This window comes from Sciurus vulgaris (genome assembly GCF_902686455.1).
Source record: "Sciurus vulgaris genome assembly, chromosome: 8".
NCBI lineage: Eukaryota > Metazoa > Chordata > Mammalia > Rodentia > Sciuridae > Sciurus > Sciurus vulgaris.
Window position 1 is genome coordinate 49322269 of NC_136468.1, and position 72089 is coordinate 49394357.

Sequence of the window (72089 nt, forward strand, 5' to 3'; positions counted from 1 at the left end):
CAATGTGATCTTTCAAGTTTAAAAAAAATATTATAAATAAATTTCAATAGGTGTAATTCACATGATCCTGTTTTATTTTTATAATTCATTGATACCTTCAAGACACTCATCTGAATTATTTTTTTAAAATCCAGAATATAAAAAATGTTCTAACTATAAAGGAAAAAAATAGAAATTTTTGTAATTTCTTGTAATGCCTCCAAGCAGTGGTCTTGAATTATATTAAACTTCTTCTATGGGAACTTATCCTCACAAACAGATTTTTTTAAATCTCTGACAGTGGGAACTATGGTTTATTTAATTAATTAATTAATTTATTTATTTATTTATTTATTTTTTGCATCTAGGAGAGCAATGATGAGCTTGTAGGAGACATTTAGTAAATGCTTATTGAATATGTTATAAGCAACTGGAAGAATGGAAAGGATCAATTATTCTAATTTCAAGGGATTCATATAAATTCTGAGGGATAAATAGAATTTAACCTAAGCCTTGATGGGAAATTTTTGCTAATTTTCAGACTTCAAGAAGTGCTTTCTGATTTTTTGTTTTGTTTTATTTTCTTGGGGAGTGGAAGGGTAGAGAGAGGGAATATGAGAAGTGATACAGGGAAGAAGTTAAAAAAGGAAAAGACGTATCAGTTACAGAAATATAGCAATTTGCAAACCCGTTGCAATAGTATTCATGCTCCCTATAATGTGACTTGACAGATCCTACCATCAAGAGGTAGATTTTATTTCTCCACCCCTGAATCTGGGCTGACCTTGGGACTTGCCTTGCACTCTAGGATATGGTGAAAATGATACTGTGTCAGCTCTGAGACTAGTCTTCAGTGACCTTGATCTCCTTATTGGAACCCTTTACAGCACTGTGGAAATACATATGCTGATTTAGTGATTCCTGACTACAGAATATTACTGCAATCAATGAATGCATTGAAGACAGATATTTAAAAGTATATTCCATGTGATTAATGCAAAAATAAATGCAACTTCTTCCTAAATAATATTGACTGTATATATTGTGTGATTATTAGGTTTGGGATGCAAACTTTTTTCTGCATGTATAATTCTCCCTGGAATAAGCTATGATAAAGAACTGTGGTAAATATCTGTAAGAAAGGAAATGGTGGATTGTTCATGGAAATGCTCATTTTTTTCTCACATAATTTATCATTCATGCTGTCTTTAAGACTTACTTCAAATTATGATTGCAATAATTTCCTTCAAATTAAAGAATATATTGCATTACTTAATGTTTTTGTTTCAAATGTCAGAATTGATGCCTTAAGTAGGGGAAGTAATCTTTTACCGCTAAAGAACTAATTTTAATTTTTAGCCTATTATATCACTCCCATATAAAATTATCCATGACTTTATTCATCAGTGTTGATTTTGTTTTATCTATGAACTAAACAAAATGAATTTTTGTCAACAATTAGAGAATTACTTTTGACTTAACGTGGATATACTCTTGACGTGGCAAGGACTTTCAGCAAAATTTCTTTTATCTGATCAAATGTTCAGCACTCTTTTGGTTTTGAATGCTGAAGATCCAGTTTGATTCAGCCGAGTTAAAACCAAAACCAAACACACCTCTAGGACTTTACTGACATATAGCTCAGTGCAAATCTGGTGTGTTTGACATGGCTGGAAACAACGTCATCACAATCCTCTACCTTATCTATTTACATCTTCCTCTCTGTTTTAACTTCACCATAAACTTGTTGTCTTTCAGTTCTGCATGTCTTGGCTTCTCTTAGGTGGCCTCATCGAATCCTACTCTGGACAGACTTTCTCCTTTATTTAGAAAAGATGTCTGTCGGCAGTTTGCAGATTTCACCTTTGCAACTTGTATGATAAAGTCTCCCAGTGTCCATAATGCAACTCTTATGCAAGAACTCTGGACTTGTGTGGGTTATATGCCCACCACTGTGCTCAGTGGAAGGGCATCCTTTGTAGATAGGAGACAGAAGGGGTGCTTTGACTGACCATCCAATCAGGCACATGATTTGAAAAAGGTAACTCTGGAATTAAAGAAAAGTGTTGGAGAGACACAGATGTCTACTATACAGTTCCTCAAAAGTGCGAAAAGTGAAGATCATACTTATGTTTCTAAAATCAAAGGGAAAATTCTTGGTTATCTTTCCAATATAATTAGATTAGATTGGCATTAGATACCCATTATAGCAGGCTGTCAGATGAGTAAAAACTTTCAGATCAGAGTTGTAGAACAATGGCAGCTTAGAGCTTGACCCATCTAAGACATTTCAGAATGGAGCACTTTGCAGCAATGTGAATGGATATGACTAACAGGAATGTCCAGTCAGGCTGATCAGTTAAGGTCTAGGGACCAGTATTATCAAATACAGGAAAAAGCTAGATAGGCAAGACCATCACAGGGTGCAGCTCAAGATCTACATTAGACCTGTCCCTCACAAGTTTGACTTCAGGAACACTTTCAAATCCGGGCAGAGATAAAGAACAAACATGGAACTCCCAACTTGCATCATCCACCAGTAAAACAGCCAAATGCAAGGACCCAATGGCAGGAAATAAGACATTTTGTTAAAAAGCAGGAAGGCAAGTTGGTTTGGGGGAGAAAATGGTTGGGTTTCAAATTCTGATGACATATCCAGGCAGAAATGTCCAAAAGAATAGAAGAAATTAGTAATTGGAAACAAAGAAAGAGACCAGGGCTACAGCCATGAACAGGATGTCAGTATCACTTGCAGATAAGTGACACATGGCTACTCACTTCCTGTCCCTTTCCTTTTACATTCATTCCTTGAGTTATGACCGTGGTTTTGTCTGCATGAACAGAATCCTAGGCTGGTTTTGGAATGGAGGATGAAGGAAAAGTGTTGACACAGAGTCACAAAACTTCTGCAGATGGTGACCTGTGAGTAACACTTAAGTCACAAAATATTGAGCAAAATTGACTAACTGTGTTCTAAGGCTTTCTGGATAGACAGATGTTTTAATATATGCTGGCCTACTACTCCATTATTTCACTAGCATTAGAGTTGGTTGGGCACTTTCCTTCATCCGTGAAGTTAACCCTCACTTCTAGTGGAAGGATATGATGACACACTTAAAAACCAACCCCTTAACCCCTCCAATTGGGTAAGGGAAGGCAGCATCCTCTGGCATGGAAGAAAAGCCTCTTCATTGTTTCTGCTTTCCTGTTCTCTCCAATACAGGGATAATGTTTGTCCAGCATTAGATAAATATTCATGGCCACGTGTGGCCACCATACCCTTCTAATGGATGGCACCTGGAAGAAAAAAAGAAGTTAAGGAATAAGTGAAATAAAGCTGGAAATGACCCAGATTTTAGAGGAATGCATAGCATGAATATTTATGTCACACACTAGCATTTACAAAGCTCTGTTTTTCTCTTTACAAAGTTTGTCATTGAGCTATAAAAATTCAGCCTATCCTAGAATTGGGCACACATACTAAGTGCCCAGAATTCAATGTTAACACTTTAATAAAGCTTGAGGGGCTGTGAGAGTGAGCCAAAGCCTCTGTCCCCCACATGTATAAAATAACTTCTCTAATTCTCTGTGTAGCAATTCTAATGTCCACAAAACTCCTTGCTACTCATCAATAATCAAACTACCTTTTTAGTCATGAGGCCCTAATAACAGAGTCTTGTAGGAAGAATGAAAAAAGACTTTTGGTAAGGGAAGAAATCTTAGTGTCTCCTCTCAGCAGTTTTCGTAAGCGAGAAAACAATGGAACAAATATGGCATTTGTTTTACAACTATGAAGATTACATGTTGACTCCATTTTGTACCATTGACTCCATTTTTGTTCCATTTCCTGTGGAAAAGGAAAACAATTGTTAGAGAAGAAGTTGACATTAATGAAATGTCCTATTTCGTCCGAATATGAGAATTATGATTAATTTCAGAATCCTTGTTCATATGAGGTAGGGACTACAGACATCTGAGGGAATTCAAATTGTCTCTAGACAGTTTCCGTAGCCTGTGCAGAGACCACAACTTGAGAAGCTACCTCCACCACAGGGAGTGTCAGAGAACTTGGTGTGCCTCAAGTAAGATCAGGTCTAAATCCTTGCCTCCAGAGAAAAGATGGCCTCCAACCCCAGTGAAGAAAATTCAAAATAAACAAGAGCGAAGGTACATGACCCAAGTCGCCCAGGTTAAGAATATAAATCATTGCCCTTACTGACAAGTCATAACATTTATGGCCAGTTTGAGATGGCCTCATGGATTTAAGTGAACACATAGTTTTTACTTTTGTAAATTATTCCATAAAATCTGCTTATTGCTCAAGACAGTGACCAGGAACTATTATGCAAATGCTTCAAACCTCACCCATGCTTAATGCACTGCTGAATAACAATGTTTACCATGACCCTGGCATCCATTTCTTAGAGAATCTGCCCTGCCCAAAGTTCTGGAAACCCTATAGAGAACATAGCTGCAAAGGAACAAAACAGACAAGAGAATTAGTTGCATCAGGACTTCACACAGATTCTAACACTGTTTTATGCAATAAGTTTCATGATGCCCACCTTGAAATTCTGCTTACCTATCTTCTCTCTCTGATATATCCAGTCTCTCTACCTATTTACACATGTTTGTTGCAAAATGCAAAAACAAACAAAAATCATGCAAACATATAACATGTCCACTTTATTCACTGTTGGCGTGTAGTGTTTATTTTAAAATACCTTTGAAATAAATTATAGGTTACATGAAAGTCAATTATATGGCTAATTCTTACCCTGAATAACTCACATTAAAATAAATTACAAAAAAATTACCTTTAAATTTCCATACATATAAAAAGGGTTTAATGTAAAACATGGGTGAATTTTAATATTTTTGAGGTGGGATGGCCTCCAAAAATAAGAGATCTAGGGCCTCTAATGGTCTTAAACCTTGCCTGAAGTTTTCAAGGATCCCTCAACTGATGTGATACCACGTGATCAGTGCTGGGACTGAAAGGGAGACTGACTCCTCTGATAATAACCATTCTAATTGGAGTTAGACGAACTCTTAGGGTGGTTTTAATTTGCATTTCTCTAATTTCTAGGGATGATGAGCACTTTTTCATATATTTGTTGATCACCTGTGTATCTTCTTCAGTGAAGTGTCTGCTCAGTTCCTTAGTCCATTTATTGATTGGGTTCTTTGCATTTTGGGTGTAAAGTTTTTTAAGTTCTTTATAAACTTTGGAGATTAGTGCTCTGTCTGAAGTGTGTGTGGAAAAGATTTTCTCCCTCTCTGTAGGCTCTCTTTTCACATTATTGATTGCTTCCTTTGCTGAAAAAAAGGCTTTTTAGTTTGACTCTGTCCCATTTATTGATTCTTGCTTTTATTTCTCGCACTATGGGGGTCTTGTTAAGGAAGTCTGGTTCTAAACTAATGTGATGGAGATTCGTGCCTACTTTTTCTTCTGCTTGGTGAAGGGTCTCAGGACTAATTCCTACATCCTTGATCCATTTTGAGTTGAGTTTTGTACAGGGTGAGAGATAGGGCTTTAATTTCATTCTACTACATATGGATTTCCAGTTTTGCCAGCACCATTTATTGAAGAGGCTATCTTTTCTCCATTGTAAATTTTTGGCACCTTTGTCTAGTATGAGAAAATTGTACTTATGTGGTTATGTCTCCATGTCTTCTATCCTATACCTCTGAAATGTAGGGCAACTTCCTCATACTGAGAATTTAAACTCCACATGGTCTTAACTTCTGAACTTCTTCATGCTGAGAATAGAAATTACCCACTACCCCTACCCAGGCACTAAGTTCTCAGTCTATCACTGTCTAACCAAATCTAAATATGAATATTTCCTGCCTGCTCTACTCTGTCTTCTCTTTTACAAAAACTTTCTTCACCCTGGAGTTTTCTCAAGATGGTGAATTGAAACAAATAGGTTTCCTCTACTTCCTCCAAAACTAGCTTTGAATAAAACCTACTTTCCTACTAATTTGACAAGTGAAGTATTTGTGGACAGGCAGAAAGACTGAGCCGCTTGCCCCACGCAGTAACAGTTGCACCAGGCAATGGAAAGGACAGTTGGACTATGGTGCCCTTTTCTACCACACCAAACTGGCCACAGAACTTGAGTAGTCATTTGCCCCTAATGATAGGTTTCCTCATCTTCAACACTAGAGAGCTGTTGTGGTAAATTGTCATTGAAAGTCTCTTCTAGGTCTGCAAATACTAGATTTGGCCCATTTCCAACAAATTGTTACACATTTGTGGAAATTCTGCCGATTTTTTAATTGCCCCAAACCAGTAGACCTTGCCCACTTACAGCCTGACCAGTCTCTGAGAAAAATTTACTTTTCTCAAGAGGAAGAGTTGAGATTAATAAAATTTAGACCCGTTTCAGTGAATGTGCGAGAGATTAATGATCTTTGACAATTACCATAGATCTGTATACCCAAATAAACTGTTTATGACTTCTAATTGTGTAACTTCATTTTACATTTAAGAACAAACACACACACACAAATTTCCTCTTATACCTGCTGCCTTTTGTGAGTCCATATATATACTAAACTCACAAAACTATATGCATTAAAATACATATAATTATATCTTTAATATATGGTTTATACTATATATAAAATCTCCTCCCAAAATCACATTATATTCATACACTCATATCCTCAGGAGGAAATATTTCTGCCCTCCAAATGTGTCTCAGTTATGGAAACTCAGTCTTCCTTTTTTATTTCTTTTTATTTTTTTATTTTTATTATTATTATTTTTTGGCACCAGGAATTGAACTCAGGGGCACTCTGAGCCACATCCCCAGCCCTATTTTGTATTTTATTTAGAGACAGGGTCTCTCAATGAGTTGCTTACCACTTTGCTTTTGCTGAGGCTGTCTTTGAAATCACCATCCTCCTGCCTCAGCCTCCTGAGCTGCTGAGATTACGGGTGTCTACTACCAAGTCTGGCTAGTCTTCCTTCTTCATTAGAACAAATAATGTCTTTGCATGAAGGTTGGGGAAAATACCCTTTAATTAATCTCCATGCTTTCTTCAGTGATGTTTGTTCCATTTTGATTAGTTTTCAAGTTAAATTATAGTATTTTAAAAATATAGATTGTGTGGAAAATGGCACAGATATTTTTGTCCTGGGAAGCTAGTCTAGCCCTCAAAGAGAAGATTGGTGACCCCAAGCTGCCTCAGGACTAAGGGCCTTACTGCTTGGGTCTGGGCATCTGCTTATAGCTTTCTGCTGTCTAGCCTCTCAGGGAACTGTCTGCAGCAACATGGTCACCTGGCCCAAGGTTGCAATGGCTTTCCAAGGCAGACCATATCCAATTACTGGTCAATGAAAGGGTCATTTCAGTTCAGAGTTTACTGCCACTAAGTTGACTGTCTCACAGTCCAACTTTCTCTGCTGGTACTCCTTCTGTCTTGTCCACCAGCAGTTGATCCCAAGAGCACTGGCCAGTGGGCTTGCATGCTAACCTGCATCTCAGAATTGACTTCCCAGGGCACATACAAACAGAAACATCATTTCAAACTGTTGTAGAACAGATTGGGAAAAATTGAAAAAATAACCTGATTTTAACTAAGGGAGGGGCAGTGGGCAGAGCATGGTCTTTGAGTTTGTTCATTGAATTGTCGTACAGTGAACCGGCACTGCACACTGCTATCATTCAGCGTGTCATCTGGTAGTATCCTGCTAAATCTTCCTCAAGAGGGTTATGGTCTGTTTTGTTCCTAAGCTAATTTAATTGGTCTGGGCCAGGGCCAGGGCCTGCTAATTTTTCTTTATATCTCTTTTTTTAAACTTTTGCTTTATTTAATATGTACTTTCAATATTGATGTTAGAAGAGACTTAATTATGGATTTATTTTTGGTAAAAAATTTTATTATAGTATAGCACATATCTAAAATACACAGCTTAATGACCTCTCACAATCCTCTGGGTAACTTACAAAAAATAAATTATATAGCACATTACCATTATCCCAGCAGCCTCCTCTCTTCCCTTCTGTTTACTCTAGAGTTAAATTATTTCCAGATTTCTAACAAAGTGAGTGCATTGTGCCTGACTTTGAAATTTATGTCAATGATATCATACATTCTAAATGCACTTTTCCCATTAAGTTTTTTTTCACTGAATATTGTTTGTGAGATCCATCTATGTTTATGTTGTGTGGGTTTTTCCCATTCTTATTATATACATTTCTAATATATGCATTTGCCAAAATTTATTTATCCACTTCTCCTGATGGACACTGCATTGTTTCTGGTCTGTAGCTATTACAAATAGTGAAACCATGGCCGTTTTTGGTTTATATATGTATATTCCTGTGGTATAAGCCTAGGAACAGAATTGGCAATTCACAGGAGTATATGTATGTATATTTGCACTCTAATAGATATTGTCAAACACTTATCCAAGGTGGTTGCATCATTTAACATTCTGCCAACAGAATTTGAGTTTTAATTGGTCCACATCTCTATCAATACTTGGCATTTTGTATATACAATCATGCACACATTTTGGAGGAGGTATATTTTTATTCTGTTATAATTTTATTTGCATTTTTCTGATGTCTGATGATGTTGAGCAAGGTTTCATATATATATTGGTCATTTGATGTCTCCTTTTGTAAAAAGACTTTCAACATTTTTTTCTATTTTTGATTGAGCTTACTGTCCTTTCCTATTGCATTAGCAGGATTATGTCATATTTTCTCCTTATAAATCCTTGTCAGATACATCTGTTGCAAATAAAATACATTTAGTGACTTGTCTTTTCATTCTTGTAGTGGTTGTGCCTAATGAATAGAAGTTCATATTTTTCAAGTAGTGAAGTTTATCAGAATTTCCCTTTTTGGTTATTGATTCTTGTATCTTGTTAAAGAAATTCTTTTCAACCCAAAGCAACATACTTTTCTTTTGAAAGTTTTCCTTTACCTTTCAATTTAGGTTTTATTTCACCTAAAATTTACTGAAACTAATTTTGTATAAAAAAGTAGAAATTATTATATTGATATAAATATACAATTGATATGAAGTAATGACTTATTGAAAAAAGTAATTTTCCTCCATCATAATACAATATCATTGCATAATTGACCCTAAGTAATGTGCAAAGTAGTGGAATCATGCATCTGCTAATATATATGTATCATAAAGGAAATCAAGAAGAGGATGTCAGTACAGAACCATTACAGGAAAAATTACTGCAAAGCATGAATAAATTTTAAAGGAACACCAGACTTAATCATCTTGAAATGTGGGTGTCAAATAATAATGACTAAATATAATGATTAAATCATTTTAACACTATCTAATGTTCTGAAGGAGCTAAACTTAGTCTATAATAATAAAAAGAAATGAATGTCGACTTTATAAAATTTGACCATCTCAGCTGACACTAATTATGATTAATAACTGACAAGGTAATAAAACTGGATATTTTGGGTCCTGGCTAGAGAATACTTCTGTGTCAATAAACTAAAGGAAACTGAGGTGGGATTAAACGGGTACATCTGGGACGCAGTCTTGGCCCAACTCTAGAAATCAAGAGTCATGAGACCACTATTTTTTGTAAAACAGAAAAATTAGGTGTGAATATCTCCTACATGAAAGCTAAGAGCAGATTTCAATCCCTGAACAACTTATTGAAAAATTTGACTTTCATATGTATAAAACTAATCTGTACCACTGGGAGAAAAATAAGTCAGTAAGTAGAGCGATAAAATTCCGTGTCTGTCAAAGTGTCTAACAGCTATAGGAATAAAACCAAGACATATGCTTCATGTTTGAATGTATCAATGTGATAATTCAATATACTTCTTGAATAATAAATACTGTTAAGATAAAATGACTATCAACTTGACTAAATTGATCTTGAATGATAGGTAAAACAAAATCTTTTAAAACATAACGCTGGTATTTTCTAGGCAATGTAAATTAAAACTATCTTCTATAATATAAAATGATGTATTAGAAATGTCAGAGAATCTTTGAAATTGGAATATTAAAAGGGCAGCCACTGCAAAGTGCCCATTTTGAAATTCAGTTTTATAATACCCTGCTCTAGTGTGGGGCCAAATATTCAGAAGAAAAATAAAATCACAGTTCTTGGTGAACTGATATGAAGGAAGGATCATTTCCCAGAAGGACTTTGTAATGCATCAGAATTGCTGGAAAAGTGAAACACCTTGGATTGCAACAGGAAAAAGCCTTGTTCCTGCCATCATGGTCAATCACTCAGACTCACTGGGCTCATACCCACCTTGAAGACCCTCCCTCCCTCCCTCCCTCCCTCCCTTCCTTCCTTCCTTCCTTCCTTCCTCCCTCCCTCCCTCCCTCCCTTCCTTCCTTCCCTCCTTCCCTCCTTCCCTCCCTCTTTCCTCCCTCCCTCTCTCTCTCCCTCTCCCCCTCTCTCTCTCTCTTCTTTCCTTTCCTTTCCTTTTCTTTCTTTCTCTGCCTGTATATACTAAATCACAAGAATCTCACTTGTCTGTGGCTCATTAGCCATACAAAGCACTCATTACAGACAGAAACTGGTTCCGTGGGTGGTTCGGAGGCTGTGCAACTTACTTCTCTTTCCTTCCTCCTGCTTTCCTTCCCTTAGGTTATCACATGTATATGGTCCTCTACTTTCTTTCTTCCCTATGAATTTCACTGCTCAGTTTAAATATTTCACTTTACCAAGTCTTTCTCTGTGAAAATGTATCTATTCTGTATTCACCTTTTTTTCTTTTTATTTACCAATTATTGTCCCATTTCCCTGGAAAATTTCTTAATGCCAAGGCAGGGCCATGGGCATACAGTCTTTGTGTTTGCATAGACTCTCTCTCAGGCTTCTACACTTGGTTTTAGAGTTCTGCAGACACTTTTTTTACATTCTTAATTTTAACTTTGACCTTGTGTTCTGTAAATGAAGTCTAATGGAACAATGTACTATGCACCTAAGCAGAGACGATAGGGCAGTATTTGTTTTTGTTGTTCTTTTTCACCCAAATATAATGTTTGTAATGACCCATGAATGTGGGTGACTTCACGATGCCTGAGAGTTCAGCAAGACACAAGGTAAGTGTGTTAAGACTGTGACTACATCTGGGCACTGACAGCCCCAAAAGACCACGTGTTCTGCTGATCCAGAACTTTGCAGAAAGAAGAAAATGACCTCAGATCTCTATTATATTCTTCCTTACTCATCTCATATTAACCAGTTATACTGAAAATGATGACACAGAAGCAGAAGAGATAAAGCAACCCATATTTCCTTTTTCTTTCAGCCACTTTTAACTCATCAGTAGGCTGGAGGTCAGGAGAAGAATATGTGCATATCAAGACGGGCATAAAAAGAGTTGTTGCCAGGCAGTGTAGCGCAACACCTGTAATTGCAGGAACTTGGGAGGCTGAGGCAGGAGCTCAAAGCCAGCCTCAGCAACTTATCGAGGCCCTAAGCAACTTAACAAGACCCTGTCTCTAAATAAAATATTTAAAAAGGGCAGGGATGTGGCTCAGTGATTAAATGCCCCTGGGTTCAATCCCTGGTTACTGGCCCCCAACCCCCCAAAAAAGAAAGCTTTAGTTTTGGGCAGTGGTTTCATTGCTCTGGTAAGAGCAAACTGAATAATTTTAGTGTTTTAACATGCAAGTTTTAAATACTTTTATGTTGGCATTTAAAACGGTCATTGCACAATATCAAGATAGAGGGTAAAATTCATGCTAATAAGTAAAATTCATTTTTTCTTTATTAGAAGGTCATTAAATCACAAATAAAAAACAGTGTGAGGGCTGGGGTTCTAGATCAGTGGTAGAGCACTTGCCTAGTATGTGTGAGGCCCTGAGTTCGATCCTCAGCACCACATAAAAATAAATATATAAAATAAAGGCATTATGTCCAGCTACAACTAAAAAAATTAAAAAAAAAAAAACAATGTGACAAGTTGAGAGGATCACATAAGAAAGAAAAAAGGTCTCTGTTACGTTTTAATATCTTTAATTGTACTTTTCTCCTTTTTTTTTTTTTTTTCTTTTGTTTCTTTTTTTTATGATTGTATTTGATCTAGGGGTACTTCATTTTCATTTTGTGGTGGGCCCTGAAAATTACACAGCTAGCTCTGCTGAAGCCTTATTGGTTCAAACTGTGCTTCACTTTTATTAACCATGGTTAAAAAGCATTACCTCAGTGCCAGTAATATTTCTGAATTACAGAAAATGAAGATCAAGTTGGTGGCTCTTTGAAAATTCTAAATTTTCTCTTGGCATGCTTAAGAACTTTAAAGGAAAACCCATTTGTTCTCAAACAAGAGTCACAAAACAATTTGAAATTTTTCATTTCTTTTTCAATGGTAGTGCTTTTTTATTTCTACTGGTCTTCACTAAAAATATATAGCATTTCTGCTCTTCTGTAGGTCACAAAGACATTGGCCATCATAGGAATCATGTGCTTTCAGGGCTTGATTGGGACATAAGCATCATTTCAGTCTCCAGGAAATGTTTTAAGTGCCAAATAACTGGCTTACAAACTAACCTTTGTTCAATCGCCTGTTTGTAAGTCAAGAGCTTTCTGATTTTAGTTGACATTTTCTTACAGTTCAAATGTGATGCTCAAGATACCAAATTTATTTCATGATTATAAACATGTACTGTACAACAGATTTTTCAAAAACCATTTGGAACAATTATTTATTCAGTTTTGAGAGCTTAGCATGCTGTTTTTCCTTGCTTTGGTCCTAGAATTTAGTTAGAAAGAGATAATATAAATGGACAGGAAGTAGACAAACAGGAAAAGAAAAGGTTGCAATTTTATACCAAAATTCAGATATTTGCTACTCGTGTTCTTGTTTCCATAATTACTATAAAGGAGATCTTACTTCATCATTTTTAGTCATCTCCTGGAGACCCCAAAGATTTGATGTTTTCTGTGAGATTATCCTATGAGAATTGAGAAAAAGTTATAGATGCTATTAATCTCCAAGAATTCTATTTACCTTCAGTCAGCAAGAAGAGTGAAAGGTTTTAATTTAAAAATGAAAAAAAAAAAAAAAAACATAGAAAATGGAAAAAAGGAAAAAAATTCTCTCTGGTCTCTCTGTCAACTGAGGTCATGTTTAATAATTACATCTCTGTGTACTAAATCTATTCTTTCTGCTTTATCTTTTCAATGCAAAATACTTTCAGATGGGATTGTCTTGAGACTGGCAGGGGTAGCAGTAGAAAATCATTTAGATTTCTAGGTCACAAACTCTATATGAACCAGCTTTGCTTTTGGAATTACAGTTTTGGTACACTGTTTTTTTCCATTTAACTCTATTTTATTTGTATGTCTCCCTCCTAAGTAAGAGAAATGGTTTACAAAAGGATAAATATATTTTGTCATTTAAATGGTCTGTTTCAGTAAACATATTAGATTTTCACAAATAACAATTTTCACATTTATCTTTAAGATATTTTCTAATGTGTTTTGATTATAGAACACTTTCCCCCCCTTTTTAGCACAGGAAGAGACTGTCAAAAATTGTATGTCAAAAAGAAAGCCCAACTATCATTTCTCATTAAATCTTTGATGTTTGTTATAATTGTCCTTAATTGCAATCATTATTTAATTCCATTGCTTTCAGAGGATGATGGTTTACTTTATTCTTATGAAGACTTTTTTCTCTCAAAACACTATTGGATTAAATTTATTTCCTAGGTTAATAACTCTTACTAAAAGTTGTTTTCCTGTGTATTTTTAAAAAGCAGCCTTAACACAGAGACAACTTAAGTCACTATTATACTCAGATGTTTACGTTGAAAACTGACCCATGAGAGAACACTAATTGTTCAGAGATTACACTTTCAAAAATCTCCATTATAGAGACTATTCCACTATCACAAAAGTAGCAAGCACAAACTGTAAAAGTGGACTGTGCGTAAACATGGCCAGGCTTTTTTTTTTTTTTTTTCTTCAAAAATCATTATTCCATCATATCCTCACAATATAGCATCTCGTAAAATAAAACGAAATTCTCAGATTAAACTCCTATACTAGCACACTCTACTCCTCGCCCCCAACGAGCTTTTATACCCTAAACTGACATACTGCTACTCGCAATATTTCAATATCCGTTGTGAAAGTTAACAAAAAAAAGTTCGAAGTGGGAATGTAGGGGTCCTGTCCTTGGGTCTCCTCTTGGTGTTCTTCTATCCCTACTACGGGTTTCAGATTACTTGTTTGTAAAATAAGAAACCCTTACAAAGTTTTTCTTTACTTTCCCTGATTTGACTCCGGGCGTGAACGGGAGTAGGCTGAATTAGGAACGATCAGTCAACCCATCTCCTCATGGCTGGTTAAACTTGGACTGCCAACTTCTGAAATCAAGGATCTGCAGGCGGCGCAGCACCAGAGATCCAAGGTCTGAAAGCTGGAGCAGGGGCCACGGTCGGCAGTGGCTCTTCCGGAAGCCCCGCCCGCTGTAGAAACGGGCTCGCGCCACGCCCCCCTCCCCACGGTCCTCGTCGTTCGTGAACTACATTTCCCAGAATGCCATGCAACCCTCCTCGCAGGACACCAATAAGCGCGCAGATGACGCCATCATCCAGCGCGGTGTTTAGGCTCCTCTGATGTCGTGGCGCTTTGGGGCAAGAAGTTGATGTTGCGCGGGGCCCTGGGACTGAAGACGAGGTCCGGGTGACTTTGGCCATTTCCTACCCACGTCTCTCTCGCCCACCTTTCCCTCCTTCCTCTGGCAGGATGAGGCGTGCAGGCCTGGGTAAGAAGAGGGCTGAGGTTCGAAGTTTGGGGACCCTAGAACCAGCCGTGCTGGGAGGCATAGGGGTGTGGGAGGATCTCGACTATCTCCTGTCACTGGCATTGGGACCAGAAAGTGGGATATTTGAAGGTGATCTTTAGAGGCAATGCCGAATGGAAACACATAATTTGTCCCAGGTCCTAGGGAGTTTCTTAAGTCCAATTCAGAACCAAGTTTGGATGGTAGGTTAGAGGGAGTAGGTCGGGGGTGGGGGGTGGGTTATGTACTAGTGTCAACTTAATAGTGGAGGTTTTTAGTGTTGTCTGTCAGAGCAGTGGTTATGGAAACTGCTCAATTTCCCAAAGCCTAGTTCTGGTTTCTCTTTCGCTGCTCTAAGAGTGGGTGTTACCTGCTAAGCACACTGCTAATGATTATGTTGGTAACAGTGAGTTACAAAGGTAAATGTACGTGTCGTTATTATTCAGGTCCCTGGTATGTAAGATCTGGGTCAAAGGCGATTTTTACCTAGAACGTTTCTTACCTGAACGTGCCACTGTTAAGGCAGTAAGTAGAATGTGATAAGGTTTGTTCTTGACTTTGTGAATTAAGGAAGCCGGCATATCAAGCAGCAGGAATAAGTTAGGCCCAAGGAGATTATGGGCCCTTATGATGACACACAACTATTAAAACAGCATTTTCTGGTCCTAAGCTCTGTATTAAGAAACTTTTTTTTTTTTTAATAAAGAAAACTACTAAATCAGAGGACAGCATATTTGAGGGAAAAAACATGAAACATTTGAAAAAAAGATGTTACCATTCTTATTCATTGTAAGATGGAAAAGGGGAAAAAATAGAGTTTTCTAAAGTGTTGGCTATTTAAAGTTAGTAAGGTTGCCAGTACTGTAGACTTATACATTGATTATTAATAAATCATACTATGAGAAACAGGTTTTCATGCAATTTTTATGAATACTTGGATCATAGAAAGAAAGTGGTCCAAGCCAGGTATGGTGGCACATGCCTGTAATCCCAGCAATTTGGGAGGCTGAGGCAAAATGAATCCTGGTTGGAGGCCAGCCTCAGCAACTTAGTAAGACCATGTCTCAAAATTAACAATAATTTTAAAAAGGGACTGGGGATGTGGTTCAATGGTTAAGTATCCATGGGTTCAAGCCCTAAAAAGAGAAGAGAAAAGAAAGTGGTCCAGGTCATAAAGAGGAAAAAAACTGATTTTGAACAAACATTGTGCTATTAAATAAGCTTTAACTACATAGTCATATGTCACCTTGTTTATGCTCCCCAAAGCTTTCCAATCTAGCTGGAGTAGGACTATGTGCAAAGATAAATTATGGTACAAAAGTGGTAGCTAGACATCCAAATACCACATAAGTTCTGCAGATAATGAATGTCTCTGAGATTGCAGAGATGGATCACTATGTACTTTGCGGAAACATAGGAACTTAAACTAGACTTTGAATAGTGGAGAGAGGGAGAAGTAAGTTCTAAATGGGAGGATGACCAAAAACTTTTTTAAAAAGTATAGCACTGGAACTATAAATGATGTGTTCAAGAGATGATGATGATTAAATTAGTTTGATTGAAGTAGGGGAGTGCTGGCGACATAGCCCACCACGTAGAGTGCCTGACTCACATGCTGGAGGCCTGGGTTTGAGTCCCCAGCACTGTGGGATAGCGGAAATAACAAACAAACGAAACCATTTCTGATTGAAGTAGGGGATATGAGTGCACATTGTGGAGATTTTTGCACAAGTGCCAGGCCAAGGATTTATATTATTAGACAACTACCAGGCCAAGGGTTTATATTATTGCCCATTTGAATGTTTTTGTGCCTTGTTAAATCTCAAGAAATAGACTTGAGAAATGGTGGTTCCCAGCCCAACTGTTTATTAGAATTACCCAGGAAGTTTTTAAAAATTATTGTTACCTGGATTCCAGCTCAGACCAATTAAATTAGAATCTCATGGATAGAGTTCTCATAATCCATATATATACTTCAGCCATTCTTTTGGCAAGCAATCTCAAACTTTTGGGGCTCTGTTTTTCTCCAGCCCCAGTGCTGTAAACTTTCAGCTCTAGATCAGTCTTAAAGTGTGACTTTTTAAGAGTTAACTCAGGCCATTGAGTTCTTCTATAGAAAGGTCACACATCTGGGAGAACTGAAATCATTACAATATATTGCAGCAACCAGGTTGGTTTTATCCTCCTAGCAATCTTGAGCAGTCGTGGTCACTTTTCTTCATTATTCTCTTTACTGTTTATTTCAAATGATCACCATTCTTCACCAAGTAGCCCCTTTTCTTCCTTTACTGAGAAAATTAATGACATCATTTTTTTTAAATGTGGTTAAATAATACCCTCAACTGTGCTTTCCTGTTTCAACCCCCCAAAACACTCATGTTCGGATTTCACTAAGGCTCACTGCACCTGTTGTTTGCCTAATGAATACCAAGTTCCTTATTAAGGTGATGGGGTGGAGCCATTCCCAGAAGACAAGCACCATAGAAGGAGTACCTGAAAAGAATAGTTGATCTGATACATAGTTCCGCAAATATTTGTTGAAGAATGAATGAAATGCCACAGAACTCTCAACTAATGTTCTCCATAAGTTTTCCATCTCCTTGGACTTCAACTGTGTCCCCTTCTCCCCCTCACCTCTTGGCTCTTTCCCATTCAACTAAGAGAAAGAGATGCTGGGAAAGACCATCCATCTGCCAAGAGTTTCCCTCCCATTATGTTTTCTTCCTTTCCTTAAAGCTAGATTTCTTCAGTGGGTAGTTGATATTAATGCTTTTAAATCTTTTATTAAAACATGTTTCTAGTGAGCAGGAAATGTATACCAAATAACTTTCTATGTCAGTGCCTATTTTAGTGTCTTCTGGATAATCAGGAAGAGATTAATAAATGTGTATTGAAGTGAACTGAATGTTCTTTGTTTAAGAGAGGTAATGGAAAGAATTGTTTTGATCTCTGTTTATAAATTTTAAAAATTCACTTGGAGTATGAATATTATAGACATACGTGGTCTGCAACGCCCTCCAGGGGTCTTTTTTGGTTCTTTCCTATTAAACTTTCAGAAGTGGTTTCTGGTTTTGCTACACTAACCTTGCGACTCTGGTCCTTGCAGGTGAAGGAGTACCTCCTGGCAACTATGGGAACCATGGCTATGCTCACAGTGGGTACAGTGCCTGTGAAGAAGAGAATGAGAGACTCACTGAGAGTCTTAGAAGCAAAGTAACTGCTATAAAATCTGTAAGTATCTAGCTGGCACCGTGCACATTTTGATTGGTGTTTGTATGTGTATATCATATACTTATAAACTATATACTTTTATTGACATCATACTGAGGAATTTGGTTACTCAAATACTGTGGTTTAGCAAGGTCAAAATGCTCTCAAAATTTAGACTGTTCTTTAAGTAGGTTAGAAAATGTGACAAATCAAAAGATGGAATTTTCAATATTTTCTTAAATTCTGGCTATTTTTTTTATGGTAAAATCTAAAAAATAGTATATATTTTCTGCATTAATGTCTTAACTAGAGCTTTCCATCTTTCACCTCCAGTAGCTCTTTTCCTTTTTCTGGTCTCCTAAGGTAAAAAAATCATAGTCTTCCTTGTTTTTGCCTTTGAATGTCATTTCAGTCACTAAGTCATATGCTTTCCTGTGTTTCTATCTGTTTTCTGTTTCTCTGCTTCTAATGCTATGTTTGGTTTCCAAAGTGAGCCAGAGACAGACCCTCTTAACCTGTCTATTCTGACCTGAGCTTCATACTATTGCCACAGTCATCTTTATATTTCTTAAATTGCATTCTGTGCTCCAAGAAATCTTTGGTGCCTTCTGTGATTTACCAAATAAAGTTCACACTCTTTATCTTGTCAAAGATGGGCTCCAACTTTTCTGATTTCCCACACATGCAGAATCCACATGGGCTTTCTGCTAGACAAATGAGAGTGCTCTCTGTGTCCTGTGTATGCTGTTGCCATCCCATCCCATTTCTTTGATCACACTGACCTTTTGCCATGGTCATGCCCTTCTTCCTTATGTTGACTAACGTTGTGCTCGTCCTGAAAGACCCTCCTTTGTTGCACCCCCCAAGCTTTACCTGATCACTACATCCAAAGTAACTCTTTTCCTTTTGAACCTATTTCTGTAGCATTTATTATATAATGATTGGCTTTGGTGTTATTTCTGTGTAAAAGAAATTTACCTGAAGGAAGGGTTTTCTGTTGTACTTTATATTCCACATAGAAACTAGCATAATTCCTCATCACTGGTGTTAATTGAGTAAATTTATATTGAATAAGGAAGTACACAAAAATGTTAATAGTACATGTAATTGATTCTGCATTGCAATAAACATGTTACATGCTTCTGAAGTATTCAGTAGAAGCCCGTGTTGCCAAAACGTAATTGGTATTTCCGTACAGTCTTTGGAAAATCAAATCATATTCAGCCTGGAGACTATCATGTTCTAAAACAGAGTATTGTTTTCAAAGTCATATTAAATCAAAAGGAGTTGATCAGTGAATCTAACAATATTGTATGATGTTAATAATTTAGAAAATATGACATGTGAAAGGGCACAAGAATTAAATGGTTTATACAAAATAAAACAAAACTCTAATGTTAATAATTGAGACTTCTTATTAGAAGAAAGCTATGATGTCCTGGAAATTTCTTTCCTTGACATGAATGGCATTTGTTGAAAGTAGTTGAGTGATTTGGGCCATCTAGCTTTATAAGTTTTGATTTGCTAAATTTGTGGGGAAAGTTCATGTTCTGATCTTTAGAATCCTAAATATCATTTTATATCAGTATTATCCCACATGCTTTCCAGTTAAATTGAAAACAGTACTTATAATGGTTCACCAAGATTTTTAGTAGATTATATTTATTCAAATGTCTTGGAAGTGAAACCTTTGATGAATTTGTTGTGAAAAGTGTTAAAGATTTTGTTTTACATGGCAGCTGAATTACCTGTGCTATTATTTATATAGGCTTATGCTCTTTTCTGATAGCTTTAGGATATAGATAACACTAACATGTAAAATTTTCCCCATTTTTTTATTATATTATAATGAAAAAATATTTTAAGAATCAAAACCATCAGTTTAGACATATATTCAAAGCAATGTCATATTTCATTAGGAAAATATGAAATACTTATTTCTGGATTTGAATTGCTTACTTGGGTACTTGTATATCTTTTCAAATATACAGATAAATGCTTTTGTGTGAATAAAGTAGAGAGAAAAACATGCAAGAATAAGAGAGCAGGAGAAGAGTGCACCAAAATTAAAAGATAGATTGAATATTGCAATGAAATCAGAATGAAATAGAAATTGTCCATAATTACAAGTAGAAAGTTTAAATTTATTTTTCGTTAATTTCAGTGGACAAAGTATGAGAAAAGGGTGCACTGTATATTTCTAGAATACAGTTAAATTTGAGAAAAAGTATATGCTTAGGATAGCATTACTATTTTTACTTTATGATAATTGAGTACCTTTATATGAGTAGTAATGTGTATGCTTTCTTCTTTACAGCTTTCCATTGAAATAGGCCATGAAGTTAAAAATCAGAATAAGCTATTAGCTGAAATGGTAAGTGGTTATGATTTTAATTTTAAGAAATTTGATTTAATATTCTCAAATTTAGTCTGTTAATCAGGAATAATATTTTAAGTTTTATCCATTTTGAAAGAGATCTAGAGATTATAAATTCTAGATTTCCCATCCATTTGTATCTAATCAGTTTGTTATAGTTATGATTTTTTTTTTGTATTTTCATCTTACAAATATATAATTAGGAAGAGAGGTGGAAACTAATGTATCTTTAACCCTGTGTTTAGAAAAAGTATTAAAGACCCAAGCTTTGAGTGGTCTTAGAAATTTCAATGGGTAAAAACAACTGGTAATTTATTAACCACACAATCAAAAAGCACTTTATATCCAACCTACCAAATGTTTTCCACTTAATGGAAACTTATTTATTTTGCTCAAATTTCCTAAGGCTCACTACTGAACAAAGTCCTCATAGATCTGAATAGCCCAGAACCCTTTATCTCTTTTCTAAACAGGCACAGCAACATATATCTTTTCTTATTAGAGCCTTCTTTTATTTGTTAATGTTTACTTTGGATGTCAAACTTCTCTGGACTTTCCCTTGTTTCTCCATATGATTTTAAAATTGTACTTTTCAAAAATCAGTATGACATTGAAAGCAGTGTTCTTTCTAAGCTTTGTACTAGAATCACCTAGTGAATTCCTTGTAAATGCATATCCCTATCTCTCCCTCTAAGTCAACTGCTTCAAAATTTTAAGGGGAGGAAACTAGGTATGTGTATTTTGTAAAGAGCATCACAGGTGATCCTGATGCATAACTCCAGTGAAGAGCCATAAGTATTTAGTGCATAAGCTACATGGATACTGAGCTATGCAAAGTCTTTTCATTATGTCAGTGATTTTTCATCTGAGGACATTGAGATTTCAGTGGAAGTGTAAGATTTCTAATCCACACCTAGTCTTAAGGACTTTTCCAGCAATAGAAAAAGTGGTTTTTCTTCACACATATTTATAGTCCTTACCACATCCTCTTCCCTATACATGATATTCTCTTTTAACATTTAGTAGACTCCACTGTACTTCAAAGTCAGCTATGTAAACAAAAGAATCTTAACTGCTAACCATATTAAATTTTAATATTTATCCACTTACCATATTAAACTTTGAATGCTTTCCTCCTCTGGGTAGCAGTTACCTATTTGACCCTGGAAAGCAATGCTACAGTGAATGATGGGGAAAATCCTGTAAGATAGTGCACAAATTCTTGTTAAGTGTTTCTAACAATGTTTGTCTTATTGTTAGTGATATTTAATCCACATAATTGAAAGAAGACCTAAATAGTTTTGAATTTTTTAATTACTCTGTGGGACTTAAAGAAATGTCTACTGGATAATGAAAGAGCTTTTTATTCATTGAGAGAACTGCTTTATTTTGCATGGAGTAATCAGGCTGATTATCCAGAGTTATAAACAAGCTCTGAATTGTTTAAACACAAAAACCGTCAATGAAAATATACACTAATAACAGTGTATTTAGTTACTTGAATGTGCACATGTAGAATAATAGAATCTAACTATTTTTCTCTCTCCTCTCATAGGATTCCCAATTTGATTCTACAACTGGATTTCTAGGTAAAACCATGGGAAAACTGAAGATTTTATCCAGAGGGAGCCAAACCAAGCTGCTGTGCTATATGATGTTGTTTTCATTGTTTGTCTTTTTTGTCATTTATGGGATTATTAAACTGAGGTGATGCAAGTAAGTGTGAGTTTGGAATTTGTTCCAGTTAATAGTATGGAGTGCCACTTTGATAAAAATCAACATCGAAACATTCCTAATTTTGAAATATTATGGCTTTTTCCATTGAAGATTACTGAATTTTGCTTGTTTTATAAATCACATTAGGTAATACAGTGCTCTTTGAATACTGTTTCTTATTGACTCATTTTAACCCCTATTTTCAGGGGTATTGATATGGCCTGGAATCAGTGGGCTCTACCAACTTTTTTTCCCCATTGTTTGCTAATTATCAGATTAATATCCTGTTGTTACCATAAATGGAGGTTTATATTCCATGTAAGGAAACTAGTGGGAGAGTAATAGAATGCCTACAGAGCCTGATTCCCAGTTCATAGTGAGCCAGTCTATGATGGGATGATAATTGTGTGTTTCTCAGCTGCATCATTTGGGGTGGTGTACACCCTCTTCCTCCTTCATTTGGTTACAATTGGAGACTAAGTTCTTTTTACCTATAGTCTTCTTAATTTTTGGTCAAATGACTCTTCTTCCCTTTTTGTCCAAAGAACTTCCCTCCTTAATAAAGCTTTGTAATTGGGCATATGTCTGGTCGGGCCTAATCTACCTGTGTATCAGCATAGTTATTGTTTTATATTAATATAAATTCCATTGACTTAGTTTATAGTAGTTTTATGCTTTTAGCTACTTATGTAGGCCATTATCATTGTGACAGAATAATGTGAAGTTAAGTAATTGCTGAGCTCTGGGTAGAAATAAAATGTTCAAGAAAATTGTCTCTGTTTTATTATGTGCTTAAAACATTGAAAGTACTCAGCATTGAACTTGGAGTTAAAGGAATTGTTTTAATCCAGTGTATTTGTTTATAGAAAGCAAAATACAAAGGTGGATTTTTGGGTGCAAAAGAAATACTAAAATATTGTAAAATGCTCTGTATTGCTACCACTTTGGAGGTTCAAAAAATAAATTTTGTATTGAAATATATTAATTGATTTGGATGCTTCTTTAAATCTCTTTTATGGTCTTGATGACCTGAGAAATGGTTATAACAACTCAGATTCTAAACAAAATCAAGCAATTAATATTGTATTATGTCAGAACTTGCTTGAAACACAAGGCAAATCTTGGCTGCAGTTTCCAAGATCTCTTAATTCTTTTTGTTTTTACTTATGAATGTGTCCGTTTTGGTTTTACTGTTTTCAATTCTTTTTATTCCTCATTACCTATCAATTTGAGCCTTATTTTTTTCTGACTGCATTTGTCATCATTTGGACCTCTATTTCCCTGTTAAAACCCCAGACTGAGAGGGGTTAAGTGACTTAAGCAGGGCTGAGAGTGGGATGGAGACAACTGGTTTGAGTTAGATGACTTGCATTCAGATCTCCATCCCTTTAGTTGCTCAGTTGCTCCGTGCTCAGACCTTGGTTTCTTCATCACATCCTATTTTATCGATTGTTGTGAGAAGTAGATGAGATAATGTAGTGGAAAGTGATAATCAATCCATAATCATTTCCACACTTAATACATGCTAGTACTCACTATCATTAACAGAAATTAAATGTCAGAAAGGGGAGTTATTTTAAGGGCAAGATAATAGGTTGGTTTTAGGCTTTGAATTACTCAAGTGAGTTATTTCTGTCAGGCAATTGGAGCATGACTCATTGGTTCAAGAAAATTTTAACTGTTCTCTCTGACAATAATGTTATACCAGAACTCAGGGAATAGTCAAATCTGTCAATAATCGAATTTGCAAAAAATGAGATGAAGAGAAAGCCAAAGAAAATTATTGGAAGATGAAACCACAGGAAAATCCCCAAAGGAATGGAAAAGATCAAAGTCTTAGGAAAACCAGTGATGTCAAAAGAAGGGTGAACTTCAGTATTAAAATTTGTCTATTTTATGGAAATGCAAAGTATTTCCATTTAAAGTTAGATATTATCAGGTAGGGAGGTAGAGATTTCAAGAAAAGGGGCTTGGAGTGATGGAAAAGCAATTCTTATTACTGCAAGGGTTCATTTCTTATTTTGATTTTTTTTTTTTTAAGAACTACATAAAACTTGGTCTTTCATATCACTCCTCCATATCATTGTGTTTGCTGAGATTCTGTTAGGCAGGGAACTCCTTTGGAAGCACTGGCATGTCTCTGCTCCAAGATGGATCCTTCTGCCAGCATTGTTTCTTCTGCTTAGGGACTCCCTGGAAAAAGTATTCCCAGAAATAAATTTGGGGGAAATATCAAATATGAAAAAGTTCTAATCCTTTAAGCATTTATAAGCCCATTGCTAATTCTGTAAAGGACTATTGCCCTAGGTTTCTGAGAAGTTGATTGTAATAATTGAATAGATAAAATATTCACATGTTTTTTCAAGCATTAAGCTTGCAGGTGTTTGAGTCCTGAATGGAGCACTATATATTCTGTATTTTAAATAGTAAAACAAATTCATAAAACAATTCATAAAAATTGCAGATGTCCAGGTTTTCCAGAAACATCTAGTCACTTCATTTCACTAGGAGTTAGTCCTTGGAAGTGTGCCAAACACAATTGCAAATAATTGAATCCCAGGCATAGTTTCCTACAATGAGAAAAGGGAGAATTGCACATATTATTGATAGAATAAATTAGCATTCGAGTTAATTCTTTGATATTACTTGAGCTGATAATAGATGTTAAATCTAAGATAAATATGCAATATTTTAGGTATCAGAACTTTGAAGCACTTGCATCCATAAAGAGGTCTGGTTCTATAAGATAAACTTGTTTTCCTAATTTTCTTCAGTGTTCTTTGATTTCAAATTAAATATATTGAATTCGCTTCTTTGAGAGTAAGTTGAAAAAGTGCTTAGTTTAGGTTCATTTATTTAGTAAATGGTGTCATCAAGCCATACTGATGAATGAACTTCAACAATTTACTTGGAAGTAGAATAGCATTGTGGGAAAGACTGAAAGCTATTGTCTGCACACAAAGCCTGGCCTCACCATTCATGTTCTGACTTTGGGCTGATAACCTCTCCATCCCAGTAACTCTGAAAAACAGGAATAAAAATTGTGTAAAGATAGTGGTAATATAGTCATGAACATTATGATAAATGAAATAATACTTGAAAAGACTTAGAATGGATGCTCAGTGATAGCTGTTGTCAGTCTGGGTTGGGGTACTTGGGAATTCTAATCTTTTACAACAGCCTGCACACAGCAGCTGGAATTTTGGCTGCATTCTCCTCTCAGTACACTGCCAGAAATGAAAACAGCTGTATGTCTTTTCTAGGAAAGGTTCATAATTTCTGGATTTTTATTCATCTAGGTTGTGTGTGTGTGTGTGTGTGTGTGTGTGTGTGTGTGTGTCCTAAACAATCTAATGGAATTATTTTTTTAAGACCTACATTTTTTAAGCTTATTGGACTTGTTTGGGTTATTATAATGAGACCAACAGAGCTTTCAACTTTCTGGAAGCAGAGGTTTGAAGGGAGAGAAAGTTTTCTATCTCTGGAGGTATCTATTATCCATTGTTATGGCATATATTAGGGTCTTTCTCCAGTATATGTATTTTGTTCCGAACAATATTTTATCCTTGCACTAGTATCCTGCCATTAATTATTGTGGTTTCATAGTGTTTTAGCAGCCAACAGATATTCCTCTCTATTTGATCTGTCTGATGAACATATTTGATAATATTTTAATAAACCATAGTTACTTTTGATAAGAATCACATTAAAATTCTGTTATCTGCTTTGGGGGGACAAAAAGCTTCTCAAACATTTTCATAATTGAAATGTTGGATTTTTACTCTGAGCTAACTTAATTTCACTTCATTGTATATTTATATTCATTCAATGGTATAGTGGTAAACCAGTTCTCAGAGTGGGTGAGGGGTCTGGAAGAGCCCTGATCTGTAGTAATTTTATATTTCCCTGGTATAAATACACCACACTTGATTTCAAGCACCAAAGTGACATCCTTGGAGGCAACATTGTGAAAGTCCATGTACAATTAATTGGCTCTCATGAGCTGGTACAGACTAGCTCCACTATACCCTTGTTGTGTTGATGATTGATAGTCTTTTTAAAAAAGATATGGAAGATATTTGTTCCCCTAATAAATTATAATAAGAATTCAATAAATTGTAATAGATAGAACTCAAGAGACATGAAATTAAACAGATAAATTAACTTAAGAATAATGTTTTCCAAAGGTAAGGGGCACTTAGAAGTTGATTTGTACATTTCATATGCCAACTTTTTCTCAATTTGTATGTGTAAACTGTTGCTACATTTATTGACCTTCCCTGTCCTGGTGGTTCAAATACTATGTAATAACAATATAAGAAAAAGGTGGGGGGTTATTGGTATTTTGGTTTTCTTCATGCATTTTCCTCTTGTCAAATGTTTAAACATTCTTGCAGGATCATTCTATGAATTTTATACTGAAGTAGGACAGAAGAGGCTGAGCACCTAGAGATTTTTCCCAAGAAGCAGTTTTATTGGCTGCAGGATTCAGAGGGGGCTATCACCTAAAAATTTTTCCTCTGAATGATGAGTCTAGAAATTCCTTGAACTTTATATGGGGGGGCGGGGTTGGTAGGCTAAGAGGTTCACATGACAAGTGCTTTTTAATCCATCCTCTAGGCCAGACAGAAGTTTCATAAGTTTTTGGTTTTGGTTTTGGTTTTGGTTTTTGCAAACCTGGCATTTACAAAAAGAGGAAACTACCTACCACAATGCCCTTCTGCAGAAGTTTTTGCTGATAAAAAAGTTTTCTGAAAGGCTAAGAGGAACTTACATGCCACACATATGATGGGGGTTTCTGCTTAATTATGGTAAGGGTCTTCTGGGTGGGGTGTCTCTAGCCTGCTGCAATACAGCTTTTTCTGTGCATATCCTTATTTCTGTAATTGTCTTGGCCAAGGAGTTCAACTACACACAAAACTATTCACCCTTTTAAAAGAACTTTTCACCAGTCCTTCAAAAAGGACTACAGTAAAAACTGAAGAGATGTGCTGGTGCCAAGTCCAAGCCTACCTTTCGTCAATCTTCAAAATGAACAGTTAGAAATATACATAAAATGTTTTTGACAAAACAAATCTAATTTTAGTGTGAGACTTTAAAATTTATAGAAGCTCAGTAATCCATTTATAACTTTAGTAACTAAAAGGATAATTCAAATATAATGACATTATCTGTTTTAAATCTAAGTACGAAGTCTTTATGGCACTTAAAAACTAATGCTTAATTTTTAAAAAACTAATTATTTCAACTTGTAAAATTTCAACAAGCATCAGTGTTCTACATTTGAATATAAAAAAGTTTCTACTGTGTTTTTTTTCCAAGTATCTGTGATCACTGTGATTCATGTGAATGTCGACTACTGAATCTGGCTTTATTAGTATTTTGAATTCTTTGATATCTACAATGAATTTTGAAATGAGCAAAGAAAAATAATAAAACAGCATTTAGAAAGTGTATAAAAAGCAAATGTTAGTATATAATAGAAAAACCTTTTTAGGTCATCAATTTATATTTGAAAAGAATATAATTATTCTTTCTCAATTTTATCTCATTGATTGATAAATAGTCCTAGAACCTGGTACTAATTAAGCTTTCTGCATTATTTAATAATCTATTTGCTTTAAAGCACATAAGATAAACTTTCTTTCAAGGAAACTTGGAGCATTAGTATTATGTGAGAAGATTTTTAGAAATTTTCAGCGTTAACTATTTCAGAAAAAAATATTGGGTTAACAGCATATATTTGCATATAGATAACAGTTTAATTTCACTTCATACATTTATATTTAAATTATCTTAAATTGTTATAAAATGTAATGGCAAATGGTTTGTTGACAAACACACAAAACAAGTGTAAATGTATTATGATGGCATCTGTTACAGAGAATATCATGCTAAGTGAAATAAGCCAATCCCCAGAAACCAAAGGCTGAATGTTCTTTCTGATAGGCAGATACTAATTCACAATAAGGGGGCAGGACTCTAGCAAATAATAGAGTTACTTTAGATTAGGTAGAGGGAGTTGAAGGGACGAGTAAGGGTATGGGGGTAGGAAGGATAGTAGAAGGAAACAGACAATTTTACCTCATGTACATCTATGCCTGCTTGTGATCCTACAACATGCACAATCAGAAAAATGAGAAATTATACTCCATTTATGTATGATATATCAAAATGCATAAATGCACTCTACTGTCATGTATAACTAATTAGAACAAATAAAAAATTAATTTAAAAAATCTTGGAAAGCTTTCTTGTGGTATTCAATGCGGATTCATGACATTTTCATGAAGATGTCCATAACACATGTTCTATCAATCCCTTTGACACTACCTACACAAAACATTCCAAAAGCAGTCAGAGGCGAAGGCTCTGGAGTCTAATTAGCCTGAAAGTTTTCAAATTCACTCCATCCTAAAGATTCTAGGAAATTTCATGTTTTTGTTAATTCCATAAACACTTATTAAGTTTCAGACAATGTTCAGGATACAAAAGTAAGAACACGTCCTCGCCTCTGAGCACTTCAAAATTTATCTCTGCCTTTGGGAAGTGCTAGTTTGACTTGTAAGTGGGCTAGAAAACTTCTAACAAAAATTATTCTGAGCCTTTTGTAATCAATCAAATCTAGCTTATCAGAAAATCTCTTCTGAGGTGAAAGGATTTTGCTAGAAAGAAAGAGATTGCATGCTGCCTTGAAATGGGTGGAGTTTTTTAGCCTATCCTACCATTTTATGCTCAAGCTTAAAATTCTTCTTGATTTTGAAGAGCCAGCTAATTTAATGGAAGAGTTTAATGTTATTTTAAAATATAGTATGAAGCTATTAATAGCCTTTGATAATCTTGAAAGATCAAAGCTCTTAAAATTAGTAATGTCATATCCATTGTATTATATGAAGATAAAAAGAGGAACATAAAAATTCATAGACCCCAGATGCAATTAGACTTCAGAACTATAAAAGGTCATTAGTGAAATAACTTGGGAAATCTGAATGAAATCTAGTTTATTAATAGCATTGTACAGGTGTTAATTTCTTAGTTTTAAAAATGTACCATGATTGTGCAAAATGTTAACAGAAGAGAAACTAAATGAAGGGTAATAGTGGAACTCTGTTCTATTTTTGCAATTCTTATATAAATTTTAAATATTTTGAAATCTGTAGAAGAATAATGAATATCTCAAGTTATTTTGAAAGTTCTTTAGCTTTTCTCATGTCTTAGCATATTTGTAAGAGAGATCAGTTGAGAGTATCTGGAGTTGGCCAGATAGGCACTATCAGGACTTACTTTATCTTAATGAAAAACATACAAGTATAGGCTTCCAGTGTCTCTTTCAAAGCTGAAATGTCCCACTCTTTGTGATGTTTAGAGACAAAGTGCATAATTCCACATAAAAATAGAGCTGGGGGATCCATAGATGTTTATTCCCCCAGCGCTTCTCAATATCCATCAATACATCCATCATGGTCAGATGCTGGTAAATGGAGATAGATCTGGAGATTATCATGCTGTGTGAAGTCAGTTTTACCAAAAAATTAAAGGCCAAATATTTCCTCTGTTAAGTGGAAGCTAACCCACAATAAGGGGGGGTTGGTGAAGGGAAGAATAGAAGTGCAATGGATAGACAAAGGGAATGGAGGGGAAGGAGAGGGATAAGCAAAGGAAAGACAATGGAATGAAACTGACAGTTTTCCTATGTACACATGTGAAATAGCACAGGGAATCCCACCTCTGTGTCCTTCCGTAAGAAGGGAACTCTAACTAGTATAAGATATATTCCATTCTTGTATAATTAGATCAGAATAGATTCTGCTGTCATGTATAACTAAAAAGAACCAATGATTTAAAAAATTAAACTCTTTTAATAATCAATGGATTATCTTCTACCTTCTTGCTTGAAAGATACATGAATCTGTAAATGGTGTTTTTCAGTCAGTTCCATTAAACTCTACTTTGCCTTTACTTCTTATGACTTAATAATTTAAATCTAATATTAAGTTATTTCTAAAATAGCTTTTAGAATCACAGAGAGAGCTTTTTAAGAGAGACCAATGGGGATATAAAAAACATTACTTTTTTTGATTGCACAGTGTTGCATCTTCGAAAGTGCCACAGAATGATATCTTTCCACAGGCTCAGTAGGAACTGAGCACCAAGAACATGATATGTTTATGATATTAGTTAAAAACTGGAAACACACAAAAGTTTGCTTTGTACTTACAAACTGTCATATAAAGCAACAGATGTTGCCAGGTACCATATTATGAAATTTGCCACAAGTGAGATATGACAAAATTCAAAGATTTGTCCAGCTACTCTTTTACACACAGTGTATCTGAACTTATCTTTGAGCATCATTAACAAACTGCCATAGGGTAGTTTCTCAGTTCAACTTCTATTCATATGTATTGATATATATGTTCATACCCTAGCCCTACCCCAAACTTAGTCCTAACCTTAATACTACCCCAAACCTAAACCTACTTAATATAAGACCATATATAGTCATATGAATATTCATATGAATTTAACATGTATATTTGTATGTTCACATATATATTGATAAATATATTCATGTATATTAACTTATATATTCATACCCTATCTTTAAAGCAAACCATAAACATATACCTAAATAAAAACATATGTATATATGAAACCACATATATTTATATAGGTTTCCATATATATTTTTACATATATATTCATATATACTCATATTAATATATATACTTATGTTTATTCATATCATAAATCCAACACTAGTCCTAAACTTAGTTCAAACTCTAACATTACCACTCATGATAAGAATTTATATATAAAACATATGTTTATATGGATATTCTTATATATTTTGACATGTATATTTATATATTCACATTTAAGTTCATATGTATATTTATATATTTAAGCCCAATCTTTAAACCAAATGTAATCATACACCTAACATTAAGCCTATCCATATTAGATCCATATATATTCATATAGGACTTTCAAATATATATTTACATGCATATATTCATATATGTTGATATATATGTTCACACCCTAACCCTAACCTTACCCCTACCCCTAAACTTACTGAAACCTAATGCTAACCCTAACTTATTTATATATAAAATCATATGTATTTGTATGAATATGATACACATTGAGTTATTTTCATGTATTCACATATATTCATATTTATATTTATACATATTCAATTATATATTCATATCATAATTTTAAAATGAACTATAAACATAAACATAATCCTAAAATTATCCATATATGAAAACATTAATATATGTAGATATTATATGTATTTTCACATAATAGACAAATATATTCATATATATTGATATATATGTACATACCCTAACTATAAACCTACCCATAAATTTGTCCTAACCTAACACTTTCACAAACCATAAATGAATTTATATAAACCATACATGTTTATATGAATTATTCATATATATTTTCACATATATGTTTATATATTCACATGTAAATTCATATATATTTATATGTATTGATTCACTGTCTTTAAACCAAAACATAATCATACACCTTACCTTAACCCTCTCCATATATGATACCATATATAATTTGTATGTTCACATATATATTGATAAACATATTTCAAACATATCTCATATATATACTCATATATCTTGAAATATGATCATACCCTAACTCTAACCCTATCCCGAACCCAAACTTGGTCCTAACCCTAACACTACCTCTAAACTTCAAACATCTTGCATATAAAACCATATATTTATATGAATATTGGTACATATTGACATGTATGTTTCTGTATTCACATATATTCACATATAGCTACATATTCTTTTATATATTCACTGGATAGATCCTCCAAACAAAAATTGAATAAAGAAACCATAGATCTCAATAACACAATCAACAATTTAGACTTAACCGACTTATATAGAATATACCATCCAACAAAGAACGAATACACTTTCTTCTCAGCAGCACATGGATCCTTCTCTAAAATAGACCATATTTTATGCCACAAAGGTACTGTTAGCAAATACAAGAAGATAGAGATACTACCTTGTATTCTATCAGATCATAATGGACTGAAATTAGAAATAAATGACAGAATAAAAAACAGAAACTTCTCCAATACCTGGAGATTAAATAATTATATGATGAATGGATAACAGAAGACATCAGGAGGGAAATAAAAAATTCTTAGAAGTAAACGAGAACAAAGACACATCATATTAAAATCTCTGGGACACTATGAAAGCAGTACTTAGAGGAAGATTTATTTCATGGGGTGCATTCAACAAAAGAAGTAGAAATCAACAAATAAACGACTTAACACTACAGCTCAAAGCCCTAGAAAAAGAAGAGCAGACCAACACCAAAAGTAGTAGAAGATAGGAAATAGCTAAAATCAGAGCCCACGAAATTGAAACAAAAGAAACAATCGGAAAAATTAACAAAATAAATAGTTGGTTCTTTGAAAAAATAAACAAAATTGATAAACCCTTAGCCACACTAACAAAGAGAAAGAGGGAGAAAACTCAAATTAATAAAATTCGGAATGAACAAGGAAATATCACAACAGACACGAGTGAAATACAAAACATAATTAGAAGCTATTTTGAAAATCTATACTCCAACAAAACACAAAACCTCGAAGACATCAACAAGTTTCTAGAGACATATGAATTACCTAAACTGAAGGAGGAGGACATACACAACTTAAATAAATCAATTTCAAGCAATGAAATGGAAGAGGTCATCAAAATCCTACCAACAAAGAAAAGTCTGGGACCAGATGGGTTCTCAGCCGAGTTCTACAAAACCTTTAAAGAAGAGCTCATTCCAATACTCCTCAAAGTATTCCATGAAATAGAAGAGGAGGGAACCCTCCCAAACTCATTCTATGAAGCCAATATCACCCTGATACCTAAACCAGAGAGAGACTCATCAAGGAAAGAAAATTTCAGACCAATATCCTTAATGAACATCGACACAAAAATTCTCAACAAAATTTTAGCAAATCGCATACAAAACTATATTAAAAAGATAGTGCACCACGATCAAGTGGGTTTTATCCCAGGGATGCAAGGTTGGTTCAACATCTAGAAATCAATAAATGTCATTCACCATATCAACAGACTAAAAGTTAAGAATCACATGATTATTTCAATAGATGCAGAAAAAGCATTTGATAAAATACAGCATCCCTTCATGCTCAAAACACTAGAAAAAATTGAGATAGTGGGAACATTCCTTAACATTGTAAAGGCCATTTATGCTAAGCCCATGGCCAATATCATTCTAAATGGCGAAACACTGAAAGCATTCCCCCTAAAAACTGGAACAAGGCAGGGATGCCCTCTTTCACCACTTTTATTCAACATTGTTCTTGAGACTCTAGTCAGAGCAATTAGACAAACCAAAGAAATTAAAGGGATACAAATTGGAAAAGAAGAACTCAAACTATCCCTGTTAACTGATGACATGATTATATATTTAGAGGAACCTAGAAATTCCACCAGAAAACTCTTAGAACTCATAAGTGAATTCAGTAAAGTAGCAGGTTACAAGATCAATGCTCATAAATCCAATGCATTTTTATACATAAGTGATGAATCTTCAGAAAGAGAAGTTAGGAAAACTACCCCATTCACAATAGCATGGAAAAAAACAAAATACTTGGGAATCAATCTCACAAAAGAGGTGAAAGACCTCTACAATGAGAACTACAGAACACTAAAGAAAGAAATTAAAGAAAACCTTAGAAGATGGAAAGATCTCCCATGTTCTTGGATAGGAAGAATTAATATTGTCAAAATGCCCATAATACCAAAAGTGCTATACAGATTCTATGCAATTCCAATTAAAATCCCAATGATGTACCTTACAGAAATAGAGCAAGCAATTATGAAATTCACCTGGAAGAACAAGAAACCCAGAATAGCTAAAGCAATCCTCAGTAGAAAGAGCTAAGCAGCGGGTATTGCAATACCAGATCTTCAACTCTATTACAAAGCAATAATAACAAAAACGGCATGGTATTGGTACCAAAATAGACAGGTAGATCAATGGTACAGAATAGAGGACATGGACACAAACCCAAATAAATACAATTTTCTCATATTAGACAAAGGGACCAAAAATATGCAATGGAGAAAAGATAGCCTCTTCAACAAATGGTGCTGGGAAAACTGGAAAACCATATGCAACAGAATGAAATTAAACCCCTATCTCTCACCCTGCACAAAACTCAACTCAAAATAGATCAAGGACCTCAAAATCAGACCAGAGACCCTGCATCTTATAGAAAAAGTAGGTCCAAATCTTCACCTTGTTGGCTTAGGAACAGACTTCCTTAACAGGACTCCCATAGCACAAGAAATAAAAGCAAGAATCAACAACTGGGATAGATTCAAACTAAAAAGCTTTCTCTCAGCAAAGGAAACTATCAGCAATGTGAAGAGAGAGCCTACAGAGTGGGAGAATATCTTTGCCACTCATACTTCAGATAGAGCACTAATTTCCAGAATCTATAAAGAACTCAAAAAACTCTACACCAAGAATACAAATAACCCAATCAACAAATGGGCTAAGGAAATGAACAGACAATTCACAGAAGAAGATCTACAAGCAATCAATAGATATATGAAAAAATGTTCACCATCTTTAGTAATAAGAGAAATGCAAATCAAAACTACCCTAAGATTCCATCTCACCCCAATTAGAATGGCGATTATCAAGAACACAAGCAATAATAGGTGTTGGAGAGGATGTGGGGAGAAAGGTACACTCATACATTGCTGGTGGGGTTGCAAATTGGTGCAGCCACTCTGGAAAGCAGTATGGAGATTCCTCAGAAAGCTTGGAATAGAACCACCATTTGACCCAGCTATCCCACTCCTCGGCCTATACCCAAAGGACTTAAAATCAGCACACTGCAGAGATACAGCCACATCAATGTTCATTGCTGCTCAATTCACCATAGCCAGATTGTGGAACCAACCTAGATGCCCTTCAATTGATGAATGAATAAAGAAACTGTGGTATATATTTATAGATATTCAATGGAATATTACTCCACAATGAAGAATGATAAAATTATGGCATTTGCAGGCAAATGGATGAAATTGGAGAATATCATGCTAAGTGAGATAAGCCAATCTCAAAAAAACTAAAGGACAAATGATCTTGCTGATAAGCGTATGAGGACATATAATGGGGGGTGGGAGGGGTTACCTTTAGGGTTAGGGTTAGGGTTAAGGAGGGTGGCAAGAATGGAGGAAGGAAGGGCTGTATAGAGGGAAAAGAGAGGTGGGAGGGGTGGGAGGGGTGGGGGAGAAGGAAAAAAATAATAGAATGAATCAAACAACATTACCCTATATAAATTTACGATTACACAAATGGTATGCCTTGACTCCATGTACAGAGAAACAACATGTATCCCATTTGTTTACAATAAAAAAAGAGCAGCTTATCTAAAATCTAACACTTCTAAGCCCTAATTAATGTAATGTTTGAGTTACACAAAGGGGACTGGATACATCAACAATCATAGCAGATTTTGAACCTATCCTTTTTATTTGTTCTTTTTAGTTATACAACAGAGTATATTTTGACATATTTATGCAAACAGAGAGTACATCTTATTGTAATTAGGATCCCAGTCTTCTGGTTTACATGATGTGGAGATTGACTGTGGTATATTTTTGTATTTGTTTAGAAAGTTAATTCAGAATTTTTTTTACTGTCTTTCATATTCCTGAAGCTTCTCCCTTCCTTTAATTTCTCTTTTTCTAATCTAATGTAGTTCTATCCCCCACCCTGTTAGCATCCTCATAACAGAATATTTGACCTTTGACTTTTTGGATTTGTCTTATTTTACTTAGCACACTAATTTCTAGATCCATCCATTTACTGGTGAATATCATAAAGATATTCTTTTATGTGGCTGAGTAATATTCCATTGTGTATATACCATATTTTCTTTATCCATTTATCTGTTGAAGGGTAACTAAACTGGTTAGTTTAACTATTGTTAAGTGAGGTACAATAAACATTGATGTGACTGCCTTACTGTAGTATGCTGATTTTAAGATCTTTGGGTATACACTGCAGAGTGGGATAAGAGTCAAATGGTGGTTCTATTCCAAATTTTCTAAGGAATCTCCATACTTCTTTCCAAAGTGGTTGCACGAATTTGCAGTCCTACAAGCAATGTATGAGTGTGCCCTTTTCCTCATGTCTCACCAATTTTTATCGTTGCTTGTATTCTTGATAATTTCCATTCTGACTAGAGTGAGATAAAATCTCAGTGTAATTTTAATTTGCATTTCTCTGTTAGAGATGTTGAACAATTTTTCATATATTTGTTGACCATTCATATTTCTTCTCCTGTGAAATGTCTCTTCAGTCCCTTTGCCATTTATTGATTTTTTGTTCTTTGGTGTTAAGAATTTTGAGCTCTTTATATATCTTGGAGATTAAAGCTCTATCTGAAGTTCAGGTGACAGATATTTTCTCCTATCTTGCAGGCTCACTCTTCATGCTTTTGACTGTTTGCTGTGAAGAAGCTTTTTAGTTTGGTACCATCCCAAACATTTTAAATTTTACTTCTTGTGCTTTAGGAGTCCTGATGAGGAAATCAGTTATTAAGCCAACATGATAGTGTTGAACCTTGTTTTAGTCAGCCTTTTTGTTGCTATGACTGAACGACCCGACCTGACAAGAACAATTTTAGGGGAGAAAAGGTTTATTTAGGGGCTCACAGTTTCAGAGGTCTCAGTCCACAGAAAGCCAGCTCCATTTTGGGAGGCTCAAGGTGAGGCAGAACATCATGGCAGAATAGTGTGGCACAGAGAAGCAGTTCACATGATGAGCAGAAAGCAGAGAGACAGACTGCAATTGCCAGATACAACATATATACCCTGAAGGCATGAAACCAATCACCACCTCCTCCAGCCAAGACCTACCTGCCTTCAGTTTTCACTCGGTTAATCCCCATTAGGGGATGAACTCAATTATTATGTTAAAGCTCTCATAACCCAATAATTTCTCCTCTAAATCTTCTTAAATTACCTCAAACATGATCATTTGGGGGACAACTCACATCCAAACTATAATAGCCCTACATTTTCTTCTACTAGGTGTAGAGTTTCTGGTCTAATGCCTAGGTTTGAATCCAGTTGGAGCTGAGTTTTGCACAGGGTGAGAGATAGGGGTTCAATTTTATTCTGCTATGTATAGGTTTCCAGTTTTCCCGGCACCATTTGTCAAAGAGGCTATCTTTTCTCCAATGTATGTTTATGGTGCCTTTGTCTAATATGAAATAGCTGTATTCATGTGGGTTTGTCTCTGTCTTCTATTCTGTTCCATTGACTTCATGTCTGTTTTGTACCAATACCATGCAGTTTTTGTTATTAAAGCTCTGTAGTATAATTTAAGATCTGGTACTCTGATGCCTCCAAGTTCACTTTTCTTGCTAAGGATTGCTTTGGCTATTCTGGGTCTCTTATTTTTCCAAATGAATCTCATGATTTCTATGATGTATTAATAGTATTTGCATTAAATTTCTATGATGTATTAATAGTATTTGCATTAACTCATAGCACTTTTGGTAGTATGGCCATTTTGATAATATTAATTCTACCTATCCAAGAACATGGGAGATCTTTCCATCTTCTAAGGTCTTCTTCAATTTCTTTCTTTGGTATTCTGTAGTTTTTATTGTAGAGTTCTTTCACCTCTTTGTTACATTGATTCTCAGGAATATTCCTTTTGAGACTATTGTGAATGGAATACTTTTCCTAATTTCTCTTTCAGATGTTCCCTCATTGGTGTACAGGAACACAATTGATTTATGGGTGTTAATTTTTCTCTCCTGCTAATTTTCTGAATTCTTTAGTGAGTTCTAGAAGTTTTTTGGAGGAGTTTTTTGGATCTTCTAAATGTTGGAACATGTCATTGGCAAATAGGCATAGTTTGAGTTCTTCTTTTCCTATCTATTTGTATTCTTTTAATTTCTTTCTTTTGCCTAATTGCTCTAGGTAGAGTTTCAAGGACTAGTTGAATAAAAATGGTGAAAGAGGGCATACCTGTTTTGTTCCCACTTTTAGAGAGAATGCTTTCAACTTTACTTCATTTAGAATGTGTTGTCCTTGAGTTTAACATGTATAACTTTTATAATGTTTTGGTATGTTCCTACTATCCATAGTTTGTCTAGTATTTTGAACATGAATGGATTCCATATTTTGTCAAATGCTTTTTCTGCATCTATTGAGATAATCATGTGATTCTTATTCACAAGTCTATTGATGTGGTGAATTACATTTATTGATTTCCAGATGTTGAACCTTCCTTGCACCCCTGGGATGAAACCCAACTAATCATGGTGCACTATCATTTAAAGATGTTTTTGTATGTAATTCACCCATATTTTATTAAGAAATTTTGCATCTATGATCATCAGGGTTATTGGTCTGAAGTTTTTTTTTCCCCTTGATATGTCTTTTTCTGGTTTTGGTGTCAGGGTGATATCCTAGACTCATAGAATGAGTTTGGAAAGATTCCCTCCTTTTCTATTTCATGGACTAGTTTGAGGAAAGTTTGGGTTAATAATTCTCTGAAGATCTGGTACAATTCAACTGAGTATCCATTCAGTTCTGAGCTTTTGTTTGTGGGTAGGCTTTAGATGACATCTTCAATTTCATTGCTTGAATTTGATGTTTAAGTTTTCTATGTCCTCCTGGCTCAATTTGGGTAGGTCATATATCTTTAGGTATTTTTTGATGTCTTCAAGATTTTCTGTTTTATAGGAGTGTAAGTTTTCAAAGTAGCTTCTAATTATCCTCTGCATTTCAGTGGTGTCTGTGGTGATATTTCCTTTTTCAACACGAATTTTAGAAATTTGCATTTTTCCTCTTTCTCTCAGCATGACTGTGTCTATAAATTTTATTTATTTTCTCAAAGAACCAACTTCTGTTTTGTTGATTTTTGAAATTGTTTTTGTTGAAATTTTATTGATTTCAGATCTTATTTTTAATTATTTCCTGTCTTCTACCGCTTTTAGTGTTGATTTGTCCTTCTTTGTCAAGGGCCTTGAGATGTCAAGTTAGGTTATTTAATTTGTTGGCTTTTTATTCTTTCACTGAATGAGCTCAGTGCTATGGACTTTCCTCTTAGAACCACCTTCATAGTTTCCCAGAGATTTTGATATGTTGTATTATTATTCACATTTACCTCTAAGTATTCTCATTTACTTCTAAGTATTTTTTTTATTTCATCCCTGATTTCTTCTGCTATCCATTTATCATTCAGTAGCATATTATTTGGTCTCCAGGGGTTAAAGTAGCTTATATTTTTTATTGTATCATTGATTTCTGATATCATTCCACTATGATATGATAGAATACAAGATATTATCTCAATTTTTTTATTTACTAAGCATTGCTTTGTGGTTAAGATGTGGTCTATTTTAGAAAATGAGCAGTGTGCTGCTGAGAAGAAAGTGTATTCAGGTCTTAATGGACAAAATATTCTATGTATTTCTGTTAAGTCTAAACCATTAATTTTATTGTTTTAGTTCTATATCTTCTTTTAGTTTTTGCTCAGAGAATCTATCCAGTGTTGAGAGAGGCATATTAAAGTCACCCAGTATTTTTGTGTTGTGGTTTATTTGATTCTTGAAATTATGAAGGGTTTGTGTGATGTATGTTGATGCTCCATTGTTTGGGGTATAAATATATAGGATTGTTATGTCTTGTTGGTGTATAATTCCCTTAAGCAGTATGAAATGTCTTTCTTTGTTCCTCCCAATTAACTTTGGTTTGAAGTCCACTTAATCTGATATGAGGATAGAAACCCCTGCTTATTTATGGGATCCAAGTGAATGATATGTTGTTTCCCATCCTTTTACTATCAGTCTGTGGATGTCTTTACCTATGAAGTGAGTCTCTTGGAGATAGCATACTGTTGGTCTGGTTTTTTAATCCAGTCTGCCAGTTTATGTCTTTTGACTGATGAGAAACGAATTGAGAAACGAATGTCTTGTTGGTGCATAATTCCCTGCCAAATTACCTATCATTTTGATTTATTTTTGGATTTTAATTTCAACTAGTTTTTCCTTTGATTGACTAATCTGCTAGTATATTTCCTCCCTTTGCTGGTTTTCATGTTCATTTTTCATTTTTTCTTCTGAAATATTATGTTTTGTAGTACAGTATTTCTAGTTGTGAATTCTTTCAACTTTTGCATATCACAGCTTTTTATTCCATCAGTTCTGAACTTAATTTTGCAGGATATAGTATTCTTGACTGGCATTCATTTTCTTTCAGAACTTGATATATATTGTTCCAAGACCTCGTAGCTTTGAGAGTCTGGATTGAGAAATCAGCAAAGGTCTGAATTTGTTTCCCTCTAAATGTGACTTATTGTTTTTCTCTGGCAGTCTTTAAAATTCTGTCTGTATTCTGTTTGTTGGACTTTTTCATAATAATGAGTTTTGGTTTGGGTCTGTTGTAATTTTGTATGTTTAGGGTCTTGTAAAGGTTGTGCATTCCTTTGGTTTGTCTCTCTGAGCTTTCATGTATCCTGATAAATCTTAAATTTGGTCTTTTCATTTTATCCCATATTTCTTGAAATTTCTGTTTGGGATATTTTAACATTTACTTTCCATGATCAACTTGATTTTCCTGATTATATATTTTGACATAATCATTTGAGACTATCTTTCAAGTAATCTAGTCCACTGGTGATGCTGTGAGTTTTTAATTTGGTTTATTGATTCCTTCATTTAGAGAATTTCCAATTGATTCTTCTCCCAGATTTCTATCTCCTTATTGATGTAATCTTTCACTCTTGGATTTTCTCTCTGATTTCACTCCTTACATCATCTTTTACCTTACAGAACTGTTTAACTATAAACTTTCTAAATTCCTTCTCTAACATTTCTTCCAATGTGATGTCATTAGATTCTGTTAATGAGGTATTTTTACTTGTTTGGGATGGTTTGTTCCCTTGCTTTTTCATGCTGGTTGTATATCTACCCATTTGTCAGTAAGAATCTGAGGTAACAGAGCTTCTACCCTATGCATTTATAGGGTTTCTGAAGATTTCTAGTACCTCACAGTTTAGGGAGAGACAGATAATAAAATAAGCAATATAATCAATATATAGCATTAAACTTAATTTATATTTTGTCATTTACAATGTTTGTTGGCTACAAATAGAAATGGTATGTAAGCAACTGCCAACAGTAGAGATATGTTTGCAAAAGTGTTTGCTATTTCAAAAAGGTGCACAAGGAGAATGCAGAGGAGATGTGGGATGCAATAATTGAGAGGGAAAATGAGAGAGAGTAGTAGTAAAGAATTAAAGGAAGGGTGAAAGGGAGTAAAATAGAATTTGACAACTGGCAAAGGGAAATATAGGAAGAATATCAAGCGAAATAGGAGGAAAACTGGATAAAACAAAAAGCAATATATAAAAAAACAAAGTATACTAATCAAAAACTCTTGTCCTCAAAAGACAGAGTCAAGAAAATAGCTTCCTTCAAGAAATGCTAGAAACGTGAAGAGTTAGACAAATATGTGTATGAAATGGCCATGGGCCATTCAGTACACAAATATTAAAAAAAAAAAAAAAAAAAAAAAAAAGGAAAAGATCCTTGATGGAAGATTAGGAATTGTTTCCATTGTGATGGTCAAAAATTGTCTATAACATTATATGTAGGTTGTCTGTTCCCAATTGTCTTTCTGTTATTTTCTTGAGGTATGCATTGTGCACAAGAGTAGTAGTCAGGGACTGTCAATTTCTTCTTTTGGTTAAGCTAGTAAGGTTGCTTGTTCTGTTTCCCTTCTCAGCAATGTGATGTGGGGCTGAGGAGGATTTTGTATACTCCACTTACAGTGAGAGGTCGCTGTAGAGTTCTGTGAAAGGGGTTTCCAGAGGCGAAGTTCCTAGAGGCAAGTTTGGGTCTAGCTAGACTCCTGGTGCTTTGTTGAATGATGTTTGGTCTGAAGCTTTTAAATCAGCATACCTCTGGAGTTTCCATCCATGCTAGGAGTCTATAGTGCTGGAATCTTCCCTGGGTTCTGCTCCAGTGGTGGAGGACCAGTCTTTTGCCCTGCTCCTACTCCCATGGCTCCTGTACCTTAGCTTCCTGGGCTATGCAGCACTCCACCATGCTCCCCCACCCCCCACAACCAGATCAAGTTCCCAGTCATCCCCAGTTGGTCCTGTTAACAGAGAGACTCAAAGAGAAAGAGATACCCAGAATCTCTCCAGTCTAAATGTGTCAAATTTCCCTGGGTATAGCTCTCTTTACACCTGAACTTCATCTAGTTTTCTAATCACACTCTGGCTCACATGGTGGTACTCTGCCAGGTCAGGTTTTTTAACCCAACTGGTTAAGGTGCCTTGGTTTGGACCCACACTCCCCAGTCTTAGTGCAGCTAAAAATGATAGTGGCTGCCCCACAGACCACTGGGAGATGTCTCTCATCGTTCTCACATGAAAATAAATTGTAGCTCACCCACTGGATCAGATAGACACTATCCTTGATCACTTATTTCTGCCTTTCAAGATATGCCATGGTGCCACCTCATCAAGAACAAGCTGTTCACTGTCCTAGACTTGCACCATGGAGCAGCATAGAAGGTAAATTCCTGTACTCCACCATCATGACAACTCCTTTACTACCTGTTTTTTAAACCAAATCAGAACCATACACTGAACCCTAAACCTATCAATATATGAAACTATACATATTTGTAGTTTTTCACACATATATTTTCATGTATACATTCATTTATATACTCATATACATTGAAATATATATTTATACCATAACCCTAACCCTAACCCTAACCCTTAAATTAGTCAAAAAAAAAAAAACCCTACTATCCTTAAATCTACTTATATATAGGACCATATGTATTTATATGAATAGTGATATATATTTTGAAATGTATATTTGCATGTGTATATATATTCACATGTATATTTATGTATACTCATACTTTATATATTTATACCTAATCTTTGAATCAAACTTCAAATAGACACTGAACTCAAGACATATCCACATATGAAACCATATATATTTATGGAGTTTTTTATATATTTTTTACATATATATTCATTTATATACTCATATATATTGATGTATATATATATATGTCTATACCCTAAACCAAAACCTACTCCTATCCTAAACTTAGTCCTAACTCTAACACCACAACTAACCATAAATGTATTTATATAGAAAAACATATATATTTATAAGAATATTCATAAATATGTTGACATATATATGTTCATGTAAATATTTTATATATAGTTATCTATTTTATATTATTCACACCCTATCTTTACATCAAACCTTAACTAAACACCTAACATTAAATTATTCATATATGAAACTGTGTTTTTCCATATATATTTTCACATATATATTCAAATATATATGCATATATATTGACATATATTTTATAACATCACCCTAACCCTAATCCTGCCTGTAAACATTGACTTACATAAACAGCACCACAAACAATAATATTTATATATAAAGCCTAATGTATTTGTATGAATATTCATATATATTTTGACAAGTATATTTCTATTCCAACCATATCTTTAAACCAAACTGTAATCATACACCTAACACTGTTATCCATATATAAAACCATATATATTTATTTAGATTTCCACATATGTATTCATCTATATACTATATACATTGATATATATGTTCATACTCAAATATTAACCCTAATCCCACACCTAAAGTTAGTCCTAACCCCCAAAATACCCTCAACCATAAAATATTATAAATAAAACTATATATATTTATATATTTATACATATTTTGACATGTATATTTCTATGTACACAAATGTATTAATATATATTCATACATATTTATTTATTCATACCCTATCTTTAAACAAATAAAACCATACATGTAACACTAAACATCCATATACATATGAAATCATGTGTATTTATATAGGTTTTCATATATATTTATATATATTCACTTATATACACATATACATTGATATATGTTCATACCCTAACCCTAACCCCAAAGCTACCCCTAAACTATTTCCTATCCCTAACATTACCACCAACCATAAATGTATATATATAAAACAAACCATATATATTTATATACATTTTTACATACATGTTTATATTAACATATATTCACATATATTCATAAATATTTATAAAATTCATATTTATGAACCAAATCATACCATACACCTAACCCTAAAATTATCCATGTATGAAGCCATATATATACATATAAATAAATTTTCATATACTTTTTGAATATATATTAACATATAGATAAATATGTTGTTAGCCTAACACTACTCATAAAATTAGTATTTACCACAAAACTACCACTAATAAGTATTTATATATAAAATCTTTTAAATTTATATGAATATTTGTAAATATTTCAACATATATTTATATATTCACATATATATTAAAATATATTCATATATAGTCCTACCATCTATAAACCGTAACTTAACCATACACTTAACACTAAATCTATCCAGTATGAAACCATCTATATTTATAGTTTTCCTATATACTTTCACATGCATATTAATATACACATATATATTGATATATATGTTTATATCTTAGCACTAACCCTAAAGCAATGCCACCACCATAAATGTATATATCTATAGCAAAGCATATATATGTAAATATTCACATATATTTTGATATATATTTATATATTCACAAATACTTTCATACATATTAATACATATTCATTTATATTTGTACCATATCTTTAAACTAAATTGTAACTATATACCTAACACTAAACCTATCCATATATGTAAACTTACATATTTACATAGGATTTCATATATATTTTCACATACATATTCATTTATATACTCATACGTAGATATATATGTTCACACACTAACCCTAACCTTAACACAACCTCTATACTTATTTCTAAACCTAGCAATACCATGGAAAATTAATTTTTTCTACATAAAACCATATATATAATTATTCATATATATTTTGTGTATATTTTAAATTCACATATATATTCAGACATATATTCAGGTATATTCATTTATATATTTATACCCTATCTATAAACACAACTGTAATCATACATTAAACACTAAACCTATTCATATATGAAACCATATATATTTATAGTGTTTCATATACACTTTCACGGGTATATTAATTTATATACTCATATATTAATATACATATTAATACATAAACAACATGCTAGGAGTCTGTACTGCATAACCCTAAGCCAAACCCTACCCCTAAACTTAATCCTAACCCTTACTCTACAACTAACCAAAAATGTATATAAAGTAAATCATACATATTTTGACATACATTTATATTTATACACGTATACTCATTTATATACTTATACCATAACTATACACCAAACTGTAATCACATGCTTAATACTAAACCTATTCACATATTAAGTTATGTATATTTAGATGGGTTTACATACATATTTATTTATATACTCATATATATTGATATATATGTTCATACCCTAACCCTACCCTTAATCCTAAGCCTCAACTTAGTCCTAAATCTAGTCCTAAATACCACCAAATATAAAACTTTTTGTATGTAAAACTATATACATTTTATATCAATATTCATATATATCTTGACATGTGTATTTTCTTATTGATCCATATATTTATATACATTTCTATATTTATTTTTATATTTAACCATCTATTTATTTATTTGGTGTGGGGATTGAACTCAGAGGCACTCGACCACTGAGCCACATCCCCAGCCCTATTTTGTATTTTATTTAGAGACAGGTCTCACTGAGTTACTTAGCACCTCACTTTTTCTGTGCTGGCTTTGAACTCAGGATCTCCTTCCTCAGCCTCCTGAGCGGCTGGGATTACAGGTGTGCACCACTGCATCCAGCTTGACCCTATATTTAAACCGAAGTATTACAATACAATTAACACTAAAACTATTCATATATCAAACCATTTATATTTATTTAGGTCTTCATATATATTTTCACATATATATCCTTCATGTACTTGTGTTTTGATATATATGTTCATAATGTATATCTAACCCTAGCCCTACCCCTAAACTTAGTCCTAACCCTAACAATACACTCAACCATAAAACATTTTATGTATAAGACCATATGTATTTATATGAATATTCATATATCGTTTGATATGTATATTTTTATATTCATATATATTAATTTATATATTTTAACTCCATTTTTAAATCAAAATGTAACCATTCACCTAACCCTAAAACTTTCCATATATAAAACCATATGTATGTATAAAGATTTTAAAATATTTTTTACATATATATTCATATATATATGCATATCTATAGATATAGTGGTTCTTACCCTAACTCTAACCCTGATGCTACTCATAAACATAGTTGTTATCCTAACCTTCCCCAAACAATGAAGAATTTATATACAAAACCTTTTATATTTATATGAATAGTCATACATATTTTTATATTAACATATGTATTCATAAATATACTCATATATACTCATTTATATTTCATACCCTATCTATAAACCAATACATAAAAATAATCCTAACACTAAACCTATCTGTATATGAAACCATATATATTTATATAGGTTTTCACTTATATATTCACATATGTATTCATATATATACTTATATATAATGATATATAATTCATACCCTAACCCTAACTCTTATGCTTCCCCTAAAGTTTGTCCTAATGCTAATCTAACAAAAATAAATGTATATGTACACATATAGCAAACCACATATATGTATGCAAATATTCATGTTTTGAGATATTTATATATTCACATATATGCATATATATTTGTATATATTAATTTATATATTTATACTATATCTCTTTTTATTTGTTTTAATTAGCGATACATGATAGTAGAATGCACTTTGACACATCATACATAAAGGGAGTATAATTTCTCACTCTTCTGGTTGTACATGATGTAGAATCACACTGGTCTCGTAGTCATATATACACACAGGGAATAATGTCTGATTCATTCTACTATACTTCTTAGCCCCATAAACCCTCCATTCACTTCCCTTTGCTAAATCCAAAGTAGCTCTATTATTCCCTGCCCCCCCTTATTGTAAACTAGCATTTGCATATCAAAGAAGACTTTAGGCCTTTGCTTTTGGGGGATTGGTTTGTTTTACTTAGCTTTATATTCTCCAGTTCCATCTATTTACTGGAAAATACCATCATTTCTTTCTTCTTTAAGGCTGAGTAATATTCCATTGCATATAAACACCGCATTTTCTTTATCCATTCATATTTTGAAGAACACCTAGGTTGGTTCCATAGTTTTGCTACTGTGAGTTGAGCTGCATATATATTGATGTGGCTGTGTCACTGCAGTTTGCTGATTTTAAGTCCTTTGGGTATACACCTAGGAGTGGGATAACGGGGTCAAATGGTTCCATTCCGAGTTTTCTGAAGAATCTCCATACTGCTTTCCATAGTGGTTGCACCAATTTTCAGTCCCACCAGCAATATATGAGTGTATCTTTTCCCTCACATCCTTGCAAACATTTATTGTTACTTGCATTCTTGATGATTGCCATTCTGACTGGAGCAAGATGAAATCTTAGAGTAGTTTTGATTTGCATTTCTTTAATTGCTAGGGATGTTGAACATTTTTTCATACATTTGTTGATTGTATTTCCTCTTCTATGAATTGTCTGTGCAGTTCTTTAGCCCATTTATTGATTGGGCTATTTTGTTGTTGTTGTTGTTTTGGCTTTGTGTGTGTGTGTGTGTGTGTGTGTGTGTGTGTGTGTGTGAGATAAGTTTTTTGAGCTTTTTGTATTTCCTGGAGATTAATACTCTGTCAAAGGTACATGTGGTACCTTTGGGATTTTCTCCCATTCTGTAGACTCTCTCTTCACGTTATTGTTTTCTTTGCAGAAAGAAGCTTTTTAGTTTGAATCCATCCCATTTATTAATTCTTGATTTTACTTCTTGCACTTGGGAGTCTGTTAAGGAAGTCAGATCCTAAACCAACATGGTGAAGATTTGGGCCTACCTTTTCTTCCATTAGATGCAGGGTCTCTGTTCTAGTGCTGAAGTCTTTGATCCACCTTGAATTGAGTTTTGTGCATGGCGAGAGGATTAATTTCATGTTGTTATATATGAATTTCCAATTTTTCCAGTACCATTTGTTGAATAGGCTATCTTTTCTCTGGTGAATGTTTTTGGTGCCTTTGTCTAGTATGAGACAAAAGGTGCCAAAACATACAATGCAGAAAAGAACATGGAATTCCATATGCCACAAAATGAAATTAAACCCCTATCTCTCAACCTGTACAAAACTCAACACAAAACAGGTCAAGGTCTTAGGAATTAGACCAGAGACCCTGCACCTAATAGAAGAAAAAGTATGTCCAAATGGTCCAGACTTCCTTAACAAGAATTCCAAAGCACAAGAAATAAAAGCAGGAATTTCAGAGTGGGAGAAAATCTTTGCCACATGCACTTCAGATAGAGTACTAATCTCCAGAATTTATAAAGAACTCAAATAACTTTACACCAAGAATACAAATAGCCCAATCAATAAATGGGCTAAGGAAATGAGCAAATACTTCACAGAAGATCTACAAGCAATCAACAGAAATAAGAAAAAAATGTTCAACATCTCTAGTAATTAGAGAAATGCAAATCAAAACTACCCTAAGATTTTATCTCACCCCAATTAGAACAGCTATTATCAAGAATACAATCAATAATAGGTGATGGTGAGGATGTGGGGGAAAAGGCACACTCATACATTGCTGGTGGGGCTGCAAATTGGTGCAGCCACTCTGGAAAGCAGAATGGAAATTCCTTAGAAAACTTAGAATGGAACCACCATTTGACCCAGCTACTCACTCCCTGGCCTATACCCAAAGAACTTAAAATCTTTTCATCTTCTTTAAACCAAACTGTAACCATACTCCCAACACTAAAACTATCCATACATGAAAACATATATATATATATATGGATTTTCATATATATTTTACATGTCTCCATATATATTCATACAGATGGTTATATGTTCTTTATCACTAACAAAAAAAGAATCTTATATAAAACCTATTATATTTGTATTAATATTTACATATGTTTGCATGTATTTTTATATTCATATGTTTATATATTTATTTATTTATGCATTTATTACCCATATAGGAATCACTACATATACAGCTAATTCTAAATGTATCTCTATATAAAAACCTATATATATTTATATATATATATATATATATATATAGCTTAAGTGTTAGGTACAGGTATGGTTGGTTTATAACATATATATATGTTTTCATATACATTTTCACATGTATTTATTTATACACTCATATATTTTGATATATATGTTCATACACTGACAATAACCCTCATCCAATACCTGAATTTAGTCCTAATTGTAAAAATACCCTCAATTGTAAAACTTTTATATATAAACCATATTTATTTATATGAATATTCATATATATTTTCACTATATATTCATATACATATTCATATGTATTCAGTCACACATCCATACCCTATCTTTAAAATAGACTGCAACTATACACCTAACATTAAACATATTCATTTATCAAAGCACATATATGTATTTTGGTTTTCATATTTATCTTCACATACATTCATTTATAATCTCATATTTATTGATATATATATGTCTATGCCCTAAAACTAAAACTAACACTACCGATAAATTTTGTCCTAACCCTAAAACTACCACTAACCATAAATGTATATATATACAGCAAACTATAAATATTTATATAAATATTCATATATAGTTTCATAATATATTCTCATATATATTTAAATATTTATTTATATATTCCCACCATATCTTTAAACCAAATTGAAATAACCCTGAAACTATCCTTTCATGAAGCCATATATATAGTATTCATATATTATGACATACATATTCATACATATACTAATATATACAGATGTTCATATATTATCACATGTATATTCATACTTATGCTAATTTATATTGATATATATGTTCATACCCTTGCCCTAGCCCTAAGCTGCCCCAAAACTTTTTTCTTATATTAACAATTCAACTAACAATAACAGTATTTATATCTAAAGACTAATATATTTATATATATTTTGAAACATATATTTCATATTTACATATATTCATACATGTATTCACATACATTTTATAAAACTATGTATATGAATATTCATATATATTTTGATAGGTACATTTATATTTCCATATATATTTTAGTACACATTTGTATATATTGATATATATTCATTTACATCTTCCAACACTATCTTAAAAAATAATCATACACATAACATTAAAATATCCATACATAAATCCATATATATTTATTTAGGTTTTCACACACATTTTCATATATGTACATAAACATTTATATACATATATGTATTGGTATATATGTTCATACCATAACCTTAACCATAGCCCTACCCCTAACTTAGTCCTAACTCTCAGGGAAACCTCAACTCTAAAACATTTTATATATAAACCATATACTTATATATAAATATTCATATATATTTTGACATAAGTATTTACATGTTTACATATAAATTCATATATATTTCTTTATATGTTCATACCCTATCATTAAATCAAAATACAACCCACCCAACACTAATCCTTTTTCTATATTAAGCCATATGTACATTTGTTTTCATATATATTTTTACATATATATTAATTTTTATACTCAGATATATATGTTATACTCAGATACATATTTTCATACTATAACTGTAACCCTAGCCCTACACCTAAGCTTAGTCCTAAATCTAATAATACCCCCAACAGGAAAAACTTTTGTATATTAAACCATATGTATTTATATGAATATTTGTATATATTTTAGCATGTATATATATATATTCACACATATATTTACAATATATATGTATTCATATATGCTCACTTACATATTCATACCCTATCATTATCCAAACTGTAGCCATGCACCTAACACTAGCACTATTCATATGTCAAATCATATAAATTTATTTAGGTTTTCATGTTTTATTTTCACATATCTATTCATTTAAATACCTATATTTAGATATATATATCCATGCCCTAACCCTAACCCTACCAATATCCCTATACTTAGTCATAAGTATAAATTAAATACCCCCAACCTTAAATCTTCATACTTATAAAACCATATTTATTTATATATATTTCATCATGTATATTTACATATTCACATATGTATTCATATATATATTAATATATATTTATTTATGTATCTGACCCTTTCTTTAAATAAAACAATAAACATGCAACTAACAAAAAACCAATCCATATATCAAACAATAAATATTCATTTAGGTTTTCTTATATATTTTCACATATATATTGATATACATTTTCATATGCATATATTGATATATATGTTCATACACTAACCCTAAACTTAACCCCACTGCTAACTTAGACCTAACTGTAACAGTACCCTTAACTCTAAAACATTTTATATATAAAGCATATATTTATATAAATATTCATATATTTTCATGTATATATTTATGTATTTACATATATTTTCATATATATCCACATACCCTTATATATATTTATTTATATATTTATACTCTATCATTAAAACAAAGTGTAACCCTATGCCTAACACTAAATCTATTCATATATTATGCCACATATATTTATTGAGTTTTCACATTATTTTCACCTATATATTCATTATATAATAAAAAATTGACATATGTGTTCATACCCAAACATAACTCTAACCTTACTACTATAGTTAGTCCTAACCATAACAATACCCCCAAAGTTAAAACTTTCTAAATATAAAATCATATATTTATGATATTCATACACAGTTTGATATGTATATTTATATTTTCACATAAATTCATATATTTTCATTCCTATATTCAACTCTACTTTTTAAACCAAATTGTAATCATACATCTAACACTAAACCTATCAATATATAACAAAACACATATTTATTTAGCTTTTCATACATATTTCATATATATATTGTTTATATACTCATATATATTGATATATATGTTCATACCCTAGTGCTAACCCTAGCATTACCCCTAAACCTATTCCTAATCGTAACAGAACCCTCAACTTGTATATGTAAAACCACATATATTTATATGAATAGTTTTATATGACATGTATATTTATTTTACATATATATTCATATACGTTCACTTATATATTCTGAATAAAAAATTTAATATAAAAAGTATATATTAATATGAATATTCATATATATTTTGAAATGTTTATTTATATTTCCACATATGTATTCATATATATTCAAATGTATTCATATATATTCATATACATATTCTAACCCCATCTTTAAACCAAATTGAAACCATCCACCTAACACTGAACCCATGTATCAAACCATATATATTTAGCTTTCATATGTCATCACATATATATTCAGTTATATTTTCATATATATGGATATATATGTTCATACCCTAACCCTAACACTACACCTAAAATTAGTCCTAACTCCAATGTTTCCTTCAACAATCAAATGTTTGATATATAAAACCATATATATTTTATGAACATTCATATATACTTTGACATGTATATTTATATATACACATATATTCATATATAAATACACATGTATTCATTTATATATTCTTACAATATCATTAAATGAAAACATAACCATACAAATAAGACTAAACATATTTATATCTCAAACCATATATATTTATTATAGTTTTTATATTTTTTCACATAAATATTCATCTTTATATTCATTTATAGATATATATGCTCATATCCTAAACCTAAACCTGGCCCTACTCCTTATCTCAGTCCTAACTCTAACAGTACTCTCAAACAGAAAACATTTTATACGTAAAATCATATATTATATGAATACTCATATATTTTGACATATTTACTTGTATTTTCACATATATATTCACATATATTCATTCATACATTCATAACATATTTTTAATCCATATAAATGCACCTAAAACTAATCCTATCCATATATAAAACCACATGTGTTTATTTAGTTTTTATATATATTTTCACATATGTAGTCTATTATGTACTCATATATATTGATATATATATATATGTTCATACATTAGTACTAACCCTATCCTTATACCTAAAATTACTCCTAACCTTAGGATTACCCTCAAACCATAAGATATTTTATACATAAAACCATATGTATTTATATGAACATTCATATATATTTTGACATATATTTACATGCCATACTCTATCATTGAACCATAATGATATACCTCATACTAAACCTATCCATTTTTCAAATCATATGAATTTATTTATATCTTCATATATTTTATCACATATATTCATATATATATATATATATATATATATATATATATATATAAAAGCTCATACCCCATCCCTAACCCTAACCCAGTTCTTATACTTAGGCCTAACCCTAACAATACTGGCAAGTGTAAATCTCTCTCCATAATAAACCATATATATTTATATGAATATTCATATATAATTTGACTTATATACTTATTTATGTATTTTACATGTATATTTATATTTCCAAATACATATACATGAATATATTCATATATGTTTATTTATATATTCTAACCCTATATTTAAACCAAACTATAATCATACTCATAATACAACCTATCCATATATTGTACCATGTATATTCACTTAGGATTTCATATTTATTCCCACATACATATTTATTTATATACTTATATATAGGTACATATATGTTAGAATCCTAACCCTAACACTATCCCTACCCCTAAATTTAGTCCTAACCCTAACAATACCCTCAAATATGACACTTTTTATATATAAAACCATATATATTTACATGAATATTCATATATTTTAACATGTATATATATTCACTTTTAATCATATATATTCATTTGTATGTTTGTACCCTATCATTAAACCAAACTGCAAGCCAAACTGTTTCTTATCCATTTATCAAATCAGATATATTTACAAAAATATGTGGTCACATATATTCCTTTATGTAGTACTATATATTGATATATAAGTTCATTCTCCTAGCATTAACCCATCCCCACCCAATACTTATCCAACCCTATAAATATCCCCACTATAAAATGTTTTTATATATAATTATACATATTTATATAAATGTTTAAGTATATTTTGACAGAAAATTTTTAATATTCACATGAGTATATATCTCTTTGTATATTCATACCTGATCATTAAACCAAATCATAACTATACACATAACACTAAACCTATTTATGTAACAAATCCTATTTTTTTATATTTTTATGTTTTCACATATACATTTATTTATATACCCATATAAATCAGTATGTATGTTCATACCCTAATGCCAGCCCTATCCATATACTTAGTCTTAACCCTAACAATAACAAAACCACAAAATTGTTTATAGAAAATTATATATATTTATATGAATATTTATATATTCATTTATATTTTCTGAACCTATGTTTAAAATGAACCATAACCATTCAAGTAACAATAACCTATACATATGTCAAACCATATATACTTGTTTAATTTTACATATATTTTTCACATATGTATTCATTTATATACTCATTTATACTGATAAATACATTATTATCACACCCTAAACATAGTCTTATCCTAAAATTAGTACTCAACCTAAATGTACCCTCCAACATAAAACATTTTATATAGAGAGCCATATATTTTTATGTGAATATTCATATATATTTTCACATGGTATTTATATTTTCACCATATATTCATATATATTCATTTATGTTTATTTTGACTCTATTGTTAAACAAAACTTTAACATTACACCTAACACTCAACTTATGCATATATCAAACCAAGCATATTATGTAGATTTTAATACATATTTCATATATATTCATTTATATACTCACATATATTGATACATATGTTCATACCATAACCCTAACTCTTGACCAATTCGAGTCCTAACTCAGAGTACCTTCAAATATAAATCATTTTATATACAAACCATATATATTCATATGAATATTCATATTTTGACATGTATACTTATATATTTTAACATATATTCATATATTTTCAAATCCTATTTTAAAAACAAACCATAACAATACACCTAATACTAAACATATTCATATATCAAACCATATATTTATTTAGATTTTTATAATTTTTTATTTCTAAATGCATGAATATACTTATAATAGATATGAATGTTCATACTGTAAATATAACCCTAGTCCTGCCTGTACTTAATCCTAACATTAACAATACCCTTAACACAAAACATGTAAAATATAAAATCATATATATTTATATGAATATGCCTATATGTTTGGACATATATATTTATATTTTCACATATATTCATATGTGTACTTATTTATATTCATGTATATTCTTTTATATATTCTGACATTATCTGCAGTTAATACTAAACCTCCCCACACATCAAAGAATATATCATATATATTCACGTGTATATTTACATACATTGATATATATTTATACCATAATTCTAAACCTAGCCTTTCCCTAACCTTATTTTTAACACAAGAGTATGCTCAACTATATATATTTTATATATAAAACCACACATGGGGGAAGGCAGAAATGGAGAAAGAATGGATTGTGTAGAGGAAAATGAGGGGCGGGGGAAGGAAAGATAATGGAATGAGGCGAACATCATTACTCTCTTTAAATGTATGATTACACAAATGGTGTGACTCCACTTTGTGTACAACCAGAGAAATGAAAGCTGTACCCCATTTGTGTACAATAAATCAAAATTTTAAAAAATATATTTTATGTGAATATATAAGCATGTATATTTTCACATGTATATTCATATATATATATTTATATATATTGACCCTTTCTTTAAAACAAACTGTAACACCTAACAATAAACCTATCTATATATCAAATAAAATATATTTATTTAGGTTTTCACATATATATACATATATGTTCATTTATTCATTCATATATATATGTTCATACCCTAACCAAAATCCTAGCCCTACCTCCAAATTTAGTACTAACCCTAACAGTATCCTCGACCACAAAACAGTTTAAATATAAGTCATATATTTATATGAATATTCATATATATTTGAACATGAATATTTATATTTTCACACATATATTTATTCATATGTTCATTTATAGTCATATATATTATTTTGTATATCTGACCTTACCATTTAACTGTAACACAATCATGCACCCAACACTTAAACCTGCCTATATATCAAATCATATATATTTATTTAGGCTTTCCTATATATTTTCATTTATATTCTCATATATATTGATATATATGCTTATACCCTAACCTTAGCCTACCCTTACTCCAAAATTAGTCCTAATCATAAAATATTTTATATGTGAAAATATATATTTATAAAAATATTTATATTTTTACATGTATACTTATTTTTCTAAATGTATATTCATATATATTCATATATTTGTTTAAAACCCAACTATAATGATACATCTAACACTAAAACTATCCATATATCAAACCATATATATTTATTTAGGTTTTCAGATATATTTTCACATATATATTCATTTGTACACTCATAGATGCTGATATATATATATATATATATATATTCATACTTTGAACCATAGCCCTAGCTAAACCCCTAACTTAGTCCTAGAACTAAGAGAAAACTCAACCATTAAACATTATATATATAAAACCTCATATATCTATATAAATATTTATATAAATTTTGAAATATATATTCATACATTCACATATACATTAATTTATTACTCACACCCTTCTTTGAAAGCAAACTGTAACCATATCCTAACACAAAACCTATCCATATATCAAACCATATATAAGTTTTTATATATAATATCACATATATATTCATTTATATACTTATATATATTGATGTATATTATCAAATCCTAACCCTAATTGTAGGCTTACCCCTAAACTTAGTTTTAACCCTAACTATACCCTTAACCATAAAATATTTAATATATAAATATATTTAATATATAAAATATTTATATAAATATTCATATATATTTTGAAATATATAGTTCTATAGTCACATATAATATTCTATAACCATATATTAACATATACATTTATTCATTCATATCTTATCTCTAAAAGAAACCATAACAATAAACTCAATGCTACACCTATTCATATATCAAATCAAAATATTTGTTTTCATATGTATTATCACATATATTCATCTATATACTCATCTATTAATATATATCATACCCTCATCTCTAAAATCATATATATTATATATTGATATATAAATATTTATATTATTTTGACATATCTCTATTTTCCCATATATATTTATATATTTATTTATATTCATATATATCCATATATATATTTGGACCCTATCTTACATATTAAACCAAACTGAAACCATACACCTAACACTAAACCTACTCATATATCAATTTACATATATATTTATTTATTTAGGTTTTCATATATATTTTCACATATAAATGCATATATATACTCATATATATTGATACATATGTTCATAGTTTAGCCTACCCCTCAAGTTTGTCCTAAACTGAAATTACCCCAACAATAAGTCTTTTCATGTGTAAAACCATATATATTTATATAAATATTCATATTTATTTTGTATATTTGTTTTCATATATATGTATATATATTCATATCTATTCATTTACATATTTTGACCCTATTTTTAAACAAACCATGTACATACACCTAACACTATACCTAACTATATATCAAACTATAAATATTTACATAGGTTTTCACATATATTATCATATATATTCACTTATATACTCATATATATTGGTATATGTGTTCACACCCTAACACTAACCCTAGACTTACCCCTACAGTTATTCCTAATCCTAACAATACTCTCAACCAAAATATTGTATACATAAAACCATATATACTTATATGAATATTTACATATAGGCAAGTATGTTTATATAGCCACATGTAAATTCATGTATATATTCATATATATTCATTAATATGTTTATACCCATCATTATACCAATCCAAAAATTCATCAAAAACTAAACCTATAAATATATAAAGCCATATATTTATATAAATTTTCCTAAATATTTTCATTTTTTCATGTATTTATTCATATCTAACTCTAACCCTAAGCCTAACCCTAAATTTAGTCCTAACCCTAACTTTATCCCTAAATCTCACCCTAATTATATATAAAATTATGTATTTATATGAATATTTGTATGCATTTTGACCTCTATGTCTATATATTCACAGATAACATCATATAAGTATTTATATATATTCACTTACACATTCATTCCCTGTATTTATAACAAACTGAAATCGTACACCTGATATCTAACCTATCCATATATGAAACCATAATACTTATATAGGTTTTTCATATTTTTTACATATGTATTCATATCTATTGATTTAATATGCTCATACCTTACCCCTACCCCTATATTAGTCCTAACCCTAAAACTGCCTCTAAACTTATGTATAAAGCCATATATATTTATATGAATATTCATATATATTTAACATGTATATTCATATATTCATATTTAAATTCATTTATAATCATACCCTATCTGAAAACCAAACTATAACCCAAACCTAAATCTATTCATATAAGAAACCATATATATTTATTTATACTTTAATATATATTTTCAAACATATTTATATATATTCATATATATGTTCATATATTCACTCTAATTCTTATACTACCTCTAAATTGAGTCCTAATCTTAACATTTCCTAATCATATGTAAAACCTCTTAGTCCTAACCCTACACTAACCCTAATCATAAAAGTATTTATACATAAAACCATATACACTTTTGTGAATATTCACATATATTGTGACATACATATTTTATATTCATATATATTCATGTATATTCATTTATACATTTGTACCCTATCTTTAAACCATATTGTAACCATACATCGAACTATAAACATATCCATATGTAAAACCAAAATAAATATATAAAACCAAATATATTTATGTAAGTTTTCATATATATTTTCACATATTTATTCACATATGTATTTTATATGTTCATACCCTAACCCTAACCCAATACCTATCTCTAAATTTAGTCCTAACCTTTACAGTACCCAAACCTAAACCTAATTTATATAGAACCATATATATTTATATGAATATTCATATATATTTTAAAAAGTACATTTAAAAATCACATATAAATTCATATATTCATTCATTTTTATTTATGTATATGTTCATACCCTAACTTTAAACCAAAGCATAACCATACCCCTAGCCATAAACCTATCCACATATGAAACCATATATATTTATGAAGGTTTTCATATATATTTTCACATTTTTTTCATATATGTATATACATACCCTAACCCTAACTCTAATGCTTCCCCTATACTTAGTTGTAACAGTAACACTAACCAGTCATAAAACTATTTATAAATAAACCATATGTATTTATATGATTACTGATGTATATTTAACTTACATATTTATATATTCACATATGCATTTTATAAGTACTTATATAGATTCATTTATATATTCATACCCTATCTTTAAACCAATCTGTCACCACACACCTACCTGAAACATATCCCTATATGAAACCACATATATTTTATAGGTGTTCATCTATATTTTCACATAAGTTCTAAACTACAAATCTATATCATGAAACAACACTCTAGTATTCTAATTTCAAGGGCTATTTTGATTTTCATATACTTCATGTGCCTTCATATACCCTGGAATAAATCATTAAGAAGTTTTCATGTAATAAGTTTTAATAGAATAGCAAATGTATATGATAAAGTGAAACTGAACAAAGAAGAGAGACAGAGATAAGATCCAAAATATTTAAAGAACTCAAAAAACACAAAAAAGCAAATAGCCCAATCACTGAATGGAAAAAATATCTAAACCTAAACAGACACTTCTCAAATGATGAAAATGATAAAAATTATAAAAATGGTCAATAAATAATTGAAAAATGACTTCTCTAGGCATTAGGGACATGGAATTCAAAACTACACTCAGATTTCAGCTTCAGTCTGAATGGCAATTATCAAGAATACAAATAATAAATGTTGATGAGGATGTGGGAAGAAAGTACACTCATACATTGTTGGTGGGACTGCAAATTAGTGCAACCACTCTGGAAAGCAGTATGGAAATTCCTCAAAAAATAGGAATAGAACCACTTAATGATCTAGCTATCCCACTCCTAGGTCTATAATCCAAAGGACTTAAAATCATCACACTACAGTGAATCAGCCACATCAATGTTTATAGCAGCACAATTCACAATAGCCAAGATATGGAGCCAATCTAGGTGCCCTTCAATAGATGAATAGATAAAGAAAATGTGGTATATATACACAATGGAATATTACTCAGCCATAAAGCAGAATAAAATTTTGGCATTTGCAGGTGAAATGGAGGGAACTGGAGATTATCATGCTAAGTGAAATAAGCCAGTTCCCCAAAAGCCAAAGGTTGAATGTTTTTTCTGATATGTGGAAACCAATCCGAAATAAGGTGGAGGTGGGGAAAGAAGGAAAAACAGGGAGTGAGAATCTCATCAAAACAGGAAAAATCAGTAAACAAAGGGAAGTGAGGGGGAGGAAAGGAGGAAAAGGAAAAGGGAAGAACAATGGACTGAATCTGACCAAACTTCTTATGTACATACATGAAAGTAGCACAGTAAATTGAGGGGGTTATGAAAAATGGTGGCATGAGACCCTATGTACAAGTATGATTAAACGAATGGTATGAATCTACATTGTGCACAACCATAGAAATGAAAAGATGTACTTCATTTGTGTGCAGTGAATCAAAATGCACCTGTAAAAATAAAAAAAATTAAATAAAAATTTTTAAAAAGAATATAAAAAGACGGTAATTAATGACAACATATAACTCTAAATCAGTTGCAAAAAGATCAGAAGAGTAAAGGGAAGGGGGCAGGGGGAGGGAGGAGGTGTAAGAGCTGGGGGCTGAATTAAAGCAAATTATATTCCATGCTTTTTTGATTATGTCCAAATGTATCCTTCTGTTTTATATAGCTAAAAAGAATCAATAAAAAAAGAATGAGAAAATTAGATTTCAATCATTTATATGGTCTTCACCTTAAAATATATTCAACTCTTCCAGAGGATTAGGCACTCTAAGAGAAGGCAGGCATTATAAAAATATGTTCAGTGGTTAGCTTTTAGTGAAGTGTCCAAGTGTTGTTTTATTCAATATACAGTTTTTCTTTTTTAATAGTTAAATGATATATGTTTTCAGGAAATTTAATTAATTTCCATTTAAACAGTTCCTACTGGTGCTAATCTGTGCCACGTAAATTTAAAAAGAACTTAAGATAAGTGGGAATGTTGACTGGTGGCACCTACATTTTTCTTTTACTTACCTGGAGCTATTTTGAACATGCATTCCTCCTAGAACTGTAATATCTGATATTTAAAACCTACTTTTTCTTAACAATGAGGAACTTTTTAAAAACTGTTACATCTTTGGAAATATCTCTGTGGCACTGAGTACCCTAAACAGCCATACAAAGTTTTTAAAAATTTTTAGGGATATGAAATTTTAAAGGTTAAAATTATGGAAATTAATTATGGAAAAGAAAGTTTTAACCACCAAAAACAATGTCTTTCTGTTTAATTTAATCAGGAAAGAAATATTTGGTGTATACCAACAAAGGGAACTTTTGTTAAATATGGTGTTTTCCATCAAGCTCTTGGCACAATAGTAGATTCCAAAAGCATCAAGTGTTTAGTGAATGAATTATGTTGTTTTTATTTTCCCCATTACTGAACATATCCTTTTTATTATCTTGCACTCATATTCTAATGCTGAGACCATTTTGAAAGGTCCTTGTTTAAAACGTGTGGCTTGATTAATACCATAAGCCCATAAGCTCATTTACTAGATGAGCATTTTTTTTTTACTAATATTGGAAGCATGGCATTATAGTTATTAGGTCAATTGGGAATCAAAATTTTTGCTAATTTAAAATTCTTATGATTTTTTCCCTTTTATAAAGCTAGGAGAACATGGGTTAAAATTGAATTCCTGTCTATAGGGTCAAGAATATATGCATTTTAAAGCAGAAGTGACAGAATAATTGAGGAAAACTGTTATTTGCATACCTGTGTCTTATTCAGTAGGACAATACTGAGCTTAAAATTTAGTCGAAGAGTGTCTACTCATTGAGTCCTATTCCACTGAGCTCAATCTGCTAGTCATGAAAACTGGATGAGTGCTCTATTAAAATTGCATTTATGTTCAGTTTATGAGATGATGTTTTGAACTGAAAACATTCTCCAAGCTGATAATCAATTAAAATAGCAAGCCAGAGAAACCCAACCAAAGATCTGAGATATCTTAAAGTTGGTAGTTATGCATGGCTGATAAGTAAGAAGCTATCATCTACTTTGTGTGCTAAGTGATCACACATCTTGCTGTTGGGCTTTGAGTGGAGTACAGACTTCTCAGCTAAGGTCAAGAGTGAAATATGATTACTTAGAAATAGAAAAAAATGTCTTTAAAAAAATCTGGACTTTCTGGAATGAATGCTCTACTTATCTCATAAACTTAGATTAGAGTTGCGGGTGAACCCTTTTTGTCTTGAAATGTGAATTTCAATGGAACCTAAAGTTCTTCATTTTGTAGTTGAATGCAGAGATATTTATTTGGCTATGTACTGGCATCACACAGGTTAATAGTGATAATGAGTGCCATTTATTGGGTCAGAATATTTTATGTATTCTAGCTTGTTTAATCCTCTTAATAGTCTTGAGTTGAGTACTATTAATAACCTTATTTTACACATATAATTCTGGCCCAGGACCAGTAACCAACACAAAGCTACCCATAAAATGTGGAATTCAGGCAGTTTGCCTCAAAGCCTGCAATAATTACATATAACACAACCTTCGTGACTCAGTGTGACTACATAGAAAGACTGAAAGTAGATCAAAAAGTGGGAAGAAGGAGAGCCAGCAACAGTAGCATGCTTCTAGTTTTCTGGAGCGGAGGGAATGGTTGGGGAGGTATAGACTGTGTGAGGGAAGGCAGAGATGAGGTGAGGAGAATGGGTTAGTAAGACTATTTGTTATGAACTGAGCCTTATTTTAAATTTTCAAGGTGCAGAGTGGAGATATTCTTCATATCTTTTGAAAGGCCAAGCAATTTAAATCCAACAATCTTTAAATTTAATTTTTAAAACTTAGCAGTTGAGTTTGTCTTGAAAATAAACTACGCCTAAAGAAACATCTGTAATTCCATACCTGACATTTCCTTTTGTTCTATGCAACAATATAGAACTAAAGCAGGACAATTTTCTAGGGAACGACATTTATTTATTTAGCCAAACCTGCGCCTGAATTTACTTTAAGATTTTTTTTTTTCTTTTTTAAATTTGCCTGATACTTCACAGTGCTCTGATTTGATTTTCCACGAGGCATTTACAAAGTCTGGTAACTTTTTTGTAGCCTGATGCTAACAGACATGTAGCAGGAATGATCACAAAGGGGAGGCATGATAACTGATCAACACTGTTTTGCCTTTCTAACAAACATTTGTTTTTAACCACTGCATTTTTTTTTCTTATTATGCAGTCAATTTACAGGAAAATAAAGTGGTCTTCTCCAATAGAGGGGAGGAATGTTTTACCCCAAATAAGGAACTACAAGTAATGCTTACCATTCTTGGCAGGATGCCATTTTAACAGTACTGAAAGTCTGGACATAATTCACTATTAGTTCTTCTAGAATGCACTTTGTTAAACAGTGTTTTCTAAAGATTCATGTCTACTCAGAACATCAAAATTGATTTTATTTGAGAGTAGAGTTTTGGAGATTCGGTCACAATGGATTAAGATGAACCCTACTGAAGTGACTAAGATGTCCCCAAGAAGACGATGTGGTAGGTACAGACATAGGAGAATGCCATGGGAGACAGGCAGAGATTAAGTGATGTGCCTATGTGTTTTTGTCACTGTGACCAAAATACTTCATAAGAATAACTCAGAGGAGGAAAAGTTTATTTTGGCTCATGGTTTCAGTCCATAATCAGCTGGCTCCAGTGCTCTGAGACTGAAGTAAAGCAGAATATCATGGAAGAAAGTCATGGCAAAAGAAAGCTGCTCATCTTATGGCAGCCAGGAAGCAGAGATAGTGTGGGATAAAGGGGCCGGGAGAAGACACACCCAATTCCCAGTGACCTACTTCCTCCATCAAATGGATTAATCCACTGATGAGGTCAGAGCCCTGATGATCCAATCATTGTCTAAAAGCCTCACCTCTGAACCTTATTACATTAGGGACCATGCTTTCAACAAATGAGCTTTTGAGGGAACATTGCAGATTCAAATCATTAACAATTTACAAGCGAAAGGAGCACCAAGGATTACCAGCAGCTACCACAAGCCAGAAGGAGCCTTTTAGCTTCAGAAGTCTTCTACCCCCCAAAAGAGCATGGCCTGCCAACCCTTTGATTTTGGAGTTCTGACCTTCAGAGCTTCAGAATGAAAAGTTCTGAAGTCTTTAAGCTACTGGTTTGTGGTAATTGTTTACAGCATCCCTGGGAAATTAATACATCATTCATTGCAGCACCCATGGGTTAGGTAGGAAGGCCCGGGGTGACATCCCAGATACACAACAGTGAGACTCTGGGGAGCAGAACACAGGGCTCTGGCTGTCACATTTTCACTCACGCCAACTGCAGCCCATGCACCAGCTCCATGGAAATTCTAGGAATATTTACTCAAAGCCTGTCTTTGATTATGTCTTTTTGTAACATATGCCTGATACATCAGAATATTGAGCTAGGTAAATGATGAAGCCAGGTTAATGGGGGCAAATTCTTAACGTTGAAATTAATAAAGTGAATATTCACTAATAGATTGAAAAGATAATAATCCTTTGCAGCAAACACAACATTATTCTATAAACATTTTTTTTTTCCACTTAAACTTTGTGCAAAGCCATGGTTCATCTTGCTTTGGACCTAGGATCTTCTTAACTTCATGCCCATATGTCAATATTAATCACTGATAGGTAAACATGTTATCTATCTTCAAACATATATGAACTAGTATGAACTTTAGCTCCCTGAGAACAGTACAAATTTCAGGGATTTTTGACCATGAATTGAAGGCCAGTTCATGCCTCCTTAGAAATTCAATATATGGCAATAAGCCAGCAATATTATAAGTTTCAAAAGATAAGAGTTAACTTTGGCATGCATGAAGGAATAATTAATAGAGAAGTTCCCGCAAAGCCAAAGTGTGCTTGTGTTTCAATTAGTATTAGAAAAGTAATGCGACACTGAATAACTTTTTCTACCACTGATAGGAACATAGGCAATGGCAGATCAAAAGTCATCACCAAACCGTTGATCACTGAGTAAGTACCAGCTAGTGTATCCCCAAGTCCTCTCTCCTTTATATCCTGGTCCAGGCCATTCTGGTCCTCTGGGGCTGTTTTTGGCCCCAGGACTAACTGTGGTTCTAGAAGAGGGAGTGTCTGAAGGATGGAACCGTGCTTCATCTTATCTGTCCTGCCCTTTCCCTAGGCTAAGCTCAATGATATCAATGCTAAAGAGCTATCATGTTGGTGAGAAATGTACATACTTTTTTTTTCTCAGCAGAGGTAACAAATTGTTCTTGCTGGACTATGGAGAGGTGTTGACAGTACTAACCACAACTTAAACATGCTAAACTATCCCCTCTCCTGGAAATAAGGGACAAAATCATGTATTACCCATTTACTTCTTGTCTATTTTCCAACTGCTTGGAAGGAAGGGACAGAGTAGATGCATATTCAATCTTTATTACTCATACCTAAAACATTATCTGGTACAGAGTACAAAGTCAATGAACTGAATGAATACTTAAATGAACAAAGTAAGGGACAAGTGAACCAGAATCACCAAATCAGAGATATAGAATCAAGATAAATGAACTTGTTTGTGACTGATAATTGTATCCCAACAATTGATTTTAGCATGTTGAGCCATCCTGATGTCCCCCATATAAGTTCCACTTGGTCATGGTGTGTGGTCCTCTTACTGTGCTATTTGCTAGTATTTTGTTGAGGATTTCTTACCTATCTTCTTAAAGGATATTGGTCAGTAGTTTTCTTTCCTTGTAGTGTTTTTGACTTGGTATCCCCTTCTTTTCAATTTTTTAGGAAAGTTTGAGAAAAATTACCTTAATTTTTAATATTTTGGCAGAATTCATTAGTTAAGCTCTGTGGTCCTGAACATTTCTTTCTTGGGAGTTTTTTTTTTTTTTTTGTATTACTATTTAATCTCCCTACTAACTATAGGTTTGTTTATATATTCTTTCTCTTTATTATTCAGTCTTGGTAGTTTGCATGTTTCTAGAAATTTATAATTTCTTTTAGTTAGGAAAAGTTGTCATGTTTCTCATGTGTTTCAAATTATCCCTCCCCAGGAAAAAATTCTGGGGTTTTTCATCCTATTGCTCTGTACTGAGTGAGGTGGAGGGGTTCTGGTAAATGCCTTTATACTACACTAAACAACTATCTTTGTTCTCAGTGGCTCTAAAGCCTAGAGTATGTTGGGCTAGTCAGTACTCTAAAACCAGTGGCACAACCAGTCCTTTGGGAAGTTACCAGAAAAAGTCTGAATATTAACAATATGGTCCAATCTTTACTTTCTTTCTTCAGGGAGAAGCAAGGGAATGGGAATTTCCTTTATATCATATGGCACAATGCTGAAGGTAGGGATTATGGCAAAAGGGTGCCTTGAATTTTTATATTGGCTTCAATGTGACTGGTTTCACCCTTGCCAGGGATGCAGAAGTCCCTCAATCAGTTTCTGCAAATGTCTTGCAAAAGGAATTGGCTCACACACTATCTTTGAATTGGTATCATGGAAGGAGGGTTCAGAGCTTCTGTGTCTTGCTGATATCACAGCTCTCATCTGCACAATCATTTTCAAATAGGACAAGGATATGAAAATTAAGATACGATATTAAGTTGAAATTTACCATTTTATAATAGGGCATTAAAGGAAAGGTCTACTACCTTCAGGCAATATAAGCATATATAAAAGTATTTATAAATCATCTTTAAGCTGGCTGTGTGTTGCTAACATTACATTGAAAATTGTGTATAGTGGACAGTGCTTGTTTTATATATCCAGCACCCAGACAGGCCTTCCTATTATGAAGCATTCCCTAGTTGTATGAGCATTAGTTCTCATTCTAGAAGACAAAGGGTTTGGAGACACTCTTTTCCTGACCTTCTAGCAGCCTGGGTACAGACTCTCTGAATCTGAGTTGGACCAACTGAGTACATCCAAACAAGATGTCAAAAGATGCAGGAAGTCAAGAAATTATTAATGATAGAATCAGTAGCATCAATTGTTTCACAGATATATGTGGTGTCTAGTGGCAGAGGTCTCTAATGTCTAGTGCTGAATAATCTGGCTGAGATATTAGGACAGTGATCAAGTTGTCCTAGTTTCACAGAGATATATGTGGTGTCCACTGGCAGTGGCAGTGGCAACCAACTGAGTGCTCATGAGTTACCACTAGCTGTGTTTCTTGCTTTCTTGGCAAAGTTCATTTGTTCCTGTCTATTGTTACTTCTTAATCACCCAGCTTCCAGAATGATTATGTAAACTAACTTTGAAAAGATTCACTTTCCATGAAAGTAAGGTAAAGTCATTTTCCTAACATTTAACTGACTGAAAATACCTTGACTATTATGATACTAACTCATATAGTAATTTAAAAATTACTAATGAAAACACAAAAATGGGCATGGGTCTTTTGCCTTAGATATAAAGTCAACAAAATGCACAAGATAATAAAAGAAAACAGGGAGCATATGAAAATTCAAACCAATCACCAGACATAAAGATGAGTTCTTATGGAGTTATGAATGAGTCTGGCATTGTCTGGTGATACAATGAGAACTGCATCCTGGGGGAGATGAAATTTGACTCTCTTAAAGGAAATGCAGGAATGAGGTAGAGGAAGAGAAGCTAGAGAGCTTTCTAAGTGGAAGTATATTGAGGTGAGTAAAAGCCTACAAATGAGATTGCAAACTGGGCACGGTGGTGCACACCTATAATCCCATTGGTTCAGGAGGCCGAGACAGGAGGATCACAAGCTCGAGGTCAGCCTCAGTAACTTATTGAGGCCCTGTCTCAAAATAAAAAAAAGTAAAAAAAGCTGGGGATGGATGTTGCTCAGTGGTTAAGCACTGGTACCAAAATAAAAGAAGAAGAAGAAGGAGGAGGAGGAGGAGGAGGAGAGGGAGGGAGGGAAGGAGGGAAGGAAGGAAGGAAGGAAGGAAGGAAGGAAGGAAGGAAGGAAGGAAGGAAGGAAGGAAGGAAGGAAGGAAGGACAAATTATAGATGCCACATGTAGGACAATAACCACCAGCAAAGGACAGAATTTACAAAAAAGAAACATAGAATTATGGCCTTAGATACTAATTAAGAGCTTGTTTTCAAAACTAGAAACATGGTAGTTGGATGTTCTCAAGACAGCAAATGATTTATACTCATGTAAAGAAGTCAATGAAAGTGTCATGATGAAAAGACTCAACAGGTATTGATAAATGGGGTTGTCAATGAAGAAAGACCCAGAAATGGTTTCAGGGGTGGAAGAATACAAGATTGACACAGATATCTGGTTTCCAGAGCAACATGTAGAGTTCTGTTTTCTCAGGAGAGAGATCAAAGCTGGCAATTTAGGAAGGAAGCTTCTGCACAGAGGGGAGGGTGGCCCTGTGAGGGATGGTCCCATGGCCTGAGATAAGAGGTAGAAAGACAACAAAGAGCTGCGGTCTGAATTTGGTACCAGACATAATTGAGTATGTGGCCAAAATATTGGATTTCCCCCCTAATCATTAGATCTAATTAAGCAAATAATTAAAAATATAAATACCTACAAACCATTTTTATCCTCCAATCAGTCACATTTATATGGCAGTATATCTCTAATCTATAGCACCTATTTGGGCCTCTGTAATTAGAAGGAATTCTATAACAGAACCAGTGAAGGCTAAATAATGACTTAGACTGGCAGACTCAAAATTCAACAAATAGACATCTTCAAATTCAATTTTACAGTAAGAAGTGGAAATTTTATAGTAGGAAGTGGAAAAAAGAAGAGAGAAGAAGAATTTATTCTAGAAGCTATCATTTAGGTAAAAGGCCAGCAGAACAGCAGCACGACACCACATAACAACACAGGCACTGCGGTTTCTGTGAGGACAACTGTTCTCGCCCAAGATACTGGACTTTCCCCAGGAATTATAGATCTAAACTATCTCTGAGCTGTCCTCAGACATAAGATGGGAAGGGGAGGTCCTTCAGGAATGATGGGAAGTTGTTAACACCCCTTTGTGTCCAGTTAGGAGCCTAAATGTATAGGTTTTGTAGTCAGAAGGACAGGGTTTGGGTAGAATTTAACCTTGCACAATTTCTGGAAGCTTTCTGAGTACTATCAGGAACCAATTTTTAAATTGGGCAGTTAGTGCCCTTCAGTTTTACTTAAAGCTATGCAAGCAGAGCTTCAAGTTCTCACACAACCTGCTTTCCAAATAGATGGTCACCCTGTAGCCTTCTCTCTACAGAAATTCCTGGAGCCATTATTGAACACAAATAGAAAATTATTTACTCTCACCTAAAAACTTAAAAACAAACATAAAATACCAGTTTCCTGGAAGATATAGTTAAAAGTGAATAATTTTTTAAAACCAGGATTTTCTAACCACTGTAAAGTACAGAAGCAATTTATAACCCTACAATATGAAAAATTAAATGTGCAATGTATTGGTTGAGTAGCTATTGAAGAAATGTGTGGCACTATATAATAATAAAATGTAGCCCACTTATTACTACAGAAGACATAATTTATTTTAATTAAAATATTGAAGTCCTGAAGAGATGAGGGCCAAAACAACCAAACAAGTAAACCAATTGTCCACCAAAAAATATCATAGCAGAACTCCAGATCACATTAAACATTGTACTCATTTTTCCAAGTTAAACTTGTAAAAATTCTATTTAGAGTGAGACTCCATTAGGTTATGTGTAGTGAATTAATTTATTTGTTAGAAGGAAGTGTTCCAACTTATCTGGATGTCATATAAATGATTATCTTTGTGAACAACACTGCAGATCAGAATAGCTGCAGATAAACTATTTTCTGTGTGAAACCTGATTACTCTGCATTATACACTATCTTTCATATAATGCAACCTTCTACAGAGAGGTATATTTTGTTTTTAACTAGGTAACTTACCTTTTGAGAGTCTGATAGTAGTGATATTTTTCATTCATCTACTGATGTTAATTTTTCTTGTGAGTCATAAGTAGTAGCTGATTAGGTACATTCTGATACAAATTCATCATTTCACTCTCCTTCCTTCTGGGTCATACATACACATAAAATGGACTAATTTGTATAAGCTAAAGTAATTTAAAAGATTTCATCCCATCATCATAGTCCTAGAGAAAAAAGACTGGATGTTAATCTAAAAGTGGAGAATATATATATAAATATATATTCTTCTGGCTCTTCACATACCTACAGTTGCACTTAAATTTCCTTTCACTCATATCATTAACTTAGAAATATCTTAATGTTCAAAGAAATTCATGCAGTGGCACAAACCTATAATCCCAGCAACTTGGGAGGTTTAGGCAAGAGGATCTCAAGTTCAAAGGCAGCCTTACACTAATCCACTGATTACTCAGTTTTTCTGCTCTACTCCAAAAGTTTATTTACTTTAACTTTAAACTAACTTTTTCAAATTATTAGAAAGAAAGATGTAGGTGTTATTACAACAGATCCTTCAAGTTCCATGTACTAACTTTTTCAAATTATTTAGAAACTAAGATGTAGTTGTTATTACAACAGATCCTTCTATGTCCAAGTAATGATAACAGTGGAATCTTGCTTCTGCTAATTTCAGCTATTCCTTAGCATTTTTCCAGAGGCCTAAAAGGAAACTGGCTTCCCTTCAGGCCCAGCTGTCACAGGCACAGAATTATATCATAACATGTCAGAATTGTGATTCTTAGGCACTGTGAAATTTTACATTGCTTTCCAAATCTTCCCCCAAAGATGGAAGTTTTAACAAGTATATTTTATGTATTCATAATACCTTGAAAATTGAAAATCAATATCTGGTACATATGGCTGAGCATAATATTAAAAGATAGTATCATGACATTCTTCAACTATTCAAGAGAATGTATCATTTTTCACATAAATTCATTATATCTAGGATTGTCTCAGTTTTCAAAAATGGTAAGCAGTCTGCTTATAATTAAAATATAAAGGATGACTTAATGACAATATAGGATCTGCACAAGACAGCTTTAACTGGTGTAGAACATCCCCTGTTAAAGGTTGAATCTCAAGGTTTTCAAGATGGCGGCCTAGAGGGTGGCTGCATTTCATGTTGCTCCAGGACTCAGGATTCAAAAGAGGAGATATTGAGACACTTGGGACCAACTCAAAGCAGCCGGGTGACTCTCACCCCCTGGGGGGGCATCCCAGATGGGACGGGGGTCCCGGAACGCAGGAAACTTTGTGAAGTAGAACTGCCGGCGAGACGCCCCTCCCCCCGCTGGAGCAGTGAACTCGGACAGCTGGGAGCGCCGTAAAGGAGGCCGCTCGGCACAGCGCTGGGACTCGGAGCAGCCACTGGGGCTCCGGCGGCTGCCCAGGGAAAGAGTGGCGAGGAGAACTGTGTGGACTCAGGACACCGGGGCCTGCCCTGAGGAGGAGGAGAGGAGCGTGGCCACTTGGATTCGGAGAGACTGCACCAGAGCTACAGGCGGTTGCCAGAGGAGAAGCTGCGCGGCGAGCT

The 72089-nt window shown here is 32.9% G+C and overlaps 1 protein-coding gene across 1 annotated transcript; it reads left to right on the forward strand.

Moving 5' to 3' along the window:
• Positions 1-14557: 14557 nt before the first annotated feature.
• BET1 (Bet1 golgi vesicular membrane trafficking protein) lies at positions 14558-23034 on the forward strand. The gene is made up of 4 exons (XM_079151500.1): positions 14558-14732; positions 17857-17981; positions 20278-20334; positions 21893-23034. The coding sequence occupies exons 1-4, from the start codon at positions 14714-14716 to the stop codon at positions 22046-22048; spliced, it is 357 nt and encodes a 118-aa protein (XP_079007626.1). The 5' UTR covers positions 14558-14713; the 3' UTR covers positions 22049-23034.
• Positions 23035-72089: the final 49055 nt, after the last annotated feature.

Bases quoted from the DNA above. Each gene is read 5' to 3' on its own strand.
- BET1 (XM_079151500.1), top strand. The intron at 17,982-20,277 runs GTAAGTATCTAG...TCTTCTTTACAG, and splicing joins AAGTAACTGCTATAAAATCT to CTTTCCATTGAAATAGGCCA. The intron at 20,335-21,892 runs GTAAGTGGTTAT...CTCCTCTCATAG, and splicing joins ATAAGCTATTAGCTGAAATG to GATTCCCAATTTGATTCTAC.